This window comes from Malus sylvestris, chromosome 5 (genome assembly GCF_916048215.2).
Source record: "Malus sylvestris chromosome 5, drMalSylv7.2, whole genome shotgun sequence".
Classification (NCBI taxonomy): Eukaryota; Viridiplantae; Streptophyta; class Magnoliopsida; order Rosales; family Rosaceae; genus Malus; species Malus sylvestris.
In genome coordinates this window covers 33,286,460-33,358,548 of record NC_062264.1, presented here as the reverse complement: position 1 = coordinate 33,358,548, position 72,089 = coordinate 33,286,460, and the positions used below count along the sequence as shown (strand labels likewise).

The following is a 72,089-nucleotide window of genomic DNA, read 5'->3' as shown; positions in this document are numbered from 1 at the left end:
TTGAAGGTCAGTTAATTAATCAGTTAATAGTGTTGCTGTTAATGATTTAGTTTAATTACTCAGTTAGTAATGCTGCTGCTAATGATTTAGTTTTAATATAATGATGCTGTTAATGATTTGGTTTTAAGTTTAAATCTAATTAGCGAAAATCGGACGGTGTAAGGTTATGCACTTGCTTTGGATATGACTGCCAGAGAAATTCAAGCTTCTGCTTAAGTAATTATCGATAATCGGATTGTTTAATGCGATCAAAGACGGTAGTGAAATGTTCAATTTTATGGCAACAAGTTTCTAATTAGAATGCTAATGCTGCAGTTCATGATAATCATATGTTCTGATTTAAACAGTTACTGCAAATGTATTGTTGCTTTGTGATGAATGAGTTATCTTTTGCATTCAAGACTTTTTCGTTTCTCGATACTAAGTCTAAAATAGAGATTTCTGAGCAAAACATTGATCCAGTATAAGAGAGTTGTGATTTTGTAGTTTTTATATGTTTCCAGATAAAATCTGCTGAGATTGGAAAGAGAAAAAGGGCAAAGGAAAGCTATGGTGACTCTCGAAAGATGGTTCAAGTCCTCGTTGGAGGTACATTGGACTTATGTTTCTTATGTGTTTAGTACATTGTTAGGACTATAGATTTGGATTGAACTCAATGTTGTCAATGAATATAAATAGGAGTAATTAGGTTTTCATCCTTATTTTTACTATTCTATTGATTAAAACCTTATTACTTTTCAATTTTTGATCAAGGTCCTTTGTATTAATAATATCATTAATTATTTCAATAATAAAATATTTTTTATTTCTAAATATATTCATTTAATATTAAAAATATTACAATTAGTATATTTATATTTATGGCTAAATTTTTTATCATATATTTTTATTTTTAGTTTGTACCCATTTTTAATTTGCAACCCTTTTTTAATTTGTACCAATTTTCCTTTCAGTTTTAATTTGTACCCATATATTAATTTCTTTTTGTGCCTATATTTTTTAAAGTTTTATTTGTATTGTACCCATATTTTTTTATTTATTTGTACCCATTTTTATTTTTGCTAAATGTACCCATTTTGAAGAATGTACCCATGTTTTGATACAATAATTTTTTGGTTATTTTTTATGAATGTACCCATGTTTACACACACACACAATAGTATATTTATATTTTAATATTTTTAATCCCACAAATTATGGTTTTTTATTTAAAATCTCATTACTATAAACAACTATAAATTTTAATTTTTAATTTAAAAAATATAGTAACGTACATAGAAATAAATTATCAATTAATTTCAGGGACTTGGATCAAAAATTGAAAACCAACAAGGTTTCAGTTAAAGACTATTCATAACTAGGGACCGCATCCAAAGTCTCCCATATAAATATATGTGTGTGGGTGAATATATGTGTATATATAGATTTATACATTGTTAGGACTAATAATTTTTGTGCTGTCAGGATTTTCGATTGGGATTGGGGCTAAGGACTAGGAATGTTGGATAGCATGTTAATTTATATGGGAGTAGGTTTTTTCTTCTCTGTGAATCAGGATTGACAATTTCATTTTGCACAGGCCATACCGATTAAAGATGCTATGGTGTTGTCAAAGATACACCAGACGTATAAAGTTGAATATTTCAAGGTTGCCTGTTTTCTGTTTAACCTTTTTGTTTTTTCCTACTTCTTCAGTTTCATTTCTTACTTTCGACTACTACTTTTAGGATGTTATTTTGGCTAGACTTTTGGATAAGGCCACAGTCCTGCAAAGATATAATTTTCTCTTCTTTTACATAAGATATTAATTTTTTTAGTCATTCATCGTTTTGAAGAATGCATTTGGTCTGCTTGAGCATAATATTCTGATGTCAAACCACTTTCACAAAGCTGATTTATTATCTACACGTGTGCTATTTTCATTTCAAATTGTGACTGCTATTTTGCTCTTCCCGTTCTCATATTCTTGACAAGTGACCTCTGAAATTTATTGCCTGTAGCTTTTCAAAGCGCTGCAGGTATAAATTCACCTCACACTTCCTTGGCAGGGGAGAATCAGACCATTGAGTGGGCTATACGACTAACAGTTGCTCTGAACATTGCCAAAGCATTAGATCACTGCAGCAGCGAAGGCCGCCCATTGTACCATGACTTAAATGCATATATGGTTCTCTTTGATGAGGTGTTGTCTCAAATTTCCTTTCCCAAACGACAATTAATCAAGTAGAGGACCAATTAAGTCGTTGAGAAACAAATTTCTTTGTCTACATTGCTGAATATTTGCAGCTTGCAAATTTCATTGGTTATGATATTTGATTGAGTTAAACTTGGATTTCTGGATTTTGACTTTTTCATTTGTTTCTCTGTTGCAGAGTTGGCTTCATTTCAGTCAAGTCTCTAAATAGGTCCAATAACTCACTAAATAGTTAAGTCGAGAAGAATTCAGCGTTGCAACTCCTTTTTTGGTATGCTGTTTAAATCTGTCTGTCATTTTATTCATTCGTCATGTTTAACTTTGTTCTGAAGGCTTCCTATGGCTAACTCAAGCATTTTAGTTATTCATTTTTTAAAGATGTTAGCTATTTTGGAACAGTTTGAAAGTTAATGCATGACTCGAGGATGACTTTTAGCTTATTCCACTTATCTTTTAAGCTCTCGCTTCATTCATGTGCTGAGTCATGGTTTAACTGTCTAAATTCAAGAACTAAAAATGGCCAGCAGGCTATAAAGCGATTAGATTTTGAGATGCATATTTTGGTTTCTCATTATTTCTTTGTTTTGTAATTTTCATTTATTAATGTTCTTTTGGCAGCTTATTTGATTGTATTTGTGTAACACATTGATTACTTGACATTTTGAGGTATATAATTTGCTTTACTTTGTTTCAGTTTCTTCAGTTAGATAAAGAGTGGATATGTGTTTGCTTTATGCGAAGTATTTTTTGTATGTACATATCAAATCTTATGTCGAGATTGAAGGCTTTTTTATTAACAGTTGCATGGCTGGCTTTTTTTTATTAACAGTTTATCCATGAATGTGAACTATAAGGTTTCTATCAATTAGAATTGGCTATTTCTTTTATTAAGAATTTGTTTTTACACACCATATTGACTCTTCTTCATATAAGTATATGGCATGAGCATGTAGAATGTCATGTCTGCGTGTCATATGATTTTGCATAAGAATTATAGAGTGACAGCATGTTGCAATGGTTTATTGTGTGTAAAACATAGTCCACTTGGTGAATGGTTTCCCATTCTTTTAAGCTTCAGTGTTTGAGTTGCGTTAGATTGTTGAGGAATTCATCAAAAAGGCTTCCAGATATAGCCACTTTCTTACTTCCAAGGGTCATGCATATTTCTCCATTTTTTCATCGATTACTTTTTATTTAGATACATTTTCTTTTCTCTTTTAAATTATTGTATTCAAGGTTGACTTTGTTATATTAACTCTGAAATTCGAAACTCGAACACAAGTTTCTAAAATATAATGTTCTTTGGAACTTTCCATATTTCTGAGTATGCACTGCATTGATTATGGTTTTTTAAATTCAAGGCCACGATGTTTGCATGTCTGCAATCATGTGAATTAAGGCTAAAAGTACTGTTTTAAAAATCCCCGCCTAGCGCCGCCTAGGCGCTAGGCCCCAGCCCACCGCCCCGATTAATGCCTAGGCCCCAGCCCACCGCCTAGACCACCTAGGCACCTGCCTAGCCCGCCTAGGCACCCGCCTAGACCCGCCTAGGTTGCAACTCACTTAGACAGAAAATACATAACTTTCATTTTGCATTTTGTTTTTTTCCAATAAATTGTAAGAGACTTGTTGCATACTTGAATGAACAAACATTATATCCTTATTTCACATGTTTTCATTATGTTCCAATACTTCATGATATATATGCATTTTATTTTGTAGTTTATGATGAAATTATATATATTTCAAGTAGAAGCAGACACTTATTTACCTGAAATATGATAGATTTACTTAAATCCGCCTAGTCCGCCTAGGCCCTGCCTAGACGCCTAGGCGCTAGGCTCCAGCCCGCCGCCCGACTAGCGCCTAGCGACTTTTAGAACCTAAAACAGATACAAAGTATGATGAGAGCAATTCAATGATTTAAATTAGTTTTTCAATCACATTAGTTACTTTGTCTAAAGAAAAGAAAAAAGAGCGTCTCCTTCATCAATCATTCTTGAGATGCATCTTAGTGTACATACAGTTCTTAGTTTTCTGTCTCCCTTTATTCTTTTAATTTTTTGTGTGTGTGTGTGTCAATCTTTGCATACACACAGATCTCGGATAAAGCATAGTTCTAGATGTTTTTTTAATTCTAACAAACTGATTAGACGAATAAGCGCACAACTTGGCTAAGTCTATTGATATTATCGTATTAGTGGGAATGATATGGATGGAAATTTTGTGTATATTTTTATGCATAGGCTTGATAAAATCCTGCTCTTTTTGCTGCGATCAATTTTTAGTTTTTTGGTTTGGTGAATTCTTGCATTGTTTTCCAATGAAGAGGATTTGAGCATTAATATTGTCAGTAATGGTGAAACTACTGGTTTTCCAGCCACCCCACATAATGAGCAGCTGAGTTATGCATCTCCAAGCAAGAAAAGGCTGGATGCTATTAGTGATTCTGCCAAAGAATCAATACAAAGTGGTAGGTATTTACATTTCCATGTATAGGATTTTGTGGATTTTATGAGATATATTGTTTGTTCTTCTCTCAGCTTCGAGTTTTAGATATGTTTAGCTCCTTTTCGAAGGACAAGCATATTTTGCGCTAATTTAATGACTTATAGCTTATCTTTTTTTCCTTCAAAATTCATGTGCAAAATTTTGTTGAGTCAACATTCAATGCCCTTCCTTCGAATCAAGTTAAAGGTAGGATCACTAAATCTTACTATTTTCATCACCTCTTTATCCCCTTGCTGAACAGAATGGAGTAAATTGTCTTCATTTACATTCTTGCATTTGAACTTGCAATTCAGTTTATGCTAAATTAATCATATTTATTTTTTGTTGTCTTCGATTCTGCTGAGTTACACCGTATTGTCTATTTTTAGATTTCATTTAGACTCATAAACTGAGGCATTATGTATGGCATTATGTATGCCCAAGAACGAATGGAGGAGTTCAAGCAACAATGCCGGTGGCCGCTTTTGTAAATAGAGTGAAATATACGAATGATCAATTAGCTATCATAAAATAATGTGGTCTATGTATGTAAATAGGACAATGTGGTCTATGTATATATTATGTACTTGCACATCAAGTATGTAAGTGGTACCATATGTATTGTTTTCAATCCGCAGCATCACGCAGACATTTTTTGCTAGTAATATCTATAACACCTTCAAGGGTTTTCTGATTTTTTTTTTTGTTGCAAGGTTTTTCTATATTTCATAAAATTCTATTTTAAATTTTGAATTTAATATGAACAATTCTGTATTAATAAAATTAAATATGTATTTATTTTTCACTAGCCTTTGATTACATGTATATGTTTGTGGTTCCTGATTTTTGAATTTCTACGGGTTTTGGCAAATTTGTCCGATCTATTAGTCAAGTGTGAAACTGTTTGCAAATTTGTCCATTTGAATTTCTAATGAATTAATCTGATTGCAAGTGTTTTCCCTTCCAGAGAAGACTTTTTCCCTTCCAGAGGAGGAGGACACGGTCATATATCTTATAGCTTTATGACAACTGGAATTATTTAGACGTTTTCCTGGGAAATTGATCGGTGTACTGGTGTGGTGGTCCTTTCTTGGGAGTTGCTCTGCAAATTAATCAATTCAACTTGCACACAGTATTCTTTTGTGTGGTGGCATTAATTCGAGATAAACCAAGGCAACTATCATATAGAAAATTAGTGATTCCAAAGAAATAGTAACAGCAATAGCAGAAAATAAAATATAAAATATACGGTTGTCAAGAAATTGTAGCTACGTGGAAATACCCGACCTTGGACTTTTCTTCTTAATTATACAGCTTCTCAGCTTCTCAGCTTCTATAAGTAGGTGCTCGCCACCATGCACTCTCATTATCCTCAAGAAAAATAGCTATTTCAGACCCATGCATTGTTCAATCCCTTCGTCAACCTCTCATTGCAATTAGCGGAGTCTTTTTCTAGCCAGCTCGTTCAATACTTGCACCAACTGAGTTACTGAGAAGCAACTTTCTTTCTTCTTTCGTTTTGTGATCGGACAGAAGCAATTTTCTGCAACTTGGAAAGCTGCCCTTTCTTGTACAAATGGCCGAAATTGCGGTACCAGTAGCGTTGTTTCTGGCGGACAAAGTGATAATGTTCCTCGACAAAAAATTCAGCCGATCGAGCATTAATAATAATAATCCCCGTGATGATGCTGGAAGAGCCAAAAGTTGTTTAGAGAGGATGCGAGCATATCTTAGTGACCACTCATCAGCAGAACTGTCTGCTTACGATGGAGGGTCTCAACAGTTTCAAACTCGTGTAAAAGAGATCCGAAATATAGCTTATGAAATTGAAGACGTTCTTGACGAATTTCTGCTTCATGTCCCTCATCAATTCCACAACAACAACGTCTCTCAGAAGCTACACGATGCTGTGAAATTTCGCACGGTACAGAAAGCAAGCCGTGAGTTCTCGGACAGAATTAAAAATATTGACAAGAAGCTAAATTTTGTTTTCACGCTGGATAAAATTCCACAATTTCCGGGACGAGATCAAGAAAGTCGCCCAAGTTCCAGCACCACAAGACATGGAGATAGCACGGTGACTCATCATAACCAATTCCTTGAAGAAGAAGAAATGGTAGGGTTTGAGAAGCCTAAAGAAAAACTCATCAGTCAGTTGATGGAAGGAGATCCAAGGTTTTCGAATATTTCGCTTGTAGGTCCTGGTGGCTCAGGCAAAACCACTCTTTTGAAGAATGTCTTCAAGAGCAAAAAGGTCCAACGGTTTTTTGAATGCCATGCTTGGATTGATGTGCCGCGTGACTTGTGTCCCCGTAAACTTGATGAGCTCTTGCCCAACATGTTAAGCAAATTTGATCCAAAAGGCAAAAGGAAGGAATCAGTTAATCATGAAGATCCAAAGGCGCAATTGGTAAGAGCTTTGAAGGGCAAGAAGTTTGTGGTCGTGTTAGATAATGTTTGGAGCAAACAAGATTTGGAACGCATTGTAAATGTTTTACCAAATGGTTTACCTGGGACTGGGAGTAAAATAGTCATAACTACTCGTTACTCTGAAGTAGCGTCTTCTCATGCAAACTCTTCGTACATCCACAATATGAGCAATGTGTTGTCATGGGAACAAGCTTGGAATCTATTCTGCCGAAAGGCTTTTCCCAAGAGCGAAGGAAAGTGTCCAACCCAGATTTTGGACTGGGCAGAGAAAATCGTCAAGAAGTGTGAAGGCTTGCCCCTTGCAATTTCAGCTGTTGGTACTTTGCTAGCAACGAAGCGATCAACTCCACTTGATTGGAAGAAGTTACATGACAGCCTTGGATCAAATGTTCCCCTTATTACCCAAATATTGGAGCCAAGTTACAAGGACCTTCCAAGCCATCTTAAGACTTGTTTCTTGTACTTTGGCATGTTTCCTGAAGACTACTCCATTAGCCGTGAAAGGCTAATTCGCTTGTGGGTAGCTGAAGGATTTGTGATGCAGAGCAGATCAAGAAAACTAATGGAGGAGGTTGCAGGAGGCTATCTGAATGATCTCATTGGAAGAAATTTAGTTCATGTGAGTTCAAGGGAAGTCGATGGAAGAGTCAGAAGCTGCCGTGTACTGAACCTCGTTCGCGAGTTCATCATCGAAAAAGTGGAGAATTTCATCACTGTCTCGTTGGCAGCAAACTGCAGAGGTACTGCTCCAGGTGAGAAAATTCGACACCTTTCTGTTCATGATGTTAGTAAGGGCAACAATTTTTCAAGGGGTACAGATTTGAGTTGTACTCGTACCATGCTATTAAGTGGGCAGGGAAGTTATGATTCCGAGCTTGAAAGACTACTTAAAACCTTTAAATTTTTAAGGGTTTTAGATTTGCAAGGGATAAATTTGGACAACTTTCCCGATTCTGTTTTTGGTCTCACCCTCTTGAGGTACATAAGTCTAAGGCACACCGATATTAAAGAAGTGCCAAAGTCCATAAAGAAGCTTGGATTCTTGGAAACCTTAGACCTTAAGCACACAAAAGTGACCAATTTACCAAAACAGATTTATAAGCTCCGCAATTTGCACCACCTTTTAGTCTATCGCTATGATGTCACGAATTATGTGACATTTGAAGCTGCAAGAAGCGTAGAACTCTCTGCAGGCAACATTTCATCTTTATCCTCCATACAAAAGTTGTCACTAATTAGTGTAAAAAATAACAGAAAAATCATAACAGCCTTACGAGAGTTGAAAGGTCTTAGGAAACTGGGGTTGACCGATCTTCAAAAAGAAGATGGAAGGAAGTTGTGTTGTTCTCTTCATGAAATGGAGCAGCTCTCGACATTGGATGTACGATCAACGAGCGAGAAGGACTTTCTGGATTTGGATCATGGTGAATTTCGTCCTGACTATCTGCAACGCCTATATTTGAAAGGGCGCCTAGAAAGGCTGCCAATGTGGATTTCCAAACTTCACAGCGTAGTAAAGATTGGTTTAAAGTGGTCAAAACTTCAGGCTAATGAAAACCCACTTGAGGCCCTTCAAGCTTTGCCTGAGCTGATGGAGCTCGATTTGGTTCAGTATCACACCGGTGCAGAGTTGAAATTCAAAGCTGAAACGTTCAACAAGCTAAAGATATTACATATTGAACAGTTTGATCAGCTAAATAAGATGGTAGTCGAGAACGGGGCAATGCCTAAGCTTGAGAAGCTAATCATGTCTAGATGTCAAAATTTGAGCTTACTTCCACTTGGAATGGAGCATCTTACGCATCTCGACGAACTGCTTCTATATGACATGCCTGATGAGTTCATCGCTAAGCTTGGGAAAGACAGTGAGGACCGTGCTCATGTTGAGCATATTCGAGTCATCCACTCTTTCCATCTCGGGAGCAACCAGTCCTTCACTGGATTTCAAAATCTTTCCTGATTGAGTTGACTCTAAAGAAACACAAGGTAAATAAAGCATTCAATTGCCTGCTTGTTTTTTGGTTGATGAATTGCAATAGTTTTGACTAGGGTTTTAATATTTTGATCTCTTTCTTCTCTATCTCTAGGCCACTATGGGGGGAAGGAGAGTAACTGAAATGGTGATCAGGTGAAGGACGAACTGACGGTTAAGTTGGCTTAGAACTTTGCTGAAGTGAAGAAGGCAGGAATTCACCAGTACAGAAATGCTATGGCCTTTTGCATTTATTTTATAAACTTATATATTGTTGGCTATGTTCTCGTGTATGCATTTTGTTATTGTAAGGGCCAAACTTGATGTCTAGTGAATGAAATTGAGCTGTGGCTCACCGCACGGCCATAAATAAGAGTTGAGTAACCACTGATTAATGAATATACACATCTTATAGTTCGGATATCTTTTGCACGATTTTGAATCACTTAATTGGGAGCTTTCATCGATTTGTTTCAATAAGCAGTCCGTCAGATAGGCTTGCATCATCCTGCTCAAAATTCTGAGGGCTCTTTCAACAACATCATCCCTGACATTGCTTGAAAGGTTTAAGTTTAGGTTTGTGAATCTTGAAATTCTCAACTAGCATCAATGCTAGGTGGAACGGAAAATTCAGCCATTTTCACTGGAATTATTAAGCCTAAAATATAAATAGCTACATTGCGTGCCTCCGTAGTAAAAATTAAATTTTTTTGTATAAAACAACTGTGTAACTCTATTCATTGGCGAGCAAGGTTTTACGCTAGAAGAGGAAGAAAGATGGGGGAACTGAGTAATGGAGAATAAGGGTTTTGCGACCATGTTCGTCCTCACATGACTTCACCCCTAACTTTGTCTTAGAAATGAGATAAAATATACAAAGCAATACAATCAATTTTGGAACATAACGAAAGGTCTTGGTAAATGCATGTATCGAGCAACTAGATAACGAAAAGTCTTGGTAAATGCATGTATCAAGCAACTAGATAACGAAAGGTCTTGGTTTTTCCAATCCAACTGCATGCGGATGGGAGGGCGGCTACAACAGGCCACCCATTTTGAACATACATCCTTAATTTTTCTTTGTTTCTTGGCTTATGGTTATAAGGTTTCGCTTTCTTCCGTCTAACTCTTTAAGTTTGTATGACAAATTCTACAGTTTCAAGCACGAGGACCATGGCATTTTCTCAAGTGGCGTCCCTTGAGAAATTTGGCCTACGTCAATCAAGGATTCCAAAGAAGAGAAACTAGTCATGCATCCATGAATCTTTCTTCCTAAAAATTCCATAGAATAGAAACTAGCCATTCAGAATAAGTTGATGAGAAATAAAAATGTTTGCTATATAGGCTACAGCCATGCAAAATTTGGGTCTGAGAGGGCTAGTTCAGATTGGAGGTCTGCCCACGCAAAATTCATAGATAGACTCAAGGTATATCTTTATAAAGCCTTTCCAAGGGTTTTCTTTCAGGTGTGATAGTTTTACCTTCACATTCTTACACTTCCCCTAATGTGTGGCAAACACGTGGACAACACGAATTGAGTGACGTATAACACATGTGGCTATTGGGCATCATATGTGGGCCAACTTGCTCTAATACCATGAAGAAAGTTGAGGTTCCACCATAAAACTAATTGGTAATATGAGGAATAGTCTAACCTCTTATAAGCTCTTGCAAAGTTTCTCTTTTCATTGATGTGAAACTCTTTCACCTTCACATCCTCACATATACTTTCTTATTGTTTGTTGAGAAATGAATTGGTAACACATTATGAAAAAATCCAACAAAAAAATGTTACAGCGGGAGGGATAAAAGGAGGTGGGCTAGAGAAATTACGTTATTTGAAATTACTACAAATAACACCATGGCTTGAATAAATTTCTAAAGCTATGAACTTGTCCAGAGCATCTTCACTATAGTAATCTTTATCTTGAATCTCAGTGATCCGGGCTTCTGATGATGAGTAGTCCCTTACTTGGGTAGACTTTCATGATTTTATTTTTGTCCTTCCCAAGCATATCCTGGGCTCTTTAAAACATCATGATTAGAATCTCTTTGAAAAATTGGATATGTGGGTTACGTAATTCTCAACTAGTTCCAATGCCAAGGGAACAGAAAATAATTCAGGCATTTTACACTCCCAATTCCTTTGAATGGAACATGAAGCTAAAGCACATACATATAAGTAGCTCCACTTGTGCGGATCCCCAGTATGTAACATATACATTGTTTTATAGCAATTGTTTGTTCTTTCTGGTCTCTTTTTATTTTATCAACATCGATGAATTTCATTCCACATTAATAAAGCATTACACATTTGGGATGGATTGATTGGAAAATAAAGCAATGGCATACAAAGACTTCAAAAACACCCGTCTAGTATAACCATCTTCAAATAAAGAAGGTCCATCAACAAAAAAGAAACTCCCTGTTTACCACCTTCTGAAATTATATACTCCGAATTTCCGACTCAACCTCCAAAATTGCCATTAGTCATGAAGGAGCCTCCTCAATCCAAGCCACGAATTCACTACAGCTTAACGCAAATTGAGCCACTGAATGTGCCACCAGGATTATAATCGCTTTTAAAAATTGGATTTCTGGTGTCTTTAATCTTTTAACAATTCTTATTGTATTTAATAAAATTCAGGATCTGAAATCGCTTCAGAAACCAAAACTGTTGATCACACGATTTGGAGGAAAATGTAATATGCTGACTTTTAATCTAACTTGATATTTTAGACTTGACAACATACTACATGACCACCAGATTAAAATTTGCCCTACTGTAACAGAAATAGATTGTGAAAGGTCTTGGTCTTTGTTCCCAATGGGAGGCGGCGTAGGTTACAATGGGCCAGCCATTTTGACTTGTTTTTATTTATTTATTTAGTCTGCAAGTATAACCAACTTCAAATAAAGAAGGTCCATCAACAGAAAAGAAGCTCCCTGTTTACCACCTTCTGAAATTATATACTCTGAATTTCCGGCTCAGCCTCCAAAATTGTCATTTTCCATGAAGGAGCCTCCTCAATTCATGTCTTGAATTCACTACAACTTAACGTAAATTGCACCACTGAATGTGCCACCATGATTATAATCGCTTTTAATAATTGGATTTTTGGTGTCTTTAACCTTGTAACAATTCTTATTGTATTTAATAAAATTTAGGATCTGAAATCGCTTCAAAAACCAAAACTGCTGATCATATGGTTTGGAGGAAAAATGTAATATGCTAACTTTTAATCTAACTTGATATTTAAGACTTGACAACATACTATATGACCACCACACTAAAATTTGCCCTACCAACATACTGTGCGACAGAACTAGATTGTGAAAGGTCTTGGTCTTTGTTCCCAATGGGAGGCGTATGTTATAATGGGTGTTCGTGGCATGAATTTCCGTCGGGGATGACTTCCTGGCCAACGAGCACACAGCTCCCCTGGGAGATTGGCGCCGGTTGAGGGCTGCTGTCGGGCTTCTGCTTTCCTGTCGGGCTTTGTCGGGCAAGTCTTGTCAGGCAAGAACTCGTCGGGCAAGTCTCTTCGGGCAAGGCTGAAAGAGAAGGACAACGTTAACTTTGAAAGGTGCCTTTGTGGGGCCTTAGGTGTAGGCCTTAAGGCTCACAATCAAGGTTAACATTGTAGTGCTCAGGCGTGCCACTGCCATCTTCAGCATGGCAGATGTCGAATGGATGTCAAGTTTTAGTTGTGAATATGCATATGCCCGAGAAATCGTGTTAGATATAACATGTGCCTTTGTGGGGCCTTAGGTGTAGGCCTTGAGGCTTCCTGTCAAACTAAACCAGTACTTGAGCATATTATATTTGGTCTTTATGGTTGTCGGAGTCTTATAACTATTATATTTCTGATTATCCTAGTCTGAGAGGTAGAGCGAACCCAAATAGGTGCCTTTGTGGGGCCTTAGGTGTAGGCCTTGAGGCTTCCCATTAGAGTCCGTTCTTATACTCAAACCATCTAGACCGCAGAATAGAGTGAATCCAAATAAGTGCCTTTGTGGGGCCTTAGGTGTAGGCCTTGAGGCTTCCTATCAGAATTCATTCCATACTTAAGCGTTCTATGATAATCATGATATAATAGAAATAAAACCAAGAGGTAGGTCGATTACTTGCGCCCCAAGTAACTTCGGACTTCTCATTTATCAAGGATTGTCGTGGATGGGTTAAGTCCACATAAAGTTCTTTTTTATGCCTTGAGGCCAAGGACTTTTAAACTAATCAGATTTACATGCCTGAGGGCTTAGGACTTGGATCTGATTTAAACACTGAAGATATATTCAAATCGGATCCAAGTACTGAGAAAGCTTTGTCATCGTGATTTTGCTAGAAACAACTTGCATATAACTGGAAATATACAACATATTGCTAGACTTTAAAGAAAGAGAAGACAAAGACAGAGCAAAGTAGGTCGGGCAAGATTAAACCTTATCAATTAAGGCTGATCGTCTTGCAGGTCCCTATCTTTGTAGTTCTGTCAAAGGTGTGAAAGCTTAGAGGGGAAGAGGGGAAAGGAGAATACAAAAGGTGAATCGATACTACAACAAGTCCGAACAAGGTAGCAGAGCTATTACAGAGGTTGGGGGAAAAGATTATCCCGTGGGGGATGAAGGCTTGGGCTGACTACAACTTCGTTTTGAAAGGCAAATCTGGCTTTTTGAGCAGAGTTTGTGCTTTTGTTTGTTTGTTTGAGTGTCCTTATTCCTGTCTTCTCTTCCTCCTTTTATAGACAACTCGGTTTGGCTCCTGTAGCGACAGCTTTGCCCGAATGCGGTCTGAGGGTGATGACTCATCAGCTTTATTACATGTAATGCCACCATAAAGTACTTTATGGGCTGTGCAGTCTGATCAGTCTACACCACTTGGTCCTTGGGTAGGTAGGCAAGTGGCCCTTATGAATTGTATCAAGTCAGAAAAGGCCTTTTCCTGCTTTCCCAAGTTTCGGCCGGGCCTTGATCTTCTATTCCTCCAAGCCTCCTTTTGGGCCGACTCCATCTTTGGGCCAAAAAATCAAGTTTTAATCTAAACAATGGGTCATCCATTTTGACTTGTTTTTATTTATTTATTTAGTCTGCAAGTATAACCATCTTCAAATAAAGAAGGTCCATCCATAGAAAAGAAGCTCCCTATTTACCACATTTTGAAATTATATACTTCGAATTTCCGACTCAACCTTAAAAAAAATTGGCCATTCAAGTCATCTCTATTTAGATTATAATAACTCTCAATTTGAGAAAGCAAATGCAATACAGAAAGCAAATATAATCCAAATTAGCTTGAATACCGTCATCATATTTCTACTCCGTTAGGTACACATGTCCTTTTCTTTCTAGATAAACTTTATTTCTTTGAAGTTTTTGCAGGGTGCATTCCAATTTAACCCTTTAAATGTTTGTATAAAACTTAGGATTATCAGGGTAATTCTATTCTAATTTAATACATTATATTCTCGCCTGCTTGCAAGTCAACTAAGTCAACTATTCAACCTTCACATATTGTTTAGCTGCCATATGAACCAAGTCTTTGTAGAAAAATCAATGTATGTAAGGGGCTTAAATCCTTCAATTATGGATATACTAATGTAAAATCCTTTGTTCTAGACCAATTTTGTTGTTAGTTTTTGTCTTCTAAAAGTTGAAAAATGTTAAAAAATCTCATCTTTTTTCTTTTGATACAAACGACATTTTTTTTTTGTATTAATATAAATTTGTTTGCACCAAGGGATGGGGTGGGAACATATCTTGAAATATGGCCACGCCCACATTTGCAGCTGAAGAACACTTTAATATAAGTTTAATTTGGTGCTATTATAGGTTTAATTTGGGTATGTTCCACCAATTAAAATTTGCAATACTAATTTTGAACAACGAATAAGAAAAATCTACCAGGAGACAGTAAAATAGTAAATCAACTTAATTTCTATAAAAAATACTTGTGCAAAAATTTCATGAAATTTTGGTAAAAACGGAAAAGAAAGGGTTAAGACAATCAAGACTAAAGGAAATTATGATATTGTTTTAACATTAACTCAGGTTGATTTTGTTCACCAGCATTAATAAAACGAATGACTTTAACTTGGGCAAGCAAACAATTAAATTAGACGTAAGCCAAGTAACTTAGAAGTTAAACCATATGAAAAAAGCAATGACAATCAAACTAACCTCTTCTTTTCATATGAAATATCATCTGTTCTCTATTTGTCTTTGGACCTTTGTTGTGTATTTGGGTTGTTGGTAATGGAATTGTTTACCTTTGTCAAAAAAAAAAAAAATCTGTTCTCTATTTTGCCTTTGTGAAGAATGCACTTTTCACTCCCTACACACAACATAGCATATATTGAAAATGCTCAGTAACATTATAAAAACTATACATATACAGTACTGTATATGTATCATATACTATATTGTATACGTATTTGGACATAAGGTATAAAGATTTACTAGCATAATTAAGCTTAAATTTAACAAAAAATGGTAATTACAAATTGAAATCAAACAATATTATAGTTGTTTAAAAAAATTGTCACAGCCCATCCCGAATTATTGTTATCGATGGTGTGAAATGTCTAAATTGCCCTTGGACATTGAGCATGTTTATGTGGTGTTGTGGCTTAAGGTTGGGTTTAAACTAAATGGGTTAGTTCCTAAGTTTTTGGAACTTAAAGATAGTAATTTTAGTTGTGATTAGTGACCCAAAACTGGACCACACACTCACACACACACACACCTCCCGTTGACTTATCTCTCTCCTCCCTCTCTCGGATTTTCACCATTTCCGTACAACCTGTACGGACAACCTTCAAACCTTCACTTCCAATCGTGGATCGGAGCTGGGGAAGCAATCTTTGTGTTCCTTGCAAGTCCATGAGCTTATCCATACCATTTTTGGTAAGTGAAACCCTCGAAAACCTGGGAACTCAGAATCTCAATTTTGATGCACTGTTTATGTGGTCGTAATTATGGATGTTTCAGGAGATTTGAAGCTTATAGGAAGCTTTAAAACATCCTTACGAAGCTCGACGAGAAAAACCAAGCAAATTGGACGTTGGGAAGTCGAGTTTGAAGAGTTTCAAATTTGGCCGGAATTATCGAGCTCTCTCCAGAGAGTTATCATGGATTTCAAGCCTTGAAATTGGTAAGGATGTGTTCTTCTAGTTATAAGCTTTACATTGAGACCAATTTCATGAGTTTTGGTTAAGAAATGACTGAGATACAATGTTTTAAAGTTTTTCTAGTTTCCGTCAACAGTGACGGTCGCCGGAGTTTGAAGGTAGGGGATGACGGAATATTCCACCAAATTTGACGAAATATTCCTAACGGTGTTGGTTAGTTTTAAAGGTTTTTGTTACTTTTTAACGAAATATTCCTAACGGGGTTAAGGGATTCAGTTAGGGTCCCTGCGCGTAGGGCCGTGCCCTTGTCGACGCGTGAGGACTCCAAAAATTATTTTAAAAATTTGGGCGTGTTCGGGGAGTTGTGTATGTCACGATGGTATATTTATATACCTCATTTGAGCAATGTATGAGAAGTTATTAGCCAGTATTGGTTATGTGCTTTAAATGACGTTTATTCAGTTATTTCGCGCATGGGTGAGACCTATCCCGAGGACAAGCGCAATCAAGGGCGACACGGGGGCTATGACCCTTCGACATACCAGTGAGTGGACTTTTGGTTTTCAATATATATGTATATGCTTGGTATTTTTCCCAGAAAATGCATTTAAATGAGTTATGCTTTGAAAATGCCATGCCTATTGAATTATGTTTAAACCATGAGTTAGAATTGTATGCATAAATGTGAATTAGTGTTGTGGACGCTCATGTAGGTACCAGGTGAGTTATGGTTTATTGTATGAGATAGTGATAATGTGAAATGTGATTGAGAGCTCATAAACCTGCACCCCGGGTGATTGTGATTAGCCAGAAATTTGGTACAGGCCTGTTTATAATGACATCTCCCGCACCATATGCTCACATTGGATCCCATTTAGGTGCACAATCTTGTCGTACAGACCACTATAGGTGGTTCCAACTCGTAGGCGACCAACGATTTATCACACAGCTTATACGAGAGCGTAACATTGAATATAACTATATTACACCTAGTTTTGTCGTACAGACCATTATAGTGGTTTCGACTCGTGTGCAGTGCAGTGCCGTATAGGTCACGTGCAGTGACTCTGGCTAGATTGATTGATGAGCCATGAATTCAGCCGTATAGACCTCTGCAGGGGTTCCGGCTAATATGTTATTCATATGAACTTATCTTCACCTGAGTTACTTATTATGTTCTATATTTGGCATGACATACTTATGTTTGTGGTTAAGTGAAGCATGATTTGAATATATATATATATTCTATTTCTGGGAAAATTATACATGTTTTACGGCGAGAGGTTAGAGCATTTGATAAATGAAATGGTTTTGAAAAACTTTGTTTTTGCCCACTCATACTTTCTATTTTGCGCCCCTCCAAGTTTTAGATAAGCTTGTTTGTTGGTGGCTCACGAGGATTGACTGGAGGTTCTGACAGACTATCATAAATGTAGGGCATCTTCGGGTGTCGTTTAATTAGTATTTGTTTTCTAGACTGAACTTAGGCTACTTATGCTTTGATTCTGTATTCACACATTTATTAGCACTTACCTTAGCTATTACTCTTATGAATTTGGCTTTTATTTATTCGTATCTCTATCATCATTATTGCTTCCGCACTGTGCATACGGCTACGTCACCCTCACGTGACGACCAGCATGCCCTGATTCGAGTCGAGGTGTGTCAAAAATTCTAACTAAATTTTACATATAGTATTATAAATTGTTAAAAAAAATAACACCATTGAAAAAAATGAAAACTAAAGAAAGGGACTTGAAAATTGAGTTTTAAAGATAAGGACAAAATAAAGGGTAAAGTGAATAGTACCAGAATTAACTTTTTAGTGTAAAATGTGGTTATTCGTTAAAGTGAACAGTACCAGAAGTTTTTTGTTAAAGTTCCCTTTAAAAAACTCACTACTCAACTATGCAATTCTATTAAAAACACATCACTAAAAATTAACTCCAAGGAAAGGGGATTAACAAATTACACATTTTTAGGAGTTGGAATTGTTTTATCTATATCTTGAGCTGGACCCGCTGGATTTGAATCCTCAGTTGATTTAGAGGGAGGACAGGCATGAAAAGAAGTCTAAGGTTAAACATATCATAAAAACTACACTGGATCAAGGAATGATTAGAGTTGATGGGTGCAATATGGAATATAAGTTTTTGGAGAGAGAGAACCAAACTTCACACTGGATCATATTTTTTTGAGATAGAAAGAGTTCTACTTTTCAACAACGGAGAGAACAAATTCAATCTTGGGCATAAAAGGAAAAAACAGAAGCTTCATAGCACAATAAGTAACCATAATCCTCTGTTTTTCTAAGTGCAAATAGAAAAAAAAAGAATCAAAATAATCAACACAAAATCTTCAAATTAGCTCAAGAACTATATTATTTCCAGAGGTTTCCAATTTCCCAGCATGGAACGACAAACATAAAAGCATTAAAAATATATAATTGCAAAATAAAATAAAATTGTTTGGACCCGATTTTATACTATCGGCCCGAGCAATCAAAGCCGTTGGTTGAGCATAGTTCTAGATCGGCGGATGGAAAGATGAAGATAATTTTGTTATTAAAAGATATTATTATGGTTTTATCATAATAATTATCTTTTAATAAAGAATTATTTTTATATAAGATAAATGGGATGCAAACTATATCTCAAAGCTTTGAGACTCTTATCTGGTTAAGCAACAATTTGCGTGCAAATTAAATGTTGGTCAGATAGGACTATAAGGAGATATGGATGAGATTGAAGACTATTGCCGTACAAAAGTTGGATTACAGTGACATATTGCAATTCACACTGCATGCGTAGTTGTACCTGAACAGGTATCATGGAAAATAAAGTTTTATAGTTGCATTGGGAGTTTTAATGGGATAAAGCAAGGCATGGATGGGAGTTCTGATTATGATGTGATAAGCCTAGAAGCCTAGATAGGTTTAAAACCACAAATAGCAATCTGAAGGATAGGCCTCTGACACGGATCAATTTTTTTTCTGCGAGTTTGAGTTGCAGCTAGACTCTACAATATTATCAGACCTTGCCAAGCAGAAAATATGAATACTATAAATACAAGACTCAATGCAACATGCAACCCCTTCCAATTCAACACACAAACTGCCCTGTGCAAACCATCGCTCTACGCAAAACCTCTCAACAACTTTGAGATTTTTTACTTTCTTTTTCACCGACACACCTTCAGTTTGGATAAACAACATTGTGGAGGCAACTAGCGAACATCTTCAGTTTGGATAAACAACGTTGTTGCCGTAGAATCAGTCGACCGCGGAGCACCTTCAGTTTGGATAAACAGCACTGCGTCAAGGCCGATTGATTATCTATCCAAGTCTCAGTCTAGAAAGGTTTCTGAATTCTTATCGACAGAGGTCATCTCATTAGCTTTCTCGGCGAAGTGAGGTGTTACAAATTATTGGGCTCAGCACGTTGAACGCCGAGTTGTTTTATGATTGGATACTCATAAGTACATTTTAAAGTTCAACATGGCGACGGCCCAACTACATTCACCATCAAGACATTTATCTCTTTCGAGTATTTGTGTCTGTACAGTCTGGTACCGGTTCGGCGTAGTTATATTCTCACGACTAATATAACTAAGATTGAGCCTAGCGCCGACTATCCGTGAACTTCGCAAAACTAGCAACCTTGTATTCAGGCTCTAGAACCCGAAGGTCAAGAGTGTTTCTTCCTCGGCCGCAGTTGTGAGATCGAGAAGTCAACCGCGTGGTCAACGCAACATCAACACATTTTACTCCTCGGCTGACGAGTTGGCACGCCCTACATACAACCGAATGACGTAGTTAGCTCATTAGTTACTCGGCCTGCGCGCCACGTAGGTTTGGTAGTGTTTAGGGTCAACAAAAATAAAGAACAATTCCAAGAAACTAAATGTGAAGTTAGCCAGATCTGCACAGTAACACAAAACCATTATTTGAAATTAAGAGCATTGCGACTCACCCTGAAAACACCCATTTTGCGATGAGGAAGAGAGATGCCGCTGCTCTAGCTGCTAAGTGCTGAACTCGGTCAACTCTTCAAACATTCCCGAGTCGAGCATTTCGTCGACTCGCTTCGATAGATACTCCGTCAACACTGCCATCGACACGTCCACCCACAGAAAACAACAATTGTACCTAAGCTCGGCCGACGCCCCCATGCTTTTCTCTGAGTGTACCCCCTCTCCCACTCATGAAATCAAGGATCTGCAACAATGGCACTAAGATCCCCACTCTTCCATTTCCTTCTCTCTCTGTCGCTCTGTCTCTGTCTCCCTCTCCTATCTCTATCTCTATCTTTATCTCCATCAGCATGGCCTCCCTCTCCTCCATCTCTCTCTCTATCCTAGAGGCGGCATGGCCTCTCGAACCCAAACCTTCCGCAACGGACACTCATTAAAGCAATGGCATAGCCATAAATAGAGCAAAAACCGGGTCCAAACTACAAAGGCAACTCTGTAAAGCAGTGGCATGGTCATAATTAAACTGAAATTCGAATCCGAACACTGTTGATTTGAATAGTGCAATTGAAATCCTTCTTTAGACTTAAAGGAATATCATATGAAGCTCTCAACCTAGTTACTAAAAAAATTTGATATTCACACATTTTGACTTGATTGTGAAAGGTCTGTGACAGAACTAGATTGAGAAAAGTCTTGGTCTTTGTTCCTAATGGAAGGCGTAGGTTACAACAGGCCATCCATTTTGACTTGATTTTTATTTATTTATTTAGCCTGCTTGTATCAAGCTGTTCCTCATTCATGAAAATTGTAGATGAGATCTTTTAATTTACAAGTGGAAACAGTAGTACTAGTGTCGACTTTTTGTTTTATTAATTTTTCTCTTTTAATCTTGGAATGCCATTCGTATGTTTTAAATATGAAAAGCTTTTTATATAATAAAAAGAAAACTTACAGAAAAAATAAGGTAAACAAAAACCAAATCACTAGATGGTTCTAACAAATTTTAAACTCGTATTTCACACAGCACATCTTGAGTTCGACTCATGGCACTGATAAATCACCTGATGGTGCCCATGAGGAGTGGGTCTTTCTGATTCTCAAAATAGGGAACTCCTGTGACAAAACCATTTGGTCCTCTATTTTGAAAAAACAAAAAACAAAACAAAAAAACAAAAAAACAAACAAAGCCATGACAAGTGAGAATTTGAAGGAAGAGATTGGAGCCAACAGTGAATATTCGAGGAACATTGACCAATCTTTGTAAGCTCATCAGCAATAAATTTGCCTCCTAATATATATAGCTGAAATAAATAATCTGAAACTGACAAGCCAATCTCTGAATATTTGAAAGAAAGTTCTCTCGAATGACATTAGAACTTGGTTTCCGACTATTGAAAGCAAAATAGCCATTATAAGACCCAGTACTATTTTTTTTTTTTCATTTGTAAGTAAATTGTTTTAAGTTTGAATATTATGAGTAACAAGTTTGCAACTAATTTATTCTCTTATCTCCTTAATATGTTAATGTACTGTTATATTAAAAAAAGGAGTCCGTCCAATAGCCTGAAAGGGCGCATGAACACCAACTTTTTTCAGATTATGGGAGAGATAATTTTCCCTTCATCAAATCTTATGAAAAGTTCAAGCAGCCAATAAGAAATTGTAATTGACACGCTCAATAAAAAATCATCTCGGACTCAGCCTTTCTCAGAGTGTAAAAGATACATAATTACAATTTGAGGGTTGCATGTGTCTTCTAGAGTGCCAATACCAAATTTTTGTTTAGTAGGTTGAGACCTCCATATATTTATAGTAATGTATATCCTATGAAGCTCTCAACCTAGTTACTAAAAAAATTTGGAATTCAGACTACCATATAAATATATGGAGGTATCAACCTACTAAACAAAAATTTGGTATAGGCACTCTAGAAGCCACATGCAACCCCAAGTCGTTATTCAAATCAAGATATTCCTCCTCGTTGTTGATCTCAGTTCAAGTGTTGATCTCTCCATTTTGTCAATCCACAACACAACTACAACTATGTTCTAATATATTGACTTGTTCATGATCCCTCCCTAGCTAGCTAGTTTGGCCCTAGAACTTGGAAAATGTAGACTTGTCCATACTCAAAAGAAGTTGCCGAAAAAACGAAAAACTATCACATCTTTTCATCAACAGTCCACCGAATTAATTAGATAGGTTGGATTTCCTTATCAGATTTCTTTTATTAACCAATATATTATATATGGAGCTGATTTTTACCCACTATTTTTAGTATCACACACACTGTTTTTATTTTTATAAGCAGATTGAACAAATCAAACAGATACAATGAACATAATGAAACAAAGATGTGTGAGAGACTAAAAAATATGGAACCTTTGAATTTTTAAGCTAGCTATTTCTCTCAACGACGGCAAACACACTGAGGCATTGATGGAAGATATATTATACCTAATCTTTTTCAGTCTACCTACTTGTATGTATGCCTTGCTCTTTTGATTGAAGAAAGCCACGAGAGTTTGAAACTTTGAAAGCATATATATTTATGAATGTTTAATGGTACATGCTCATACACCTCACATTTAACATTTGAAAATAATTACAAACTAAGCAAAACAAATAATTAGTTTTTGCATCAAAAAGTGTCAAGTATGTTTGATGCATTGAGTAAGATAAAGCCAAACACAGCTGACAAATATGTCAATATAGCTCAGCTTTATCCACAAATTATTATAAGAAATACTATAGTAAAAACCATAAGCATCTGAAAGAGTAATGGCAGTGGACTCGCTCCGCCGGCTTGTGTCCTTCACTTTGTTGAAGTTTTTCGAGCCATTGCCGCCTTCAGTTTCTCCTCCCTTCTCACCCCCGCGCTGTTGCCTAGAGAATAAACAAGAGGGTCAAAAATGCAAACTACAATTTTAGAGAAGTTGCTGAAAAATATTGATCACCAAATAAAGAAATTGAATGCTTACTCACTTGAGAAAGATTTTGGAATCCAGTCCTGAGATTAAAAGAATGGATGACTGGAATATGCTCAACCGCCTGACGATCTTCACCATCCCTTTGAAGCTTGGCAATGAGTACAGTGGGCATGTCATGGAGAAACAGTTCCTCGAGTTCCCGTAGACCCTCCATGCTGAGTGGAGGTAAATTCAAACTCTTACAATTGGACAGGGTTACCTTCTTAAGATTAGGCATTGCTCCAGACTCAACTTTCATGGTATGTAGTTGATCAAATTGTTTGATACTTAATATCTTTAGCTTCATGAACGTTTTAGCCTCAAATTCTAACACTTGTCCGGTATAATAGCAAACCAAATGAAGCTCCATCATATTCGGCAATGCTTGAAGGGGCTTGAGTGGGTTGGCATCAACATCAAGTTTTGACCCCATTAGGGAAATCTTCACTACACTATCAAGCATGGGAACCCATTGCGGCAAACATCTTAGCCTCCCTTTCAAACTGAGGCGTTCTAGAGACCGAGGAGGGGATTCCATATGATGATCCAACTCAAGATATTCCTCCTCGTTTGTTGATCTCAATTCAAGTGTTGAAAGACTTCCCATTTTCTCAATAGCGCAACACAACTCTGTTCCATGTTCAATTATGAGATCTGTCAAGCCCAACTTTCTGAGACCAGTTAGTTCTGCTATGGCTTTTAGTATTGTTCTGTTGTTTCCCACCTTAATCAGTGACAACTTTTGTAATTCGGATAAAGCTCCAATGTTGCCTGCAGAAATCTCTACTCCTTGAGCGGGTCCATCGTCATCACCATCACAGCCACGACTCACTAAAAGATGGCGCATATTGTAGAGCTTATAAATCTGTTCTGGTAATTTGGTCACCTGGGTGTGCTTAAGATCTAAAGTTTCCAAATGAGCAAGCCGGTTTATGGAACTTGGGACTCTTTTGATTTTGGTTTTCCTCATACTTATGTACTTTAAGAGAATGAGACCAGAAATAGATTTTGGAAAGTCCTCTAAAGGAATGCCTTTCAAATCTAAAACCCTTAAATATTTAAGAGTATTAAGAGTAGAAAAGTATACCGGAAAAACATAGCTTTATTGATTTTTTTCAGAAAAAAAACAAAGAGGTCTTTATATAGAGAAAGACCAAAGCAAACCCTAGACTAAAACCCTAAACCAAATCCTAAACAAACTCAAATACTTAATGGGCAAGTAACTAATCCTTGGCCCGCAAGATAACAACCTAAATTCCAAACTAAATTCCAACACCCCCCGTCAAACTCATGGCGGAACACAGTCATGAGTTTGCAAGGTAGATGTGGATACAAGACTCCAAATTCTAGTGCCAATGCCGATGCGAAAAACACAACCATGCTAATGCCGATGCCAACTTCAAAACACAACCATGTCAATGCCGATGCCAACTTCAAACTACCATGTCAATGCCGATGCCAACTTCAAACTACCATGTCCAATCATCCTTCCTAGATTTAGATTTTGAATCAGTTCCAATATGCAAAACAGCAGCTGCTCCTCCTTTCTGTGGAAGTTCATGTTGCTGAGACAACTTAGGACATTGGGATTTCCAATGCCCTTTCCCTTTACAATAAGAACACTCATCCATAGCAACCCTACGAGACCTTGCTGCAGCAAATGCTGAAGTATTTGACGACGATGAAGAGAGCCTATGCGACTGCACACGAACCTCTTCTGCTTGTAACTCATTAAGAACAGAATCAACAGATGGAAGAGGAGTTCGATGAAGGATGGAGCTACGGAGCGTCTCGAACTCATCCCGAAGAGGCATTAGAAACTGAACAAGACGTTGTTCTTCTCTATATTTACAATAGAGCTTGACAATGCCGAGTTCTTCAGGCTCAGTCAATGCAAGTTGATCCCAAAGATTGGTCAATTCATTGTAAAACACTTGAATACTCTTATCACCTTGCTGGATTGTACGAATCTCCATTTCCAATTGATACCTCTTAGCAAAATTGGCCTTGGTATACAACTTTGCCAAGTGATCCCAAACTTCCTTAGACGTTGAGAACTTAGCCAATTGCATTCCAATAGCCAAATCAACAGAATTATTAATCCAAGTAATAATCTTTGAATTATTCATCTCCCATGCAGCAAACAATTCAACATATTTTTCATCCTTGGGGTTATTCGGAATGGAAACCATTCCAGAAACATAGCCCCACAGTCCTTTTCCAATCAAAAAATTCTTCATCACATACGCCCAATACACATAATTATTTCCATTCAATTTCACACCAATAGCTTGTAAGGAATCGTCCTTTGCAGATGCCATGACAATACTGAGGAACAAGAAACACGATACCTGGTGAAGATGCAGATCACAGGTGCAGATGCGACTGATGCAAACTGATGCAGATTGATGCAGACTGAAGCGGTGCGACAGATGGTGGGTGCGGTGTGGCGGTGGTCCAGTTGGCTGCGATAATTGCAGCGATCTGAGCAGATGCAAATTCAAGTCGGCGCAGCAGGTTGTAGTCGGACGTGTCCAGTAGTGCAGGGTGATCCGGTGCTGGTGATGCGGTCCAGATGCAGATGCAAATATCAACGGACTGATGCAGATGCAGACTGATGCAACAATCAAAGTACGAGCGACTGATGCGGAATCAAAGTGGCTGTGTTGTTGGGCTAATTCTGGCAGACAGCATGGTGGTGGTTCCCGAGATACCGACCTTGCTCTTGATACCAAGTAGAAAAGTATACCGGAAAAACATAGCTTTATTGATTTTTTTCAGAAAAAAAACAAAGAGGTCTTTATATAGAGAAAGACCAAAGCAAACCCTAGACTAAAACCCTAAACCAAATCCTAAACAAACTCAAATACTTAATGGGCAAGTAACTAATCCTTGGCCCGCAAGATAACAACCTAAATTCCAAACTAAATTCCAACATTAAGTACCCTTCCAACCTCATCACATTGAGCCTGCTGGGAAGGGCCAAACACTAGTAAGGTACGTGTTTGATTCAATTCTCCACCTCTGCTTAATAAATCTTTTATAGAAACATAATGTGCAGAAAGGCGTCGGATTTTCTCACCTGAATTAGTACTGCTAGTACTTGCCCGAGTGTTGCTTGATTCCAACACAGTGACAAAACCCTCCACTTTTGACATGATGAACTTGCAAACGAGGTTGGAAACACGACAACTCCTTACTTGTCCATCGATCTCTCTTGAACTCACATCAACCAACTTTCTACCGATGAGTTGATTTAGATAACCATCTGCAACCTCCTCCATGGTGGCTCTCCCTCCTTGCTTCACAAATCCTTCGGCTACCCACAAGCGAATTAGCCTCTCACGCTTGATAGAGTTGTCTTCTGGAAACATGCTGAAGTACAACAAACAACTTTTGAGATGGTATGGCAGGTCCCTATAACTTGGCTCCCAAGCTTGACTAACAATCTGAAGATTGGAGCCAAAGCTATCATGGAACTTCTTCCACTTCACAAAAGTCCGTGGCTTCTGCCAAGCTAGGAAAGTACCGAATGTAGAAATTGCAAGGGGCAGGCCTCCACAATCACTGATGATTATTTGAGCCAACTCCACAAGCTCTTTTGGACAGTTGTCCCAATTTCCGTGAAAAGCCTTTTTGCAGAATAGTTTATTGGCTTCTTTGGAGGATAATCCGTTACTCAAATCATGGATATAATCGTCAGAACTTGTATGCCAAGAGGCTACAATATTAGAGTCCCGAGTAGTTGTGATTATTTTACTCCCAGACAAACCTTTTGGCAGAGCATTTACTATACGTGTCAAATCTTGTTCGCTCCAAACATTATCCAAAACCACCAAATACTTCTTTTTCTCCAGAATTTGTCTCAATTTCTCTTCAGGATGATGATTGTGGAGCCAAAAATATTCACCAGGCGACACGTGGACTTTTGAACGAAAGAGGACAAAAATACCCTTGAGGCATACCGGGATTCCTACGCGCAAGTAGTAGGTAATCATCCTCAACCAATTCAAAAATGCTCCAGAAGAGGTAACCAATTCCAAATTATCTTATTTTAGGTAATTATTTCCAAAACTTAATTTCCCTAATATATTATTTAGTTAATTAATTATCTAAATAATATATTCTTCCCATATCTCCTAAAATCATCCCTTAATTATCAATTTGAAACATCCACTCAAACCTAAAAAATGGTATAGGGCCGGCTACCCCATTCAAAGCCTATTCCATCACCTTTTTTCTACCTTTTCCACCTTTCCTTTCCTTTTAAATTAGCCAATCAATACCATAAATACTAAAACATCTCCTTTCATATTTAATTAGCCAATTAATTGGCTAATTAAACCAAAAATAAAACCCAAAACTCCCACCTAGGAGCCGGCCACATTCCCTCTCTTTTTCCTTACCTTTTCAGATTTCCTCCACTTCATTAGCCAAATAATGATAACCATTCAATTTGGTAACTTCCCATTTATTTCTATTGTATTTTATTAGCCAATAAAGTGGCTAATTGAACCACAAAATTCACCAAAAAACACATAAAGGGGCCGGCCACTTTGTTGAAAAGGTGGACCAACTTAGTCCTATAAATAGTCACCCATATTTACCAAACACTCATTCCAAACCTCTTGCAAAAAATCCCAAATACTCTAAACACTATTTCTCTCTAAAAAATTCTAACTTTGGCATCGGAGGTTCTTCGGCCAAAGCCCCCCCCATTCATCGTGGGCGCGTGAGGCTTTTGGCCTTAACCTAAGGTGCTAGTTGTTTTGTAGGTGCAAAATCGTCCAAGATCGAGGAGGAGAAAATTTGCATCCACAAATTGGTGCTTTCATTGAGAGTTGAAATCCATACTCGTAGAAGACTCTCGCACAAAAAGGTTTTTTCTTTATTTTCTAGTCCATTTGAATATTTTTCATACGTTCTTATTATTAGAATTTTTTACTTGCAAAGGTTCTTTGATAAAACGTATAAGAAAAATATAATGGCTGGAAATTTAGAAAATTCCGCAAGTAAAAATTCTAATATTCAAGAAAGGGAATTGCGGAGATCCGTGAAGCAAAATGCGACAATAAAGGGGGCGGCATCATCACCACGAGCTTCCACCATAGGAACCACCGTGGTGGCTACCTCGGTAGCCACCCGCGGCGAGGTCCATGGTGCCTTCACCACAGCCACCATGGGAACCACCGCGGTGGCTACTTCGGTAGCCGCTCGTGGCGAGGTCCATGGGGCCTTCACCACAGCCACCATGGGAACCACCACGGTGGCTACTTCGGTAGCCACTCGAGGCGAGGTCCATGGAGCCTTCACCACGGCCCGAGCCGTGCCATCCAAGTTTACGTGGACCCAAGCTCAAGCCTCGCATTCACGTGCACCGCGCATTAAGCAGCCTGCTCCCGTGATCCAGCCTACTCTTGTAGCCCAGACTGCTCCAACGATCCAGCCTGCCCCAGTGATCCAGCTTGCCCCCGCAGCCCAGCCTGCTCTCATGGTTTCCCAAGCTGCCCAAGTCGGCCCGAGACAATTTCAACCATCCGGACCAATCATCGAGGTTGAGGCGTTTTCACCACATTTCTCTGCAGATTTGACATTCCCCTACTCAAATCTCGCACTTGGAGTCAACCACCCTTTTATTGTTCAAGGAGGTGCATTCCATCCAAGTTCTTCCAATCCGAATGGCGAACAAAACTTGTCCCGACAAGTCATAGAAAAGACGAGCAACCGGTGAAACTCCTTTCTCTTTGGCGTTTGGTTCAGAAGCAATCATACCTCCCAACATCATCGTGCCAAGCATCAACACTCTATTGCCAAGCGTTGAGCAGAACAGTAAAGAGATGGCCACAGATTTAGATCTGGCAGAAGAGAGGCGCGAACAAACCATCACCCGCATCGCAGCCTACCAGCAGCAGCTCATTTCCAGCTACAACAAAAGGGCCAAGATCCGGCAGTTCCAACCTGGAGACCTAGTCCTAAGAAAAGCTTTCATCACTGCCCGCAGAGAAGGCTCGAAAAAAATGGACCCCATCTGGGAAGGTCCTTACAAGATCAGCAGAGTCGGCGGCAAAGGCAGTTATACTCTTGCTACCATGAATGATAAAGAGATCGAGAAGCAATGGAACGCCTACAATTTGAGGAAATACCACGTGTGATTTCACACTATATCAAGACCCGAAGACTCGAGCAGCTCAATGGGCACCACCTCGTAAACCGAGGATTATCCAATCATCATGCAATTTTGCAACCAAGTTATTTGCTCATTTTATTTTTCAATAAAGAATTCAAAAGTAATTTGTAACTTGGCTTTAATATATGTCCACAACTACTTATTTCTTTCTGCACTTCAAAAGAAGATTACACCCCCCAAGGGACCAACTGTGCTCTCCAAGGCGGGAGGATAAACTCAACACTCCGAATATCCAGACGTGGATGAGCTTGGCTGCCCTAGAATAACTAGGTGCATGATGGCTTGTGCCGGGATTCCTAGAAGTAGCCACAATGGTCTGTTTCAAGGCTTAGCTAGTTGAAGGATTATGGGTCTATCAGCTTAATCCGCAGGGAACCGGACCCTAGAGACGGAGGGGGCACATTATGCAGCACACCCAATGGGCGGCTGCCCTGGAAACCTAAAGCTGCTACCGAGTGCACTAAGGTAGCCTACGGATTTCCAGAAGACTGCCTACGGCTTGCCCTTCGAGCAGTAGAACCACGCTAGACTTATGCAACCGCACATTCTTGTGAAAGGTTAAACAAGTTAGCGTGCAGACGCGAAGATTTTATCCACTACCGACATGCTACGTAGTCGATAAACTTCACCTCTGCCAAACGCAGAATAACCTACACCAAGTCCTAAAGTGTGGTGATACTTGCTACACAGCCTACGGAATTGGAAAGAGCCAAGGTTGAATAGCCAAGTGGTTACGCGGATTCATCTGCTTCTGTAAGTAAGGCATCCGGCTGCCAACCCTATGGTTAACAACTTTGCAAAAGTTCTACATCAACACCTACGGCTGCATAGGCTATGTGGGCTTGTCTGCTTATAGAAAAGTAGCGCGCCTGCCACTGGCCTATAAGGACTAAAGGTTAAAAAAAAAAAAATGAGCAAGGATAGGAAAAGCAAAAGAGGCAAGTTTATTAAATTTTATAGCAAAATTGATAAACAACAAGCAAATACCGAAGGAGCTCAAGCAAAAGCAACAAAGGAAAGAAAAGGAAATCCTAAAAGCTACCCAGAAGACTACTCTTCAGTAGTTTGGACATCTCCCAACTGCTCGGTCGTTACACCTTCAGCAGCCTTGGTGTTTTCAACAGCGGCATCCTCCGAATCTTTACCCTCGACTGCTCCAGCCTGGGTATCAACTCCTCCAACTATTTCACCGATAGAAGCCTCAAAGGTAAAATCGAGCAAATCTTCTGGAGAAATAGAAAAGGTCTCGAAGTCTTTACCGGAAAACTCAAAGTCAGATGGCCGCCCATAGAGATGATCTACATAGCCCAGCTTGTAGAAATTGGTTTGGTTCTGAATAAGCGAAGCCTCGAAACCATCTTTCTCACTCTTCAATTGCTCATTCTCCTCAAGCAGGCAAGCACGAACCCGCTGCAACTTTTCAATTTCTTTCTTTAGATTTTCGTTGGTCTTCAAAACACTTTGAAGTTCCGACACTTGAGGCTCAAGCCTGTCAACAACCTTTTTGAAGTGGATCGCTTGGTTGTAAGTAGCAATCAATTCTTCATCTTTTGCATAAGCAGCGGAGCAAAATTCAGATATGGAACGCTCAAGATCTTGAATCTGAGGTATGTAACGCTCGATTTCCTTCTCTGCACTTTCATTCTTTATTTGGATCGCATCAAGCCTAGTCTTCAAATCCATGATCTCCTGGTGAGCGGCCTCAAGCTGTAGAGAAGTGGGGGCAGAAGTATTAGATTCCTTCAAAGCAGCAAGCTCAGATTCTAATTTCTTGATTTTTTCGGCCGAGGAATAAGCTTCGGCAGCCATAGTTCTTGCCATCTCTTTAGCAGCCTTGGTGTCCTCTTGGTCAAGGAACATAGACTCGGCTGCCAGAATTGTTGTTTTCTGCATCATGGCTAGCAGAGCAGTCTTCCTATACTAGGGTGTGTGCTTTGCAAAAAGACTCGGACCAACAATCTCTTTGACGCCATCAACAAACTGGGCACATACATCCATGTCTTCAAGAAGATCTGGTTTCAAAAGTGCACAAATCTTAGCAGCCTCCCCAGAAACGGCCTTGGCGGATTCTTCAAGCCTGCCTGAGCAAGCAGCTTCATCCTTATCAGCAGACGAGTTAGTTGCAGCAGTGGAGGAAGCAGTTTTTGGCGCCACTTTAGCAAACAGGGGCACCTTATCACTCTTCATAGTAGTAAGCCTCTTCAAGGGTAAGCCAGGTTTAGTCCCAGACGGATGCTTCGGCACAAACTTCGGTACCAAAGGCATGGAAGAACTTTTACGCTGAGCAATTTTTTCAGCAATCGAGCTAGCAGCCTTCGAAGCAATAGGCGTTACCGGCACAAATGTAGTAGTTCGTTCTTTCTCGCCCTTAGAGGAAGTCAGGTCAATCACAATCTTAGGAGCAGCCGGAGAATCCCCACGAGCAGTCTTCGTTTTCTTCTCAGCAGGCATCTCTTGAGCAGGCGGGGAATGCTTCTTTTTCCCACCTTCATTGATAGTAGGCTCCATCACAGTGATAGGACGAGCCATCGCGTCTGCCTTGATCTGTTTTATTTCTTCTTCTAGGGGCAGTCCACCTTTTTCCTTACGAAGAGGACTAAGCAGCCAACGCCACTCACGATACTCGGAAGGGATACCCAGAGCGACATGTACTTTTTTCATGTCTGGAGAAACCCTAGGAGTTGAGCCAAATTCTGAATCTAAAAAAAAAAAAAAAAAAAAAAAAAAACGGAAGACAATCAGAAAATTGAAGAATAATTTGGCACTAAAACAAAGTAGCCGAAAAGACTAGGCAGTCTGCTTACCAGATATGAAGACCGTTGATACACGCAGCTCGGGAGAAGAATCAGATTCCCATTCTCCACTTATCTCCAAAGTCTCTTTGGCCCAATCATGATCTCCTTTGCTCGAATTATCAAAAAGCTTATGACGAATTCGTAGTTGTCCAACTCCATCAATACGACCTATGTCAAAGAAATACCAAAATTCGTTGGTGGTTAGTCCCAAGTCAAAGAATTGGTTCAAATTGTGGAACCCCACCATCACTTGGACCGCATTCGGGGAACATTGGGCAGGCGCACATTTCATAGAGCAAAGCACTTCTTGGAAGAAACGCGGCATAGGGAAAGTAAACCCCAACAAAAAATAATAAGGATGGAACTTGATAGCTCTCCGAGTTCCACTGCATGGTTCCCGGCTGCTACCATCCTTAACTCGCCTCACACGCACTCCCGACGGAATGGCATGCCAATACGTTTCAAGAAAATCTCTAAACAAATTGTCGGAGCTAATCTTGAGGTGAGCAGCTTTGAAGTAGCCAATCTTGCTCAAAGACCCGCCTTGACGATACAACGGGGGCACACCATCATCATTCTTGCGGCTCGAGGAGGACATGCTTGAAAATTCTACAAAAGTATAAGGAAGATTTGTTAGAGAGTTGTTTTCAAAAAAAAAAAAAAAAAAAAAAAACAACAAGAGTTGAAAGCCGCAGGAACCAGCCAAATTGCCAAGCCCCACGGCTTGGCTAATCATCCATTCACCATCGCCCAGCAAGAAAAACCAAAATAAAAAATCAAGAAGACAAGAAGACAAGAAAATCAATTTTTTATTACCTGGAAGCAACGAAGAGCGATCTTTTACACGGACAAGACGTAGAAGATTGCTAGAGGAGGGGGAACAAATATCCTCTAAGCTCTCTTTTTCTCTTGTAAGGATGAATAAGTTTCTCTCTAAAAGTTGATTTAACAATCCACTTAAGGTGGACTTAAATAAGCTTTGGGGAAATTTATTTTCTTTTCCTAGAAGGATTTAATTTCCTATTGAAAGAGAGAATCAACAACAAAATAGGAAGCAGTTCAGAGTTTCCTAAAGCAAGAAAATCTCTACACCTATTGCCCTTTTCTGCAAACAGCTCAACAGGTGTGGGGGCATTTGTGGAGCCAAAAATATTCACCAGGCGACACGTGGACTTTTGAACGAAAGAGGACAAAAATACCCTTGAGGCATACCGAGATTCCTACGCTTAAGTAGTAGGTAATCATCCTCAACCAATTCAAAAATGCTCCAGAAGAGGTAACCAATTCCAAATTATCTTATTTTAGGTAATTATTTCCAAAACTTAATTTCCCTAATATATTATTTAGTTAATTAATTATCTAAATAATATATTCTTCCCATATCTCCTAAAATCATCCCTTAATTATCAATTTGAAACATCCACTCAAACCTAAAAAATGGTATAGGGCCGGCTACCCCATTCAAAGCCTATTCCATCACCTTTTTTCTACCTTTTCCACCTTTCCTTCCCTTTTAAATTAGCCAATCAATACCATAAATACTAAAACATCTCCTTTCATATTTAATTAGCCAATTAATTGGCTAATTAAACCAAAAATAAAACCCAAAACTCCCACCTAGGAGCCGGCCACATTCCCTCTCTTTTTCCTTACCTTTTCAGATTTCCTCCACTTCATTAGCCAAATAATGATAACCATTCAATTTGGTAACTTCCCATTTATTTCTATTGTATTTTATTAGCCAATAAAGTGGCTAATTGAACCACAAAATTCACCAAAAAACACATAAAGGGGCCGGCCACTTTGTTGAAAAGGTGGACCAACTTAGTCCTATAAATAGTCACCCATATTTACCAAACACTCATTCCAAACCTCTTGCAAAAAATCCCATATACTCTAAACACTATTTCTCTCTAAAAAATTCTAACTTTGGCATCGGAGGTTCTTCGGCCAAAGCCCCCCCCATTCATCGTGGGCGAGTGAGGCTTTTGGCCTTAACCTAAGGTGCTAGTTGTTTTGTAGGTGCAAAATCGTCCAAGATCGAGGAGGAGAAAATTTGCATCCACAATGATGATGCTCAGCTACAGGTTCCTGCATACTTTGGGCTTCAAATTTTCTCAGCATGGTTAGCAAGAGCATTCGCAATTCAAAGGAGCGCGGCACTTCAACAAAATCATGGCAATCAAAGGCGGCCTGCACGCTTCTTCTCTCATAAACATTTTTTACTATGGTGGTTTTGCCTGAGCCACCAGGACCAACAATTGAAATCATGAGATGCCCTTGACTGATACATTCTTCTTCTCTCAACTGTTGGATGAGTTTTGTGATAGCCGTCTCAAACCCCACAATTTCATCTTCTTCCACAACTTGTTGATAAGCCAAATTATTATTATCTTTTTTAGATCCTGTGTTGGCAATTTGTAGGCGGTCAATAAGTGAATCTAAATTTGGTGGAAACCTTTCTTCGATTTGTTTGAGCATGCGCGACAACTTTATGCGTGCTATCCATTCAGAAGGGTAATGTTTAGCGTTGTGAGCAGATCTAGAGATTAAATTGCTATGGTAGTGATGAGGAATCTTAACCAAAAACATGGAAAGAGCATCCTCAATGTCGTAAACTTCATCTTGGACCTCTTTTGCATGATTTTGAAACACTTGGGAGCTTTCACCGATCTGTTTCAATGAGCAGTCCGTCAGATAGGCTCGCATCCTCCGCAAAATTGTCTTGGCTCTTGTAACATCAGCCCTGGCATCGCTTGAAAGATTGAGGTTGGGAATCTTGAAATTTTCAATTAGCACCAGTGCTAGTGGAATGGCAATTTCAGCCATTTTCACTGCCTATCTAGCTGGTCAGACTTTTTGGTTGATTGGATTTTTTTTGGTACATAAACAACTATGCAACTCTATTCAGTGGCGGGGAAGGGATCCAATGAAAGGGGGAGGAAGAAAGCGCGGGGAACCGCGTAGTAGCGGAACTTCATCATAGAAATAACATAAAAAATCAATAAAAAAAATTCAACTTTTGGACGAATGGTGAAGGCCTAGCTTGAGGTAAATACAGGCATGGAGCAACTAGATAACGAAGGGTCTTGGTCTTTTCCATCCAACTGCATGCGGATGGAAGGGGGACTGCAACAGGCCATCTATTTTGAACTTTCATCCCTCATTTTTCCTTGTTTCTTGGGTTATAGGGTTTTGTTTTCTTTCGTCCCCATCTTTTAAGTATGGAGCTTTAATGAAAATGGCTTATACTAAGTTTAATTTAACCACAAACTACCTTATAATATTATTTAATAAAAAAAGCTACATATTTAATCATAAGGACAAAATGAATCTTTATGAGATCTCATAAATATTGAACACACACATGGGCTGAGTTAAAAGCCCAACACGAAATAAATTAGTTTCCAACTCTTGCCCTTAACGAAAACCCGATCTCGTCAGCCAATTCTGTTTCATGCTCATCCTATGTGGAGGAAAGTAAAATAAAGGGTATGAAAATTGGGACTAGAAGATTTCAAATGAGGATGCAAGTAAACCACATGGAATGGGAATTGGGACCCTCTGGAAGATCGATGGCAAGAGAGAAGGATTTGAGTTTTTAGTATGTTATGGATCTCCCGCAATCAAGCTCTTTGTTCTCATCGATGTTTGCGCAGACATTCCCACTTCCGCTTGAAAGAAAGGCAGGCCGCTTTGCCGAGTGTGTCCACGATGCAATTGTGCGATGGGTGTGGTGGAATTAGGGATCTCAAATGAGACAACCAGATTTTCTGTAAGAGGAGAGGGACAATTGGCTTTTTGTTTTTATGTTTTTATTTTTTTTAATTATAACAACATTTGAAATTATAATTTAAAAAAAAAAAAGATTGGAGCTTCCAAGATCTGCTGCCCCACTATTCTTGTCTGCCCTCAAACTCACCTAGAGAGAAAGGAGAAAGTGGGAGAGAGAGGGAGAGAGAGGGAGAGAGAGAAGGTTAGGTGCTTTTGACAGGGAATGGAAAGCAATGCTAATTTATTGTTGGTGTGGCATTCTATCTCGATATTTTTTTTATGAATCAGAGCGACATGACAAATGCACACTTGTCACGCCCCGATCCCAACATATGACCCGAATCGACAAGTGACGTCACCAAATACTTGTATCTCAAACATACCCCCCCCCCGGCCTTCGGAATATGTACATAGCATAATTCAAGATCCAAATCTCGTAGAAATTTTTGTATACTTTATGGTTGCATCTAACTTCCTCGTTAGACTGCCTACGTACCCTCAATAGGGATTAAGCCATTCGTAGTTCACCATTTCACTACAATCGAATATTCATCACATAAATCGCTATGTCTCAACAATATATCACAATGCATATCATACAATATCACATACCATTCATTGAAATGCAAGGCTAGAGCGACACTGTTTGGCTGAAGCCTACATATCGGAAGAACGGGATTTCGGACTACACAATGGAGCCAAGACAACAAAGGGGATTCCGGACCATCACTCAACGAAATCCAAACCAGGATACGATTTCAAACCATTACTCAACGGAATCGCGGAGTAAAAAGGATTTCGGACCATCACTCAACGGAATCCAACCAGGATAAGATTCCAGACCATCACTTAACAGAATCGCGGAGTAAAAGGGATTCCGGACCATCACTCAACAGAAACCATCACTCAACGGAATCCAAACAGGATACGATTCTGGACCATCACTCAACGGAATCGCGGAGTAGAAGGGATTCTAGACCATCACTCAACGGAATCCAAACCTAAATACGATTCCAAACCATCACTCAATGGAATCGCTGAGTATAATGTATAACACCAATCAATGAAACAAGACATGAATCAAGTTACTCAAGTTATAAGGACTCAACAAAATGAGAATGAAATAATGACACGAGGGGTGAAACATGTTTTGAAGCAACACACCCCATATTTCCAATGCACAAGTCAAATCATACTTAATGAAAATAGATCAATGACAAGAAATAAAAATAACACTTCAATAGTATTTACATTTAATAAACAAGTATAACTCAATATGGTACCACTAATATATATATTGAGACACACGTCAACTGGGAATGACACAACATCGTGATGAGCCAACTAAGCTCCATCAAGCCTCAACAATAAACTAGAGATAAACGACACTCTAGAGTAGAGCACATTGACCAGAACATCTACCGTCGATAAGGTAGGTCCATTAAGGTTAACAATCTAAGGTTATTCAATCCGGAAGATTCGCACATCGGATTTCGGATCCGTAAGTTCTCCAAGGTCCAACAACTGATAACTATGGTGCTCACAAAATTGTACGACGATCCAACGATCAGATTGTCATCGATCACACAAATAAGTGGTGATCCAATTTGATCACCACACCAAACAATTGAATTTCGGGAAACCAAGCTAGACATAGGTTCATAGGGTCACTAAAAGGTATTTGGTACTTAGACAACACTCGTTCACGGTCCCACGCACCGCCACACGCGATGGTAGCCATGGTGAAGGGTTTGAAAACCCAAATTTTCAACCTTAACCAAAAAGGCTCAAATTTACATGGTAACTAGAGCTCAACAAGAGAAACATTATTCACAACTAGGCCAACGACAAATTCTAACCGGAAACCATCCAAATTCATCAAGGAAAACCGGTTTTCTAGGGTTCTATACACCTAACTCTAAAACGAATATGAAAGCACAAATCAAGCATACCAACTTGAAGATTATGAAGAGTAGATGAAGTTTAATACCTCACTCAAAAGAAATGGTTGCCAAAATCACCGAAAAAATGACAAAATCGCCGGAAACCCACGGAAATTTGCTGCCTTGAACTAGAAAAATGGATAAGAAAATGGGAAATCTAACACTGCAGAGCTGTAGGGTTCGCCAAGAGCTTTCCATGGACACCAAGATCACCCAAAACGAAGCTTGGATGAAGCAGATACAAGCGGGTCAAGTTTGTGGGTTAACGGGTCCAATTCGCCCCCAAAATGGGTTAGCAGCAGCCCCTCCCCATTTTTTCAGAAACCTTCCCCTTTTTAATTTGATTCCCCTTCTCCTTCCAACTGATTGGTCCCTTTATTTTTGCTTAAATCTAATTAGGCTTCTTCATTGTGGAAGTTTAAATGATTTAAAATCTATAGTTTAGTAAGACAACTTCAAAAGTCCGTAACTATACCGCTATAATCCGGACTTGCAAACGGCTTTCGCTCATACGTTCGGGGCTTTGAGATCTATTTGAAAATATAAATTCTGACATCGAAAGGTCTACGGATTTTAAATAATTAATTTTCAATTTTCAAACTTCGTAACTAGTTTAATTAAAATCTAAATTCAAACAATTTAAAATAAATTCTCGATAAATAATATAAAATCTCAATAATACAAATACGTAGATTATAACAGTGAAATCTAGGAACGGGATTTCAGAACACTTGTAACAGAAAATAACGTACTCGTCACGTTTATATGAAGAGGAAAATGGTTAGGTTTTCTCTATCTTAATCGGGAAAGAACTTTTACAGTTTTATTTCTGACTTTTAAATTGAATAAAGCTAAGAAGAATGAAAGTATAGAATGTTGAAGAAAAACTTTAATTTTTAGATTGAACAAAGTAAATGATAATGAAAATAGAGAATGCCGAAGAAGAAAAAAGACGTGCAAAAATCACAAATGCTTTAATCTAGTTAGTTAAACATGATATACTAAACTATTTCAAGGACTAACTATTATGAAACAAAACACGGGTATACTATTTATGAAACTGACTATTTATGAAACTCAACATAGTTACACTATTTATGAAATTGAAAACACGTACACTATTTATGAAACTGACTATTTATGAAACTTAACATGAGTACACTATTTATCAAACTTGTTTATCCATATTTAGGGTCTCTGTATTTAGATCTCGTACAAATACTCGGGGGATTTAAATGTAATTATGTAATAAAGGAAGGGGCAAATATGTAATAAGTGAGGAGTCCTTATTCTATAAAAAGACTCCTCACCCGCATAATTAGAAGAGACCAATTCTTAGGCCTAACCCCTTATCCTCTCAAAGCTCTGACTCTCAGAAGCTCTCTCCATCTCTCTCCCTCACAAACAGAGAAATACAATATCAGTGTGGACGTAACCCAAACCTTGGGGTGAACCACGATACATCTTGTGTTATTTACTTTCATGCAGATTCATGGTCGGATTTACGTTGTTCCAAGACCCCTCCGGTTTTGTGCGTCAATATTTGGCGCCATCTGTGGGAAACAACATGAAAAGTTATGTCGTTTCTCTCTCAATTTTTCACCTCCACCGTGAATTTGCAGAAACCCAAGAACCCAGAAAACCTTCGCAGACTCTAAAGTTTTAAGAAACCATCCAAAAACCCATTAATTATGAAACTTAATATGAGTACACTATTTATGAAATTGAAAACAAGTATGCTATTTCTGAAACTAACTGTTTATGAAAATAAAAAACGAGAACGTTAAAACTGACTATTTATGAAACTGAAAATAGGTAGACTATCAAGTCTAGCGGAATGTCGAAGTCGTTAGCTCTTGGGTCTAGCATCGTCACTTCTTTCTTCTTCCTCCCTGTCCTATCTAGGGAATGGTAATCATCCAAGCATATCACCGTCGTGATGTTGCTGATGAGCATGTTGGAGTCGAACAACCTGAAATATGCATTTGACAATTTCGCAATCAATTTCAACTTCAATGGACTAAATTTGAGATAAAAACCCACATCTCACTGAAACTTGTAAAATGAAGTCATAGAGAGTATTGTATTTTTTATTTATTTATTGTTTTTGAAAATCATCCCTCAAGTTTTGATTGGATTTGGTAGACCCATCAAGCCATCACACCATAAAAAATCATCAAAAGAAGAAAAGAGAAATCATACACTTCGAATTCATAAATAAAAAATAAAAAATACAACCCCCATTTATCCAAAAAAAGAAAATACATGGATGCACAAGTACACAGAGATCACAAACAAATTCATTAGAAGCATGGATGAATTTATATCAATGAAGCACTGATAATTTTGCATTTATTCTCTCAGCCACAAACATCACAGAGATTACATGACAAAGTCAAACGTGAATTTGAAGCTACAACATTGACAAAATAATGAAGGGATGGAGTTTTCCTGTTTACCTTATCATTCATGAATCCGCAAACCTCGAGATCTTTGTCGTCCGTTTGTTCATCCAATATGAAGCCATGGCCTAAAATCAAAGTCCTACATAGCAACAACATGCATGGGTAATATATTGAGCTTTTCATTCCAATTCTTTGAACAATAACATTAGAGATGAAGGATGGTAAATGCTTACATTTGCGATATCGGAGAAAGGGATGAAGATGCTCCAGCTTTAAGTTTGGGGGTTGCAAATTTAGTGAAGGTTTGTTTGCGGTTTAAGCATCTTGAGGTGGCTCTGGTTGGTTGAAGGATGATTGATGTAGGGTTTGCAATTTGGACGGAGAAGAAGATAATGTTCTGCCATTTTCCGAGATTAACGGAGAAGAAGATATAAAGGAAACAGACCAAATAAACGGGCAAAGAATTGACATTAGGGGTAAATTCTGAAGCTCGATAAATTTCTTTTGATTGGGCTAGTTTGATTGGGCTGGTTTGGTATTGGGTTTTATCCTAACCATTAAATAGAATTAGTACATAGGTTTTGGTTAAAATTTAAAATTTTGAAGCCATTCTCATTAGTTTTCCTTAATAATTATGGCAAAGGATAGTGTTATTCACACACTCATTTTTATCTCTTACACACCCTTGTTAATTTTTTGACATTGATTATATTCAATTCATTCAATCCGATCTTAGGAAATTGAAAGGGATGTTTGCAAAGTAAAATGGATGTGTGGAAATGATATGAATGTTCTAACAGCAATAGCCGTCATACATTTAGGGTCATCTCTGAGATTTCAGAGCCATGAGCGAAAAATTATTAAAGGGTCCCTTCTTTATATAGTTTTAAAAAAAAAAAAAAGACCATTGATTTTTTTTTTTTTGGGTCTAAAAGACAATGTGTTGATGTTAGAAAGAAATAACTTAAATGAAAACAAATCACTCATTATAAGTTTACAAACGTCATTAAATAATAAGTAAAAAATAGCTAAAAACATAACCTTCACTAAATAATCAAATTTAGTGAGAGGCTTTTTGTAACATCCCACATCGCCCAATGGTGTGGATCTTGTAAGCCTTATATGTATATTCTCGACTCCACCGTAGCACGATATTGTCCACTTTGGACCCCGACCATGCCCTCACGGTTTTGTTTATGGGAACTCATACGATAACTTCCCGGTGGGTCACCCATCCTGGGATTACTCTCGCGTGAACTCGCTTAAGCTAGGTAGAGATGGAAATATACATATAAAGCTTACATGATCCACACCCCTGGGCGATGGACGCGCCCAGGTTTGTGGATCATGTAAGCCTTATATGTATATTATCATCCCTACCTAGCACGAGGCTTTTTGATGTGGATCTTATAAGCCTTATATGTATATTCTCGACTCCACCGTAGCACGATATTGTCCACTTTGGACCCCGACCATGCCCTCACGGTTTTGTTTATGGGAACTCATACGATAACTTCCCGATGGGTTACCCATCCTGGGATTATTCTCGCATGAACTCGCTTAAGCTAGGTAGAGATGGAAATATACATATAAAGCTTACATGATCCACACCCCTGGGCGATGGACACGCCCAGGTTTGTGGATCATGTAAGCCTTATATGTATATTATCATCCCTACCTAGCACGAGGCTTTTTGGGAACTCACTGGCTTCGGGTTATGTAGGAACTCCGAAGTTAAACGAGTTCGCGCGAGAGCAATCCCAGGATGGGTGACCCACTAGGAAGTTCTCATGTAAGTTCTCAGAAACAAAATCGTGAGGGCGTGGTCGGGGCCCAAAGCGGACAATATCGTGCTACGGTGGAGTCGAGCCCGGGATGTGGTGGGGGCCCGGGCCGGGATGTGACACCTTAGGTTCGAATCTCATATATGACGAATTTGATACCAAATTAGGTTGCCCATTGTGTGGCTTAACCGAACTTCCCCTCCTTTTAATGTAAAATATATCGTTGTACTAAAAGAAAAAAAAATCAAAAGCAATTCAAGCTTAAACCGCCAAACAAGAAAAAAAAAGCTTCAAAAACTCATTTTAAAATTCCACTTGAATATATAGCAATTTAAAAAAAAAATGTTTCCTATTATTAGGGGAGAGAGAGAGAGTTATAAACTATTACAATAATTTAGATGAGGGGAGTTTTGAACCCGGGGCATATGAGTAGAAACCCAATACTCTATCCATTAGAATTTTATACCACATGCACTTGAATATATAGCATCATTGTTTAACAAAATTGAAAAATTATTATTAATTTTTCAATTATTAAATAATAAAATTGAAAAAAATTATTTGTAGGACGTTGTTATTGACACTCTAAATATTTTATTATGTACTCTAAACTTTTATCTTTAGAAGAAAAAAAATTACACTTATAAAGATCGCACCATAAATTTTTAAAGTACTAATAAAATGATTTTTTGTCAAATATAATATTATTACATATAAATATTAGATGAGAGAATATTTTTTTAGCTCCCTTTAGCCCTCCCCATTCCCCAAAGCCGCAAGCCACTGCATGCATTGATGAATCTTACTCCGTAAAGATTCTAAAGAGTAGAAACATGCCATGCAAAACAATTTGATGAATTGATAAAATGAAATAATAATAATTTGATGAGAAGTCAGAAATGTGTGCGATATAGGCTATAGCCATGCAAATTTTGGGTCTTGGGTCGGAGACGCCGGAAAATAGTGTTTTGTATAACACTTTTAACTGGGCCTGATTTGGGCCGCATAAAAATTCATAGGTACTTTCTTACTTGTCCTTGATGACAAATAATAATGATAATCTAAACTATATCAATGTCAACACAAAATGTGGAAGATAATTTAGTATTTTATCACAAAATAAAATCAAAGGTAATAAAGTAATTTTGCACAACCTAAATTTTATATTTTTTTAAAGTCACTTATATGCAAGGAATTAAATATCGATATTATCGGCGAAATATCGCCGATAATATCGTTTTTTTCCAACAGCGATATTTTCAGAGTATTCCAATTGATTATCGTGATAATATCGATAATATCGCTCTCTCTCTCCGTCGTCGGAACGACAGCCGAGCTCCGTCGTCGCAGCTGCCAAGATCTGCGCCTCTCTCTGCCAAGATCTGCGCCTCTCACAGGTGGTGATGGTACTCGCCGGAGTGTGCGCCACGGTGGAGGTCACGGTGTCATCCGCCATTCTCGCAGAGGCTGGAGAGAGAAGACTGATGATGTGTGATGATGGTGGTGTCGTCCTCGAGCTGCTCGAGTCGAGCAGATGGTGCTGCTGCTGTGTGTGTGTGGTCACGGCAAGAGAGGGAGAGAGGGAGAGAGAGTCGAAGTGAGAGAGAAGGAAATGGCTTGGTCCCTGGTGTGGATTTGCACTTTGAAGTGTGTCTGTGCGTGTGTGTGTAGAAGTGTGTGTCTGTGCGTGTGTGTGTGTGGAAAGGAAAGAAATAATAGAAAATGAGGGAGTGGGGTGTGTTTGTGCGTGTGTGTGTGTGTGGAAAGGAAAGAAATAATAGAAAATGAGGGAGGTAGTACATCCCACGTGAAGAAGGAAGAAAGGTAGTAGAGATTTGATGGGTGCGGCAGTATGTCAGAATTAGGGTAGATTTAAAAACTAAAATATGAGTTTTACTTGAAAGTTGTAGTAAATCATTATATATAAATGATTATGGTGTGTTTAATTTTTTTTTCATTAATTACTATATATTTTATTCACTCACAGTGTTTGCCAGCTCGCTGTATAATCAACTTAAATCAGTTAAATCCATCATGTAATGCATTTTCTTCCAATTTTTTGTGATAAACTAATAGATAATTGACTAAATAAACATCCTGCAAAGTTTCAATAAAAATTTCCAAGTTTTTCTTACAATTTCCGTGGTTTCCATGTAATTTTTATCGATATCGATATTATCCCGATATTTCCATCGATATTTCCGTGTTTTCGGACTACCGATATTTCCGATATTACCGATATTTTCTTCCTTGCTTATATGTGATGCTAACATATCTTTCAATTAAAGAATAAAAAATAAAAGACTCTCTCCCTACCCTACTTCCATGTTCTCTCTCTCCTTCCCCCTTAAAAAAAAAATGTTCACGCAAAATGTGTGTAGGTATATGTCAGTAATAGTAGTAGTAGTAGTAGTAATAATAATAATAATAGCTAATTAATAGTTTTCACCTTCAAATTTGAAGTGATTTGTAAAATGAGTAATGAAGTTTTAATTTTTTTCTTGCATATTGCACCATGTAATTTTGAAATTATATCGATTTATATATTTTGTTTCTTTGAATTATCAAATAAATTAAGGGATTTTTTTTTCCGTTAAAACCACAAAGTCAATCCCATTCTAGCATTGCTGTCATGAGAAGTTACAATGAAGGATCTTTATTAAAAAAAAAAAAATACAATCTGGCAATGGGTAATAAAGCCTAACTGTGACCATGATAACACTCATATCACATAAAACCTCGAACAACCAATATAAAATATAACATGGCCAACAAAAGTTCGGTAATGTGGAACCCTAACATAGTCACATTGATAATATGGCAAATTGAAATCAGGAGGAGAATCCCAAACAATACTAGTAGAAGAGGAATCATGATTTGCAAGGGCATCAGTAACTTGATCACCTTCCCTATAAATGTGAGAAGACCGAAAATGCATTTGGGAAATTCTATGCAAGCAATTCTTCCACGAATTGAGGAGAGCGAAAGAAATCAAGAATGAAAACAGAATAAGCCTCCAACCAAATAAAATTCCAATCCTGAACTGAAGCTAATTCAATAGCATTGATTATAGCTATTACCTCTGCTGCAACAGAGCTAGGAATCTTCAAGTTAGAACAAAATGCACCAAGGAACTAACCTTTGAAATCCCGAAACACACCAACATAACCAGCATAATAGTAACCACTCTTGCAAGCACCATCAATATTTAACTTAACCCAACCAGGATTGGGAGGAATTCAACACACCTCTAAAATGATGGGGCTCGATGAGGCATACATGTAGCACCAAACCTCTTCAACACACATAAAGCGCGAACATCGTTATTCATACAACCAGATTCTATTTGAATAATGGATCTGACCATAAGCAACATTAACACTAAGTCCTTCACGCCGAGCTTGGTTTCTCAAGTACCATACACACCACAAAGTAGAAACAAAAGATGCCAACCACAAATCTCATAATTGTGAACTTTTATTCAAGGCCAACTAGTGGTGAAAGCGCTCTAATAAGGAGCCATGAAGTGTAACCAAGCCAAAAGAATCCCAAATATGCTGCCAAATTGACATGGTAAAAGTACATATAACAAAAACATGCTCAAAAGATTCTATATGCAAACAACATAAAACATATGTAGATGCCATAAAAATTTCGCGTCTTTGCAGCATGTCCTCAGTCAAAACACGACCACATAAAACTTTCCATGCTAATATAGACATTCTAGGAGGAATAAATTTAGACCAAATCAATCTCCCCCAACCAACAAACGGCAAACGAGGCCTTGAGAATGATATGCATCACTAGCAGAGAGCTCACCTGAAGGAGAGGGCTCACAAATTACCATATCGGATCCTTAGCCAGCCATGGAAATAAGTACATATTTCCGAAGAAACTCGCAAATAACAGGTAAGTGCAATTGAAATATTGGAGCAAAAGACCAAACACCCTCATTAATAAAATCAACATCCGTGTCCTCAAGACTATCAACATCATCCCTTCTAACACCAAAAAGATCAAACAACGGTGATCCAACAAAATTCTCTCAAAAATAAATCTTTTCACTGGAAACCCACTAACCATCTACTTTGCTTAACAAATAGAAGACCGATGTAATCTAATGCAAGGCCAAATTGAAGAACGAGCATACGAACTTCTCACTATAGAATAAAAATAAATAAAAAATAAAAAAACAACCAACCGAATCAGATGAAAAAATATCCAAACTTTCTTCATTAACAAAGAGCGGTTCAAAACAACTAACTGTTTAAGACCTAAACCACCTTCCTCCTTATGCACACAACAACAATGCTTCCAAGCAATCAATGACAAGGGAAATTTTTTCGAATGTCATATGAACTTATACATATTTTTTAATTTGTCATATGAACTAAAAGTTTAAGAAATTTGTCATATGAATGTTCTGAAATCATTAATTGTCATCTCAACTAACTCCGTTAAATTTTCCATCCAAAAGAATGTTATTTTGGATTTTTTACCTTATTTTCACAATTTTATTCATTTATTTATTCATTATTTTTATACAATGATATATGTACATAGGGGTGGGCGATAAATTGGTTTTCAACTTTTGACTTCTTTTATACAAGTTCTCTACTTACATTTTAGAGCATCCTCGTGATGAAATGTCCAATTATTTTATGTACATGAATGACTAAAAGATCTTCAGATTGAATTATATTTTGCATATATGATCTTTAAATGATGAAAAGAGAATGAATGGTTCTAATTATGATGTTTGGACTATAGAAGCAAAAATTCGCCACCTTTAATCTTGAAAAATTTGTACTATTACTCCTTTGATCAAAGATCAAAGCCTCAAAACGCCGACAAGGTGGGTGGGGGGTGGGGAAGGGGGATGGTTGGTCAATGGATCTTCCATGCTTAAGTTAATATCTTTGAAAAGAGTGAAGTGTTTAGGGCTTGTATACGTAGCAAAAAACTTACCAAAATTTGGTGGAGATGGAGGTATTTATAGGAGGCCGACTAGGGTTAGGGTTTTGCCCTACACATGGCGGCGTCCAATTGACCAAGGTAAGGTGTGTCATCCGTTGGAGAGTATTTATCAAATATAGCCAAAAATTAATCCTTAATTTCAAAAACATTACTTTTTATAAAAAAAATCAAATATATCCAAAATTTCACTTAAATAGACACAAATACCCGCAAATGTAACAATCAAATAAATTAAAGGCTTTTAAGCCACCATCGCCTCAAGTTCCGGTCCAACTTCACCTTCGCTCTTACACTCCACCACCATAACCCTATCCTCTTCGACCCCCTCATCACCGACATTGAGTGCCATCACGGTTATCGTAAGAGTAGCAAAATTGCAATCATGCCTTCAATGCCTTGTTTCTTCCCACGACCCGGTCACCAATTCATAGACGCTTAAACTCTTTCCGAATTGCATCAATTCTCTATAATCTTCGAACCCAATTGGAAAAGGAAAATTTTAAGAAAGAACCACTAAATTTATCTCAGCATGCAGAAATTTGGTTTGGAAGATGGAATAAGGGTTTAGGTAGGTTAGGGTTTTTGATTTGGGCATGTCTGTTGGATTTTACCTACCAACTGAAGAAGACGACTTCTTCTTTTAATTTTTTAATTATAATTTTTATTTTTCTTACTACTATGATTTTTAGTTTTAAATATAAAAACAATTTTTAAAATTAATCCACATGTCTTTATATAATTGTATTTGTGAGACCCTTGTGGTGCCACATTATCGCACTAATAGAGCAATTGACAGATTTTTCACGGAAATACTAAAATGATCACGATGAACAAATTTAGAGAAAGACTAAAATGATTCACGATAGACAAATTCAAGGACACTACTATTGATTTTCATTGTTAAGGACCAGACTAAGGAGTTACGTTAATGTCACAAACCATTTTGGCTAAAAAGTCTTTAATTTATTTTATTGTTAAATTTGAGGGTATTTGTGTCTATTTAAATGGAATTTTGGATATATTTGAATTTTTTTTATTATAAAAAAGTGACATTTTTTAAATTAAGAGTTAATTTTGGCTATATTTGATAAATACGCTCCATTTGATGAATTAGGAAAGAATATTCTCAATATATTAATTAGGAGAAAATATCTTGAAACAATGGTGGAAGTATCCTTACTTGGTTACGAGGAGGATTCCTTACTTGATGGAGTTGTTTTTCAATTGAGAATGTATTAAAGATAGGATTTGGTGATTAATCTTAATGTCCTTGACTTTTTCATGCCACTAGTAGGGGAACTTTGAGCAATCATAGTCCGCTGCTTAAATTTCGAGGGATGCTAAGCTGCATGTGGGAGTACTTGTGTGCACTACCCATTTAATGAGGAGAATATTGTCTTCTTCGGGATAAAGTTCACATGTCGCCTTCAGGATTTTTAAGATTATTTTTTACTTTACATAATAAAGATTTGTTAATCGTAAGTGGAAGACACAAACATTATAAAAAAAAAATGAAACTTTGGTTCCGGTCCTTGATTGACTAAAATCTTAGATTGAAACTTTATTAATCTGAATATTTTGATTGAAGGACAAAATGTTAAATTTCAGTATTAATTAAAAATTTTAACAACCACAATTATGAAATCCTTCCTAAAATAATGCAAATATTAATACCAAATAGAGATTTTTAGTGGTCGTCATCCATCCCTACAAAATTTGAATCGATATCTGGTCCAGGATATTGCCTGTCTGCTTCCCGTTCTCTCTCTTTTATTTATTTATTTATTTATTATTTATTATTATTTTTTTAACTATACAGAACGAGACTTGAGGAGATATGGTGTCTGATTGTATCCAAATAATAATTAATAATGAAAATGAAGGATTGTTCTTTCTATTGTCGGTGGGGTGAGTTTTACTGCAATTTAGTTGAAAAACATAAAGATGAAAAGGCCGAAAAGAAGAAAGGATAGGGAAGATGGGCATTGTAGTAATCATATGTTTATTTTATTTTTTATCAGATGTCTCCAAAGAAACATAATCATACTTGTTTATATTCTGATTCTACTGAATTAGTAAACAATTTTATGAAATCAGTACAATTTCTATTTCAATTTCAGAATATTTTAGTAAACAATTTTTATGGAAATATGATTTTGATTCTCCTTAATTCAACTCCTCTAATTTTAATTATGATTAAATAACGGATCATTAATACCTAATAGGCGAGGAATCGAAATCCTTAACCTACAAGAAACCTTAGACTCAAAATACTAAAACACCCTTGCAATATAAAATTACCTAAAATACTAATATATTCCAACATAATCCTCCTTAATAACGTGCAGATTTTTTGTGTTCATCTCAATACCTTGCAGTTTAATCTATTTGCATCATTCTATATAACTTAATACAAGTTGATGATTTAACAATATTATACCATTGCTGCATTTGTAAAACATTTAATAAAAAAAGTTCAAAGTATAGATACCAGGAGCGTTCCACTACCTTGCTTTTAGGCTCCAATTTATATCCAATTTAATTCATTTTCTCAGTCTAGTTTCCGAGCAAGGGAAGCCTGTACTTTTTTCAACAAAAGCAAATCAACTTTGCAAGAAAATATTTCATGGGGAGGACTGGATTGTTTGATCTTGAAGGGCACTTCGCCTTCTATGGGGCATATCACAGCAACCCAGTTAACATTTTGATTCACACTTTCTTTGTGTGGCCATTATTCTTCACTGCTGCTGTTCTTTTCCACTTCACACCCTCTCCCTACAATTTCTCATCTGGGTTTAACAATCATGGTTTCAAATTGAATTTAGGGTTTGTTTTAACTTTTATGTATGCTTTCTTTTATGTCAAATTGGACAAGAAAGCTGGGTCCTTGGCAGCTTTGCTATGTTTTCTCTGCTGGGTTGGAGCCAGTGTTCTTGCTAGTGGGCTAGGGTTTGCTAAGTCATGGAAGCTTGTTCTTGCTGTTCAGGTTTTCTGCTGGGGTGGACAGTTCATAGGCCACGGGATTTTTGAAAAAAGAGCAGCAGCTCTTGCAGACAACTTTGCTCAAGCACTTCTGATGGGGCCTTACTTCGTGTTGCTTGAGCTTCTTCAATCAGCCTTTGGGTATGAACCTTATCCAGGGTTTCATAAAAGTGTGAAAGCAAAGATTGAAGCTAATATCAAAGAGTGGAAGGTCAAGAACCCAAAGAAACTCTCCTGATCATTAGCTTAAATGCATGGGTCACGTTTAGTTAATTTCTTCTTAAGTTATGTTTTTGTCAACTCTACAGTTCCATCAATCACATTTATGAACTTATAATAAAGGTACTGGCTTTATACAATAACCTTATTCTTTGAACCTTTCAGATTTGTGATAACTAGCTCAAATGCAATTTGCATTTTTAATGGTCTTTCCAGGTGCTCGATTTCTTAGGATATTTACTTTCAAATGCAACTTGCAGCAAGAATCTTGTGTTATATTTTTATGGATTTGGGCATCTGCTTTGTTTTGTTTGGCAGGATCTGCTTGATACTTAATACATACAATGTTTTTTTTTACTACAACTACATTAAGGGCTGAGGGGTTTGATTAAGCCTAGCAATAGTCTATAATAAATATTTGGTATCGAGCTTGCCCTTCATATGCGTCGAATCTAAAATCTCTCATTTAGAAGTGGGGATAAATACTTTAGAAAGCACTACGTAGCCATTAAAATACAATATTAGAGATTAAATAATTGAGAACAAAAAAAGAAATTTAAAAGAATTGCTATTCTCATCCATATATTTTTCTTTTGGTCACCTTTTAATGAACATATATAACAAGTTTACCTTTTGTGAAGTTGACCCTTGAGGACTTAAAGCAGAATTAATTTAGGTTAAGATCAATAGTATTTTTCGTATTTTTTTTTCCAAAAGATAAAATTTATTATAATTTAATTAAAATGTTTATATCCTCCACAAAAATATTAAATAAGAACTCAGGGCCTATGCAATCCCAAACTATGAGTGCCATTTTTTTTTTCAAAGAATAAGATGTAACTGCATGTGCCGCCTTATTACCTATGTAATTGCATGTGTCGCCTTATTACCTTGGTGAGGTCCGTAGGCTATCTTAGTAGTTAGGAATATATCAAGAGTAAAAAATTTTGATTTTAAGACTAATCCATGGGTTTTAGAGGAAGTACCCGCACCATATGGTTAGAGCCTTAGAGGTGACTATTTTTTGTTTTCTATAAACAAGTTTTTGGAAACAATATTATTTGAATTTTTTATATTTTAACAAGCAAGTGAAATCAAGTCTTTGTGATTTTGATGCATATTGGGTTTGTGCATATTTTCTTAGTGATTTTGATGCCACCAACCATATCTCAATGTATCATTTTTTACATTTTATTCAGCCTCCTCTAGTAATTGTACTTAATTAATAGGATTTTAGATGTCTTCATTCTCGGTTCATTTAGTCAGTCAAGGTGTTAATTTATTTCAATTAGGCTCATGAATCATTTTGTCATGATTTGGAACGAGATTCCCGGTGTTTAGAGTTTTTAATGGAAAGAGGGGTAAAGATTGTTAGGCAATACAATTTGTTGATATCGTGCACCGGAAACTCTGAAATTGTCACAATTGGTACAGTTGCATCATGAATTTACTACAAAATCTAATCTGTATCTGACAGGAAAAGGGTAGATAGGCCATATCCGAAATGACATGAAATTAGTTAGATATGGTTTAAAAAGAGGGGATACTTATAGTCTCATAAATCTATTTTAGTTGAAGAATGTATTTTGGCAAGGGGACCTTTGAGCTGATTACGTGAAGAAACAAATTGTCTTTATACGTATACAAAGTAAGGGTGGGCACTTGAAACCGAAAACCGCAACCAAAACACGAACCAAATCGAACCGAACCAAACGGTTTGGTTTTACGGTTTCAAAACGATTTCGGTTTGAAACCGAACCGAATAGGGGAAAAGTGGTTTGGTTTCGATTTTGGCCCTCCGAAACCGAAACTGCATACCTTTATTAAATGTTAAATTCTAATTGGTTATTTTCATTGAGTCCATACATTAAGTATGGACTCAACCACATCATAACATGGCCACATAACAGAACCCTTTATTTTCTTTCTTCTTCTAGTCCTTGGACTGAGACATTGTGTTCTCTTTCTCAAGTTTATTCATCTGTCTCCTGCACTCTTCCAATTCTAGACGCTCTCTCTCTCTTCTCTTCGGCCTCCTTTCCTCTTCATTCCAGGCTTTCCAGCTCCTAGCTTCTAAATTTCAGAGTGCTAATATGGTAAGAACTATGATTTATAACTTGTTTTAGTTAAATTTACTTATAGATTTGAGATTAATTTTAGGGTTGGGTTTTGAATCAAAAGGGGATTTGGTTTTTCGTTGGTTAGTCTTCGATTTTTCTTCGTTCAAGAACATTAGAATGTCAATTGAAAGCATATACGATATTTGCATGTTGTAGGGAGGTACTAGTAAACGTCGTGAATGATTCAAAATTTCGTAGAAAATTATGTATTTTTACCTAGAGTCTTTAACCTTGGTCCTAAAAGGCTAAAACTGCATCCTGAGTATCCCGGGGTGACATGGAAGACTGAAAATGTTGTTGAACGAATGGGTTTTAATGCTTTTTTTTTTTTTTTTTTGTTCTGTAGCTTTGTCATATTTGTTCCTTTTTTAGCTGATATGGACTCTTAATTGATAGGAAAATATTACCTTAGGTCCTTTAACAGCTAGATAATCACCTTCGCGCATCACTATAAGTGGTGAGACATCCTTCCTTGTGGATACATCTACCCATACGATAAAAAAATAATTAAAAAGTTATCAAACCATACAACATAGGCCAAGCAGGATAAGTGATTCATTAGAAATTTTAAAAAGAAAACAAACCTTTATGACTAATTCAAAGTATCCAACATCTGAATCCAAAGTTGTTGGGGTATATGGTTTGACAACATCTTCATTAAGGCTGTCTTTTTCTAATTTTGGTATCTGCTGATTGTCATATTTCTTCTACTGATTGTCATATTTCTTTTTCTCTGTTTTATGTTGTTGCAGTTAAATGCTGATAAAAGTCATTTCCAACGAACATTTGTTAATCAGGTATATACTCGGATTTGATTAGAACTACAATTGCATTACATTTGTTAAGACTCGATTGTGCATGGCATGCCCCCTTTACTTGTTATTTACCAGAAGATAGCAAGGTATGCATATTACACTAGAATAGTATTCTGTTGTCATCAACTAGGTAACGTGAATTTATGATGGTATCAGACCCTAAACTCTAACGCCAATCGTGAATTTGTGATGCAGCGAGGCAAGGAAGTCATTAAATAGACCGCATGTTGGGCAAGTCCTTGATAAGTTGATAATCTCATCTACAATTACAGTCTGACTGTTTGTGGGAAGGCTTTGGCTTAGTAAGCCATAAAGTGCTCTTCAAACTGCACTTGTATTGGTTGTGATCACCCAGAATTGCAGTTACTGGGACTTTCTTTATGTTACACTTTCTGTGTGTTTGCAACTTTACTAAAACACAGCTACCACCTTTTGTTATTAAAAAAATTTCACATAGTTTGATTGGTAGGTTTTACCAAAACCAGAGTTATTATAATCTTTTTTATGTTTGGGTTTGCGGTACTAGCATCGGATTTGATGTGCTCTTAGTTGCCTCAAGTTGAATTATTTTGTTGTGGTTCTTGTGGATGTGAATTTTTTTGTCATTAACTAGGTAACCATAATAGTTTTTTCAAACAATGAAACCAAACGAAAACCGTTTGAAACCGAACCAAATGGTTTGGTTTCATTTCGGTTTTAGCTTCCAAACTGCACTGAACCAAACCGCAAAAACTTACGATTTTGGTTTGGGATGTGATATCCACACACCCCATTTTACTTCTCACACACTCTTCTAATTTTCAACCGTCGGATCGGATGAATTGAAGAAGATCAACGAACAGAAATTAATAAAGGGTGTGTGAGAAATAATTTGGAGTGTGTGGATAACACACCCCTTTTGATTTTGATTTTGATTTCACTCAAAACCGCACCAAACCAAACCGCGCTCACCCCTAATACAAAGTGAACTATGTGAAATGGGAGAAGTATTGGTGCCATCCCCAAGGTCCACCTCTCTCTCTCCTCTTCCTCACTCCTTTCTTAATTCTAATTTAGTAAGGAGCCCGTGCTTTTCCTCAAACCGACGTTGTCTTACTTGATGAACGGCGGCACGATCGAAGTCCCTCACCCTCTGTTATCGTTGGACCATGAGGTGGCGGTGATCATCTCTCAGAAAGCTCGCGATGTTCCGCAATCCACCGCCATGGATTACGTTTGCGGGTAAATTTGTAATTTTCGTTACTGTTATTTGTTAATTAATCACTTTTTATTTTATTTTTTGAAGGTCAGTTAATTAATCAGTTAATAGTGTTGCTGTTAATGATTTAGTTTAATTAATCAGTTGGTAATGCTGCTGCTAATGATTTAGTTTTAATATAATGATGCTGTTAATGATTTGGTTTTAAGTTTAAATCTAATTAGCGAAAATTGGATGGTGTAAGGTTATGCACTTGCTTTGGATATGACTGCCAGAGAAATTCAAGCTTCTGCTTAGGTAATTATCGATAATCGGATTGTTTAATGCGATCAAAGACGGTAGTGAAATGTTCAATTTTATGGCTACAAGTTTCTAATTAGAATGCTAATGCTGCAGTTCATGATAATCATATGTTCTGATTTAAACAGTTACTACAAATGTATTGTTGCTTTGTGATGAATGAGTTATCTTTTGCATTTAAGACTTTTTCGTTTCTCGATACTAAGTCTAAAATAGAGATTTCAGAGCAAAACATTGATCCAGTATAAGCGAGTTGTGATTTTGTAGTTTTTATATGTTTCCAGATAAAATCTGCTGAGATTAGAAAGTGAAAAAGGGCAAATGAAAGCTATGGTGACTCTCGAAAGATGGTTCAAGTCCTTGTTGGAGGTACATTGGACTTATGTTTCTTATGTGTTTAGTACATTGTTAGGACTATAGATTTGGATTGAACTCAATGTTGTCAGTGAATATAAATATATGTGTGTGTGAATATATGTGTATATATAGATTTATACATTGTTAGGACTAATAATTTTTGAGCTGGCAGGATTTTCGATTGGGATTGGGGCTAAGGATTAGGAATGTTGGATAGCATGTTAATTTATATGGGAGTAGGTTTTTTCTTCTCTGTGAATCAGGATTGACAATTTCATTTTGCACAGGCCATACCAATTAAAGATGCTATGGTGTTGTCAAAGATACACCAGACGTATAAAGTTGAATATTTCAAGGTTGCCTGTTTTCTGTTTAACCTTTTTGTTTTTCCTACTTCTTCAGTTTCATTTCTTACTTTCGACTACTACTTTTAGGATGTTGTTTTGGCTAGACTTTTGGATAAGGCCACAGTCCTGCAAAGATATAATTTTCTCTTCTTTTACATAAGATATTAATTTTTTTAGTCATTCATCGTTTTGAAGAATGCATTTGGTCTGCTTGAGCATAATATTCTGATCTCAAACCACTTTCACAAAGCTGATTTATTATCTACACGTGTGCTATTTTCATTTCAAATTGTGACTGCTATTTTGCTCTTCCCGTTCTCATATTCTTGACAAGTGACCTCTGAAATTTATTGCCTGTAGCTTTTCAAAGCGCTGCAGGTATAAATTCACCTCACACTTCCTTGGCTGGGGAGAATCAGACCATTGAGTGGGCTATACGACTAACAGTTGCTCTGAACATTGCCAAAGCATTAGATCACTGCAGCAGCGAAGGCCGCCCATTGTACCATGACTTAAATGCATATATGGTTCCCTTTGATGAGGTGTTGTCTCAAATTCCCTTTCCCAAACGACAATTAATCAAGTAGAGGACCAATTAAGTCGTTGAGAAACAAATTTCTTTGTCTACATTGCTGAATATTTGCAGCTTGCAAATTTCATTGGTTATGATATTTGATTGAGTTAAACTTGGATTTCTGGATTTTGACTTTTTCATTTGTTTCTCTGTTGCAGAGTTGGCTTCATTTCAGTCCAGTCTCTAAATAGGTCCAATAACTCACTAAATAGGTAAGTCGAGAAGAATTCAGCGTTGCAACTCCTTTTTTGGTATGCTGTTTAAATCTGTCTATCATTTTATTCATTCGTCATGTTTAACCTTGTTCTGAAGGCTTCCTATGGCTAACTTAAGCATTTTAGTTATTCATTTTTTAAAGATGTTAGCTATTTTGGAACAGTTTGAAAGTTAATGCATGACTCGAGGATGACTTTTAGCTTATTCCACTTATCTTTTAAGCTCTCGCTTCATTCATGTGCTGAGTCATGGTTTAACTGTCTAAATTCAAGAACTAAAAATGGCCAGCAGGCTATAAAGCGATTAGATTTGTCTTTGTTTTGTAATTTTCATTTATTAATGTTCTTTTGGCAGCTTATTTGATTGTATTTGTGTAACACATTGGTTACTTGACATTTTGAGGTATATAATTTGCTTTACTTTGTTTCAGTTTCTTCAGTTAGATAAAGAGTGGATATGTGTGTGCTTTATGCAAAGTATCTTTTGTATGTACTTATCAAATCTTATGTCGAGATTGAAGGCTTTTTTATTAACAGTTGCATGGCTGGCTTTTTTTTATTAACAGTTTATCCATGAATGTGAACTTAGAATTGGCTATTTCTTTTATTAAGAATTTGTTTTTACACACCATATTGACTCTTCTTCATATAAGTATATAGCATGAGCATGTAGAATGTCATGTCTGCGTGTCATATGATTTTGCATAAGAATTATAGAGTGACAGCATGTTGCAATGGTTTATTGTGTGTAAAACATAGTCCACTTGGTGAATGGTTTCCCATTCTTTTAAGCTTCAGTGTTTGAGTTGCGTTAGATTGTTGAGGAATTCATCAAAAAGGCTTCCAGATATAGCCACTTTCTTACTTCCAAGGGTCATGCATATTTCTCCATTTTTTCATCGATTACTTTTTATTTAGATACATTTTCTTTTCTCTTTTAAATTATTGTATTCAAGGTTGACTTTGTTATATTAACTCTGAAATTCGAAACTCGAACACAAGTTTCTAAAATATAATGTTCTTTGGAACTTTCCATATTTCTGAGTATGCACTGCATTGATTATGGTTTTTTAAATTCAAGGCCACAATGTTTGCATGTCCGCAATCATGTGAATTAAGGCTAAAAGTACTGTTCTAAAAATCCCCGCCTAGCGCCACCTAGGCCCCAGCCCACCGCCTCGATTAATGCCTAGGCCCCAGCCCACCGCCTAGACGACCTAGGCACCCGCCTAGACCCGCCTAGGTTGCAACTCACTTAGAAAATACATAACTTTCATTTTGCATTTTGTTTTTTTCCAATAAATTGTAAGAGACTTGTTGCATACTTGAATGACCAAACATTATATCCTTATTTCACATGTTTTCATTATGTTCCAATACTTCATGATATATATGCATTCTATTTTGTAGTTTATGATGAAATTATATATATTTCAAGTAGAAGCAGACACTTATTTACCTGAAATATAATAGATTTACTTAAATCTGCCTAGTTCGCCTAGGCCCCGCCTAGCCGCCTAGGCGCTAGGCCCCAGCCCGCCGCCCGACTAGCGCCTAGCGACTTTTAGAACCTAAAACAGATACAAAGTATGATGAGAGCAATTCAACGATTTAAATTAGTTTTTCAATCACATTAGTTACTTTGTCTAAAGAAAAGAAAAAAGAGCGTCTCCTTCATCAATCATTCTTGAGATGCATCTTAGTGTACATACAGTTCTCAGTTTTCTGTCTCCCTTTATTCTTTTAATTTTGTGTGTGTGTGTGTGTGTGTCAATCTTTGCATACACACAGATCTCGGATAAAGCATAGTTCTAGATGTTTTTTTAATTCTAACAAACTGATTAGACGAATAAGCGCACAACTTGGCTATGTCTATTGATATTATCGTATTAGTGGGAATGATATGGTTGGAAATTTTGTGTATATTTTTATGCATAGGCTTGATAAAATCCTGCTCTTTTTGCTGCGATCAATTTTTAGTTTTTTGGTTTGGTGAATTCTTGCATTGTTTTCCATTGAAGAGGATTCGAGCATTAATATTGTCAGTAATGGTGAAACTACTGGTTTTCCAGCCACCCCACAAAATGAGCAGCTGAGTTATGCATCTCCAAGCAAGAAAAGGCTGGATGCTATTAGTGATTCTGCCAAAGAATCAATACAAAGTGGTAGGTATTTACATTTCCATGTATAGGATTTTGTGGATTTTATGAGATATATTGTTTGTTCTTCTCTCAGCTTCGAGTTTTAGATATGTTTAGCTCCTTTTCGAAGGACAAGCATATTTTGCGCTAATTTAATGACTTATAGCTTATCTTTTTTTCCTTCAAAATTCATGTGCAAAATTTTGTTGAGTCAACATTCAATGCCCTTCCTTCGAATCAAGTTAAAGGTAGGATCACTAAATCATACTATTTTCATTGCCTCTTTATCCCCTTGCTGAACAGAATGGAGTGAATTGTCTTCGTTTGCATTCTTGCATTTGAACTTGCAATTCAGTTTATGCTAAATTAATCATATTTATTTTTTGTTGTCTTCGATTCTACTGAGTTACACCGTATTGTCTATTTTTAGATTTCATTTAGACTCATAAACTGAGGCATTATGTATGGCATTATGTATGCCCAAGAACGAATGGAGGAGTTCAAGCAACAATGCCGGTGGCCGCTTTTGTAAATAGAGTGAAATATACGAATGATCAATTAGCTATCATAAAATAATGTGGTCTATGTATGTAAATAGGACAATGTGGTCTATGTATATATTATGTACTTGCACATTAAGTATGTAAGTGGTACCATATGTACTGTTTTCAATCCCGCAAACATTTTTTGCTAGTAATATCTATAACACCTTCAAGGGTTTTCTGATTTTTTTTTTTTTTGTCGCAAGGTTTTTCTATATTTCATAAAATTTTATTTAAAATTTTGATTTTAATATGAACAATTCTGTATTAATAAAATTAAATACGTATTTATTTTTCACTAGCCTTTGATTACATGTATATGTTTGTGGTTCCTGATTTTTGAATTTCTACGGGTTTTGGCAAATTTGTCCGATCTATTAGTCAAGTGTGAAACTGTTTGCAAATTTGTCCATTTGAATTTCTAATGAATTAATCTGATTGCAAGTGTTTTCCCTTCCAGAGAAGACTTTTTCCCTTCCAGAGGAGGAGGACACGGTCATATATCTTATAGCTTTATGACAACTGGAATTATTTAGACGTTTTCCTGGGAAATTGATCGGTGTACTGGTGTGGTGGTCCTTTCTTGGGAGTTGCTCTGCAAATTAATCAATTCAACTTGCACACAGTATTCTTTTGTGTGGTGGCATTAATTCGAGATAAACCAAGGCAACTATCATATAGAAAATTAGTGATTCCAAAGAAATAGTAACAGCAATAGCAGAAAATAAAATATAAAATATACGGTTGTCAAGAAATTGTAGCTACGTGGAAATACCCGACCTTGGACTTTTCTTCTTAATTATACAGCTTCTCAGCTTCTCAGCTTCTATAAGTAGGTGCTCGCCACCATGCACTCTCATTATCCTCAAGAAAAATAGCTATTTCAGACCCATGCATTGTTCAATCCCTTCGTCAACCTCTCATTGCAATTAGCGGAGTCTTTTTCTAGCCAGCTCGTTCAATACTTGCACCAACTGAGTTACTGAGAAGCAACTTTCTTTCTTCTTTCGTTTTGTGATCGGACAGAAGCAATTTTCTGCAACTTGGAAAGCTGCCCTTTCTTGTACAAATGGCCGAAATTGCGGTACCAGTAGCGTTGTTTCTGGCGGACAAAGTGATAATGTTCCTCGACAAAAAATTCAGCCGATCGAGCATTAATAATAATAATCCCCGTGATGATGCTGGAAGAGCCAAAAGTTGTTTAGAGAGGATGCGAGCATATCTTAGTGACCACTCATCAGCAGAACTGTCTGCTTACGATGGAGGGTCTCAACAGTTTCAAACTCGTGTAAAAGAGATCTGAAATATAGCTTATGAAATTGAAGACGTTCTTGACGAATTTCTGCTTCATGTCCCTCATCAATTCCACAACAACGACGTCTCTCAGAAGCTACACGATGCTGTGAAATTTCGCACGGTACAGAAAGCAAGCCGTGAGTTCTCGGACAGAATTAAAAATATTGACAAGAAGCTAAATTTTGTTTTCACGCTGGATAAAATTCCACAATTTCCGGGACGAGATCAAGAAAGTCGCCCAAGTTCCAGCACCACAAGACATGGAGATAGCACGGTGACTCATCATAACCAATTCCTTGAAGAAGAAGAAATGGTAGGGTTTGAGAAGCCTAAAGAAAAACTCATCAGTCAGTTGATGGAAGGAGATCCAAGGTTTTCGAATATTTCGCTTGTAGGTCCTGGTGGCTCAGGCAAAACCACTCTTTTGAAGAATGTCTTCAAGAGCAAAAAGGTCCAACGGTTTTTTGAATGCCATGCTTGGATTGATGTGCCGCGTGACTTGTGTCCCCGTAAACTTGATGAGCTCTTGCCCAACATGTTAAGCAAATTTGATCCAAAAGGCAAAAGGAAGGAATCAGTTAATCATGAAGATCCAAAGGCGCAATTGGTAAGAGCTTTGAAGGGCAAGAAGTTTGTGGTCGTGTTAGATAATGTTTGGAGCAAACAAGATTTGGAACGCATTGTAAATGTTTTACCAAATGGTTTACCTGGGACTGGGAGTAAAATAGTCATAACTACTCGTTACTCTGAAGTAGCGTCTTCTCATGCAAACTCTTCGTACATCCACAATATGAGCAATGTGTTGTCATGGGAACAAGCTTGGAATCTATTCTGCCGAAAGGCTTTTCACAAGAGCGAAGGAAAGTGTCCAACCCAGATTTTGGACTGGGCAGAGAAAATCGTCAAGAAGTGTGAAGGCTTGCCCCTTGCAATTTCAGCTGTTGGTACTTTGCTAGCAACGAAGCGATCAACTCCACTTGATTGGAAGAAGTTACATGACAGCCTTGGATCAAATGTTCCCATTATTACCCAAATATTGGAGCCAAGTTACAAGGACCTTCCAAGCCATCTTAAGACTTGTTTCTTGTACTTTGGCATGTTTCCTGAAGACTACTCCATTAGCCGTGAAAGGCTAATTCGCTTGTGGGTAGCTGAAGGATTTGTGATGCAGAGCAGATCAAGAAAACTAATGGAGGAGGTTGCAGGAGGCTATCTGAATGATCTCATTGGAAGAAATTTAGTTCATGTGAGTTCAAGGGAAGTCGATGGAAGAGTCAGAAGCTGCCGTGTACTGAACCTCGTTCGCGAGTTCATCATCGAAAAAGCGGAGAATTTCATCACTGTCTCGTTGGCAGCAAACTGCAGAGGTACTGCTCCAGGTGAGAAAATTCGACACCTTTCTGTTCATGATGTTAGTAAGGGCAACAATTTTTCAAGGGGTACAGATTTGAGTTGTACTCGTACCATGCTATTAAGTGGGCAGGGAAGTTATGATTCCGAGCTTGAAAGACTACTTAAAACCTTTAAATTTTTAAGGGTTTTAGATTTGCAAGGGATAAATTTGGACAACTTTCCCGATTCTGTTTTTGGTCTCACCCTCTTGAGGTACATAAGTCTAAGGCACACCGATATTAAAGAAGTGCCAAAGTCCATAAAGAAGCTTGGATTCTTGGAAACCTTAGACCTTAAGCACACAAAAGTGACCAATTTACCAAAACAGATTTATAAGCTCCGCAATTTGCACCACCTTTTAGTCTATCGCTATGATGTCACGAATTATGTGACATTTGAAGCTGCAAGAAGCGTAGAACTCTCTGCAGGCAACATTTCATCTTTATCCTCCATACAAAAGTTGTCACTAATTAGTGTAAAAAATAACAGAAAAATCATAACAGCCTTACGAGAGTTGAAAGGTCTTAGGAAACTGGGGTTGACCGATCTTCAAAAAGAAGATGGAAGGAAGTTGTGTTGTTCTCTTCATGAAATGGAGCAGCTCTCGACATTGGATGTACGATCAACGAGCGAGGAGGACTTTCTGGATTTGGATCATGGTGAATTTCGTCCTGACTTTCTGCAACGCCTATATTTGAAAGGGCGCCTAGAAAGGCTGCCAATGTGGATTTCCAAACTTCACAGCGTAGTAAAGATTGGTTTAAAGTGGTCAAAACTTCAGGCTAATGAAAACCCACTTGAGGCCCTTCAAGCTTTGCCTGAGCTGATGGAGCTCGATTTGGTTCAGTATCACACCGGTGCAGAGTTGAAATTCAAAGCTGAAACGTTCAACAAGCTAAAGATATTACATATTGAACAGTTTGATCAGCTAAATAAGATGGTAGTCGAGAACGGGGCAATGCCTAAGCTTGAGAAGCTAATCATGTCTAGATGTCAAAATTTGAGCTTACTTCCACTTGGAATGGAGCATCTTACGCATCTCGACGAACTGCTTCTATATGACATGCCTGATGAGTTCATCGCTAAGCTTGGGAAAGACAGTGAGGACCGTGCTCATGTTGAGCATATTCGAGTCATCCACTCTTTCCATCTCGGGAGCAACCAGTCCTTCACTGGATTTCAAAATCTTTCCTGATTGAGTTGACTCTAAAGAAACACAAGGTAAATAAAGCATTCAATTGCCTGCTTGTTTTTTGGTTGATGAATTGCAATAGTTTTGACTAGGGTTTTAATATTTTGATCTCTTTCTTCTCTATCTCTAGGCCACTGTGGGGGGAAGGAGAGTAACTGAAATGGTGATCAGGTGAAGGACGAACTGACGGTTAAGTTGGCTTAGAACTTTGCTGAAGTGAAGAAGGCAGGAATTCACCAGTACAGAAATGCTATGGCCTTTTGCATTTATTTTATAAACTTATATATTGTTGGCTATGTTCTCGTGTATGCATTTTGTTATTGTAAGGGCCAAACTTGATGTCTAGTGAATGAAATTGAGCTGTGGCTCACCGCACGGCCATAAATAAGAGTTGAGTAACCACTGATTAATGAATATACACATCTTATAATTCGGATATCTTTTGCACGATTTGAATCACTTAATTGGGAGCTTTCATCGATTTGTTTCGATAAGCAGTCCGTCAGATAGGCTTGCATCATCCTGCTCAAAATTCGGAGGGCTCTTTCAACAACATCATCCCTGACATTGCTTGAAAGGTTTAAGTTTAGGTTTGTGAATCTTGAAATTCTCAACTAGCATCAATGCTAGGTGGAACGGAAAATTCAGCCATTTTCACTGGAATTATTAAGCCTAAAATATAAATAGCTACATTGCGTGCCTCCGTAGTAAAAATTAAATTTTTTGTATAAAACAACTGTGTAACTCTATTCCTTGGCGAGCAAGGTTTTACGCTAGAAGAGGAGGAAAGATGGGGGAACTGAGAAGTAATGGAGAATAAGGGTTTTGCGACCATGTTCGTCCTCACATGACTTCGCCCCTAACTTTGTCTTAGAAATGAGATAAAATATACAAAGCAATACAATCAATTTTGGAACATAACGAAAGGTCTTGGTAAATGCATGTATCGAGCAACTAGATAACGAAAAGTCTTGGTAAATTCATGTATCAAGCAACTAGATAACGAAAGGTCTTGGTTTTTCCAATCCAACTGCATGCGGATGGGAGGGCGGCTACAACAGGCCACCCATTTTGAACATTCATCCTTAATTTTTCTTTGTTTCTTGGCTTATGGTTATAAGGTTCGCTTTCTTCCGTCTAACTCTTTAAGTTTGTATGACAAATTCTACAGTTTCAAGCACGAGGACCATGGCATTTTCTCAAGTGGCGTCCCTTGAGAAATTTGGCCTACGTCAATCAAGGATTCCAAAGAAGAGAAACTAGTCATGCATCCATGAATCTTTCTTCCTAAAAATTCCATAGAATAGAAACTAGCCATTCAGAATAAGTTGATGAGAAATAAAAATGTTTGCTATATAGGCTACAGCCATGCAAAATTTGGGTCTGAGAGGGCCAGTTCAGATTGGAGGTCTGCCCACGCAAAATTCATAGATAGACTCAAGGTATATCTTTATAAAGCCTTTCCAAGGGTTTTCTTTCAGGTGTGATAGTTTTACCTTCACATTCTTACACTTCCCCTAATGTGTGGCAAACACGCGGACAACACGAATTGAGTGATGTATAATACGTGTGGCTATTGGGCATCATACGTGGGCCAACTTGCTCTAATACCATGAAGAAAGTTGAGGTTCCACCATAAAACTAATTGGTAATATGAGGAATAGTCAAACATCTTATAAGCTCTTGCAAAGTTTCTCTTTTCACTGATGTGAAATTCTTTTACCTTCACATCCTCAAATATACTTTCTTATTGTTTGTTGAGAATTGAATTGGTAACACATTATGAAAAAATCCAACAAAAAAATGTTACAGCGGGAGGGATAAAAGGAGGTGGGCTAGAGAAATTACGTTATTTGAAATTACTACAAATAACACCATGGCTTGAATAAATTTCTAAAGTTATGAACTTGTCCAGAGCATCTTCACTATAGTAATCTTTATCTTGAACTTGTCCAGAGCATCTTCACGATAGTAATCTTTATCTTGAATCTCAGTGATCCGGGCTTCTGATGATGAGTAGTCCCTTACTTAGGTAGACTTTCATGATTTTATTTTTGTCCTTCCCAAGCGTATCCTGGGCTCTTTAAAACATCATGATTAGAATCTCTTTGGAAAATTGGATATGTGGGTTACGTAATTCTCAACTAGTTCCAATGCAAGGGAACAGAAAATAATTCAGGCATTTTACACTCCCAATTCCTTTGAATGGAACATGAAGCTAAAGCACATACATTTAAGTAGCTCCACTTGTGCGGATCCCCAGTATGTAACATATATATTGTTTTATAGCAATTTTTTTTCTTTCTGGTCTCTTTTTATTTTATCAACATCGATGAATTTCATTCCACATTAATAAAGCATTACACATTTGGGATGGATTGATTGGAAAATAAAGCAATGGCATACAAAGACTTCAAAAACACCCGTCTAGTATAACCATCTTCAAATAAAGAAGGTCCATCAACAAAAAAGAAACTCCCTGTTTACCACCTTCTGAAATTATATACTCCGAATTTCCGACTCAACCTCCAAAATTGCCATTAGTCATGAAGGAGCCTCCTCAATCCAAGCCACGAATTCACTACAGCTTAACGCAAATTGAGCCACTGAATGTGCCACCAAGATTATAATCGCTTTTAAAAATTGGATTTCTGGTGTCTTTAACCTTCTAACAATTCTTATTGTATTTAATAAAATTTAGGATCTGAAATCGCTTCAGAAACCAAAACTGTTGATCACACGATTTGGAGGAAAATGTAATATGCTGACTTTTAATCTAACTTGATATTTTAGACTTGACAACATACTATATGACCACCAGATTAAAATTTGCCCTACTGTAACAGAACTAGATTGTGAAAGGTCTTGGTCTTTGTTCCCAATGGGAGGCGTAGGTTACAATGGGCCGTCCATTTTGAGTTGTTTTTATTTATTTATTTAGTCTGCAAGTATAACCAACTTCAAATAAAGAAGGTCCATCAACAGAAAAGAAGCTCCATGTTTACCACCTTCTGAAATTATATACTCCGAATTCCCGGCTCAACCTCCGAAATTACCATTTGCTATGAAGGAGCCTCCTCAATCCATGTCATGAATTCACTACAACTTAACGTAAATTGCACCACTGAATGTGCCACTATGATTATAATCGCTTTTAAAAATCGAATTTCTAGTGTCTTTAACCTTGTAACAATTCTTATTGTATTTAATAAAATTTAGGACCTGAAATCGCTTCAGAAACCAAAACTACTGATCATATGGTTTGGAGGAAAAATGTAATATGCTAACTTTTAATCTAACTTGATATTTAAGACTTGACAACATACTATATGACCACCACACTAAAATTTGCCTACCAGCATACTGTGCGACAGAACTAGATTGTGAAAGGTCTTGGTCTTTGTTCCCAATGGGAGGCGTAGGTTATAATGGGTCATCCATTTTGACTTGTTTTTATTTATTTATTTAGTCTGCAAGACTGCAAGTATAACCATCTTCAAATAAAGAAGGTCCATCAATAGAAACAAGCTCCCTGTTTACCACATTCTGAAATTATATACTCCGAATTTCCGACTCAACCTTAAAAAAAATGATCATTCAAGTTAGCTTTATTTAGATTATAATAACTCTCAATTTAAGAAAGTAAATGCAATACAGAAAGCTAATATAATGTTTGTTTAGATTTCAAGTCATCCATTTTGACTCCGTTAGGTATACACGTCCTTTTCTTTCTAGATAAACTTTATTTCTTTAAAGTTTCTGCAGGGTGCATTCCAATTTAACCCTTTAAATGTTTGTATAAAACTTAGGGTTATTAGGGTAGTTCTATTCTAATTTAATACATTATATTCTCGCCTGCTTGCAAGTCAACTAAGTCAACTATTCAACCTTCACATATTGTTTAGCTGCCATATGAACCAAGTCTTTGTAGAAAAATCAATGTATGGAAAGGGCTTAAATCCTTCAATTATGGATATACTAATGTAAAATCCTTTGTTCTAGACCAATTTTATTCTTGGTTTTTGTCTTCTAAAAGTTGAAAAATGTTAAAAAATCTCATCTTTTTTCTTTTGATACAAACGACATTTTTTTTTTGTATTAATATAAATTTGTTTGCACAAAGGGATGGGTTGGGAACATATCTTGAAATATGGCCACACCCACATTTGTAGCTGAAGAACACTTTAATATAAATTTAATTTGGTGCTATTATAGGTTTAATTGGGTCTGTTCCACCACTTAAAATTTGCAATACTAATTTTGAACAATGAATAAGAAAATTCTACCAAGAGACAGTAAAATAGTTAATCAACTTAATTTCTATAAAAAATACTTGTGCAAAAATTTCATGAAATTTTGGTAAAAACGGAAAAGAAAGGGTTAAGACAATCAAGACTAATGGAAATTATGATATTGTTTTAACATTAACTCAAGTTAATTTTGTTCACCAGCATTAATAAAACGAATGACTTTAACTTGGGCAAGCAAACAATTAAATTAGACGTAAGCCAAGTAACTTAGAAGTTAAACCATATGAAAAAAGCAATGACAATCAAACTAACCTCTTCTTTTCATATGAAGTATAATCTGTTCTCTATTTGTCTTTGGACCTTTGTTGTGTATTTGGGTTGTTGGTAATGGAATTGTTTACCTTTGTCAAAAAAAAAAAAAAATCTGTTCTCTATTTTGCCTTTGTGAAGAATGCACTTTTCATATATTGAAAATGCTCAGTAACATTATAAAAACTATACATATACAGTACTGTATATGTATCATATACTATATTGTATACGTATTTGGACATAAGGTATAAAGATTTACTAACATAATTAAGCTTAAATTTAACAAAAAAAAGTAAATACAAATTGAAATCAAACAATATTATAGTTGTTTAAAAAATTATCACAGCCCATCCCGAATTATTGTTATCGATGGTGTGAAATGTCTAAATTGCCCTTGGACATTGAGCATGTTTATGTGGTGTTGTGGCTTAAGTTTGGGTTTAAACTAAATGGGTTAGTTCCTAAGTTTTTGGAACTTAAAGTTGTAATTTTAGTTGTGATTAGTGACCCAAAACTAGACCACACACTCACACACACACACACACACACACACATACACACTTTTCTCTCTCCTCCCTCTCTCGAATTTTCATAATTTCCGTACAACCTGTACGGACAACCTTCAAACCTTCACTTCCAGTCGTGGATCGAAGCTGGGGAAGTGATCTTTGTGTTCCTTGCAAGTCCAGGAGCTTATCCATACCATTTTTGGTAAGTGAAACCCTCGAAAACCCGGGAACTCAGAATCTCAGTTTTGATGCATTGTTCATGTGATCGTAATTATGGATGTTTTAGGAGTTTTGAAGCTTATAGGAAGCTTTAGAACATCCTTATGAAGCTCGGAGAAGAAAAACCAAGCAAACTGGACGTCGGGAAGTCGAGTTTGAAGAGTTTCAAATTTAGCCGGAATTATCGAGCTCTCTTTGGAGAGTTTTCGTGGATTTCAAGCCTTGAAATTGGTAAGGATGTGTTCTTCTAGTTATAAGCTTTAAATTAAGACCAATTTCATGAGTTTTGGTTCAGAAATGACTGAGATACAAGGTTTTAAAGTTTTTCCAGTTTCGGGTGACACGGTCGTCGGAGTTCGAAGGTAGGGGATAACGGAATATTCCGTCAAATTTGATGGAATATTCCTAACGGTGTTGGTTAGCTTTAACGGTTTCTGTTACTTTTTAACAGAATATTCCTAACGGGGTTAAGGGATTTCGTTAAGGTCCCTGCGCGTGGTCGCGCATAGGGCCGTGCCTTTGCCGGCGCGTGAAAACTCCAAAAATTATTTTAAAACTTTGGGCGTGTTCGTGGAGTTGTGTAGGTTATGATGGTATATTTATATACCTCATTTGAGCAATGTATGAGAAGTTATTAGCCAGTATTGGTTATGTGCTTTAAATAACGTTTATTCAGTTATTTCCCATATAGCTAAGACCTTTCCCGAGGACGAGCGCAGTCAAGGGCGACATGGGGGCTACGACCCTTCGACATACCAGTGAGTGGGCTTTTGGTTTTCAGTATATATGTATATGCTTGGTATTTTTCCCAGAAAATGCATTTAAATGAGTTATGCTTTGAAAATGCCATACCTATTGAATTATGTTTAAACCATGAGTTAGAATTGTATGCATAAATGTGAATTGGTGATGTGGACGCTCAGGTAGGTACCAGTTGAGTTATGGTTTGTTGTATGAGATAGTGATAATGTCAAATGTGATTGAGAGCTCATAAACCTGCACCCCGGGTGATTGTGATTAGTCAGAGATTTGGTATAGGCCTGTTTATAATGTCACCTCCCGCACCATATACTCACATTGGATCCCATTTAGGTGCACAATCTTGTCATACAGACCACTATAGGTGGTTCCGACTCGTAGGCGACCATCGATTTATTGCACAGCTTATACGAGAGCGTAGCATTGAGTATAACTATATTACACCCAGTCTTGTCGTACAGACCATTACAGTGGTTCCAACTCGTGTGCAGTGCAGTGCCGTATAGGTCACGTGCAGTGACTCCGACTAGATTGATTGATGAGCCATGAATTCAGCCGTATAAACCTCTACAGAGGTTCCGGCTAATATGTTATTCCCATGAACTTATCTTCACCTGAGTTACTTATTATGTTCTATATTTGGCATGACATTTATATATATATTCTATTTCTGGGAAAATTATACATGTTTTACGGCGAGGGGTTAGAGCATTTGATAAATGAAATGGTTTTGAAAAACTTTGTTTTTGCCCACTCACACTTTCTGTTTTGCGTCCCTCCAAGTTTTAGATAAGCTTGTTCGTTGGTGGCTCACGAGGATTGACTGGAGGTTCTGATAGACCATCACAAATGTAGGGCATATTCGGGTGTCGTTTAATTAGTACTTGTTTTCTGGACTGAACTTAGACTACTTATGCTCTGATTGTGTATTCACACATTTATTAGCACTTACCTTAGCTAGTACTCTTATGAATTTGGCTTTTATTTATTCGTATTCTCTATCATCATTATTGCTTCCGCACTGTGCACATGGCTACGTCACCCTCACGTGACGGTTAGCATGCCCTGATTCGAGTCGGGGTGTGTCAAACATTCTAACTAAATTTTACATATAGTATTATAAATTGTTAAAAAAATAACACCATTGAAAAAAAGGAAAACTAAAGAGAGGGACTTGAAAACTTTGAGTTTTAACGATAAGGACAAAATAAAGGGTAAAGTGAATAGTACCAGGATTAACTTTTTAGTGTAAAATGTGGTTATTCGTTAAAGTGAACAGTACCAGATTTTTTTGTTAAAGTTCCCTTGAAAAAACTCACTACTCAAATATGCAATTCTATTAAAAACACATCACTAAAAATTAACTCCAAGGATAGGGGATTAACAAATTACACCTTTTTAGGAGTTGGAATTGTTTTATCTATATCTTGAGCTGGACCTGCTGAATTTGAATCCTCAATTGATTTAGAGGGAGGACAGGCATGAAAAGAAGTCTAAGGTTAAACATATGGTAAAAACTACACTGGATCAAGGAATGATTAGAGTTAATGGGTGCAATATGGAATATAAGTTTCTGGAGAGAGAGACAACCAAACTTCACACTGGATCATATTTTTTTGAGATAGAGAGAGTTCTACTTTTCAACAGCAGAGAGAACAAATTCAATCTTGGGCATAAAAGGAAAAAATAGAAGCTTCATAGCATAATAAGTAACCACAATACTCTGTTTTTCTAAGTGCAAATAGAAAAAAAAGAATCAACATATTCAACACAAAATCTTCACATTAGCTCAAGAACTATATTATTTCCAGAGGTTTCCAATTTCCCAGCACGGAACGACAAACATAAAAGCATTAAAAATATATAATTGCAAAATAAAATAAATTTGTTTGGACCTGATTTTATACTATCAGCCCGAGCAATCAAAGTCGTTGGTAGAGCATAGTTCTAGATCTGCGGATGGAAAGATGAAGATAATTTTGTTATTAAAAGATATTATTATAGTTTTATCATAATAATTATCTTTTAATAAAGAATTATTTTTATATAAGATAAATGGGATGCAAACTATATCTCAAAGCTTTGAGACTCTTATTTGGTTAAGCAACAATTTGCGTGCAAATTAAATGTTGGTCAGATAGGACTATAAGAGCAGTTCCACCGGAGGGCTTTTTGCCCAGCACCCAGCTGAAAAAATAGGCTAGCACCCAGTGAATCCCCTCCAGCCGACGTAATTGACTGGTGCCTAGCCCAAGCCGGTCTCTAGCCCAGTCCAAAATTGACTGAGGCGTGGCCCGGTCCATCTGACGCCAGCGTGGCGTCCGACACCTGGAACCCCGTCCCGATGCTTCAAACTCCGTCTCCGGCGAGGAAGACGGCTGGACGACGCTACCTTCGAGGACGAGGCTGCCGACCCGGAACTTCCTGTTGAGGACGAGTTGGTCTTGGAAGCTGTTGAGGATGATGACATCAAATCCGGCGATGCAGCTGAAGGTCAGGGCGTAGGTCCAGAGCTGGCGGGTTTTGAGCTGGCGAGCCCAGGCGCCGATGTCGACTAGTTTGGGGCGGGTCAGACCGCGGAGGGCGGTGGAGAGGAAGCGGAGGGTGAAGGGGAGGTGGAGATTTGATGGAGGGTGGAGATGGGGAGGGTGAGAGAGAGGGCTCACGGTGATGGTGAAGGAGAGAGAGGGAGATAGAGCTCACTGCCAAATTATTATTTTTTATTATTTTATAATAAAAAAAAATATTTTAATAAAATGGACTAGGCTATTTTTTGTTAGGGGTGGAGATGATTTGGCCTATTACTGTTTATATGGGTTTATTACTGTTCATTAGAGTGGATAAATGCGCTGAGTGCTAGCACAAAGTCCTTCGGGGTGGACTTGCTCTAAGGAGATATGGATGAGATTGAAGACTATTGTCGTACAAAAGTTGGATTACAGTGACATATTGCAATTCACACTACATGCGTAGTTGTACCTGAACAGATATCATGGAAAAGAAAGTTTTATAGTTGCATTGGGAGTTTTAATGGGATAAATCAAGGCATTGATAGGAGTTCTGATTATGATGTGATAAGCCTAGAAGCCTAGATAGGTTTAAAACCACGGATAGCAATCTGAAGGATAGGTCTCTGACACGGATCAATTTTTGCTCCGAGAGTTTGAGTTGCAGCTGGACTCTACAATATTATTAGACCTTGCCAAGCAGAAAATATGAATACTATAAATACAAGACTAGGTGTAACATGCAGCCCCTCCAATTCAACACACAAACTGCCCTGCGCAAACCCTCGCTCTACGCGAAACCTCTCAACAACTTTTAGATTTTT

At 37.4% G+C, this 72,089-nt stretch overlaps 5 protein-coding genes and 2 long non-coding RNA genes across 11 annotated transcripts; 5 read left to right on the top strand and 2 right to left on the bottom strand.

The window, feature by feature from the left end:
* The first annotated feature begins 5,786 nt into the window (after positions 1–5,786).
* LOC126624271 (disease resistance protein RPM1-like) lies at positions 5,787–9,507 on the top strand. Its single transcript, XM_050293307.1, has 2 exons — positions 5,787–9,100; positions 9,202–9,507. The coding sequence occupies exon 1, from the start codon at positions 6,261–6,263 to the stop codon at positions 9,072–9,074; it is 2,814 nt and encodes a 937-aa protein (XP_050149264.1). The 5' UTR covers positions 5,787–6,260; the 3' UTR covers positions 9,075–9,100; positions 9,202–9,507.
* A 13,202-nt stretch (positions 9,508–22,709) lies between these two features.
* LOC126624273 (disease resistance protein Pik-2-like) lies at positions 22,710–27,037 on the bottom strand. 2 transcript variants are annotated; one of them, XM_050293309.1, is made up of 3 exons: positions 26,237–27,037; positions 23,171–25,878; positions 22,710–23,071 (listed from the first exon to the last, which is right to left on the bottom strand). In XM_050293309.1, exons 2-3 carry the CDS (start codon positions 24,122–24,124, stop codon positions 23,054–23,056), a joined length of 972 nt encoding a protein of 323 aa, XP_050149266.1. In that variant the 5' UTR covers positions 24,125–25,878; positions 26,237–27,037; the 3' UTR covers positions 22,710–23,053. The 2 variants fall into 2 exon arrangements, with proteins under 2 accessions (XP_050149266.1, XP_050149267.1); XM_050293310.1 differs by having other exon boundaries at positions 23,171–27,037.
* A 12,476-nt stretch (positions 27,038–39,513) lies between these two features.
* LOC126622799 (uncharacterized) lies at positions 39,514–43,498 on the bottom strand. Its single transcript, XM_050291516.1, has 4 exons — positions 43,292–43,498; positions 40,492–40,655; positions 40,313–40,397; positions 39,514–39,825 (listed from the first exon to the last, which is right to left on the bottom strand). The coding sequence occupies exons 1-4, from the start codon at positions 43,496–43,498 to the stop codon at positions 39,769–39,771; spliced, it is 513 nt and encodes a 170-aa protein (XP_050147473.1). The 3' UTR covers positions 39,514–39,768.
* A 5,966-nt stretch (positions 43,499–49,464) lies between these two features.
* On the top strand, positions 49,465–50,429 carry LOC126624274 (2-hydroxy-palmitic acid dioxygenase mpo1-like). The gene has a single exon (XM_050293311.1). It carries the CDS (start codon positions 49,646–49,648, stop codon positions 50,237–50,239), a length of 594 nt encoding a protein of 197 aa, XP_050149268.1. The 5' UTR covers positions 49,465–49,645; the 3' UTR covers positions 50,240–50,429.
* Positions 50,430–52,192: 1,763 nt separating this feature from the next.
* LOC126624277 (uncharacterized) lies at positions 52,193–53,521 on the top strand. The gene is made up of 3 exons (XR_007624036.1): positions 52,193–52,316; positions 53,093–53,137; positions 53,351–53,521. It is a non-coding gene; the product is annotated as an uncharacterized LOC126624277 (long non-coding RNA).
* A 626-nt stretch (positions 53,522–54,147) lies between these two features.
* On the top strand, positions 54,148–59,017 carry LOC126624275 (uncharacterized). 4 transcript variants are annotated; one of them, XR_007624034.1, is made up of 8 exons: positions 54,148–54,376; positions 54,598–54,650; positions 54,938–55,022; positions 55,298–55,366; positions 55,718–55,899; positions 56,090–56,143; positions 58,219–58,535; positions 58,718–59,017. It is a non-coding gene; the product is annotated as an uncharacterized LOC126624275 (long non-coding RNA). The 4 variants fall into 4 exon arrangements; XR_007624032.1 differs by having other exon boundaries at positions 58,219–59,017; XR_007624035.1 differs by having other exon boundaries at positions 58,168–59,017.
* A 631-nt stretch (positions 59,018–59,648) lies between these two features.
* Positions 59,649–63,125, top strand: LOC126624272 (disease resistance protein RPM1-like). The gene is made up of 2 exons (XM_050293308.1): positions 59,649–62,738; positions 62,840–63,125. The coding sequence occupies exon 1, from the start codon at positions 60,436–60,438 to the stop codon at positions 62,710–62,712; it is 2,277 nt and encodes a 758-aa protein (XP_050149265.1). The 5' UTR covers positions 59,649–60,435; the 3' UTR covers positions 62,713–62,738; positions 62,840–63,125.
* The last annotated feature ends 8,964 nt before the right edge of the window (positions 63,126–72,089 follow it).

Coding starts and splice junctions, on each gene's coding strand:
- LOC126624271 (XM_050293307.1), top strand. CDS start 6,261: ATGGCCGAAATTGCGGTACCAGTAGCGTTGTTTCTGGCGGACAAAGTG.
- LOC126624272 (XM_050293308.1), top strand. CDS start 60,436: ATGGTAGGGTTTGAGAAGCCTAAAGAAAAACTCATCAGTCAGTTGATG.
- LOC126624273 (XM_050293309.1), bottom strand. CDS start 24,124: ATGAGGAAAACCAAAATCAAAAGAGTCCCAAGTTCCATAAACCGGCTT.
- LOC126622799 (XM_050291516.1), bottom strand. CDS start 43,498: ATGGCGGATGACACCGTGACCTCCACCGTGGCGCACACTCCGGCGAGT. Junction 40,656..43,291: donor AATACTCTGAAAATATCGCT/GTTGGAAAAAAA, acceptor GGAAAATGGCAG/AACATTATCTTCTTCTCCGT. Junction 39,826..40,312: donor GCGGATTCATGAATGATAAG/GTAAACAGGAAA, acceptor TGCATATTTCAG/GTTGTTCGACTCCAACATGC.
- LOC126624274 (XM_050293311.1), top strand. CDS start 49,646: ATGGGGAGGACTGGATTGTTTGATCTTGAAGGGCACTTCGCCTTCTAT.